The following is a 72,089-nucleotide window of genomic DNA, read 5'->3' on the forward strand; positions in this document are numbered from 1 at the left end:
AACTAGATAGTCCACTCACAACCAAGGATCCGAGATCAGCCAAAGGCAGGTTGCCAATGCCGCCTTTCACTTCAAATTGAATCGACACAAGTGCATTTTCACATTCATTTCTACAGACAAAATTCTTAAATTTATCAAAAATATGACTAAGTAAATTCAGTTCAAATATCGTAGCTTCAAACCAGACTGAAATTAAGAAAAATATTAATAAAAGTACCTGGAGTGAATTAATTTTTCAAAGTTCTTGGCATGATGTAGATTTTGGGATATAATACTAAATTCTAAAAATCACTGATAAATGATAATTAAGAGTACTAAATTAGGCAATAATGGTATATCAATGGTTTCATAGAATGAAAGATGGGTTTTAAAAAGACCATGAACACACACTTCATAAAGGTGAGATTCTAAATACCAAAAAAATACTCACCATAAGTCATTCTAAAAATGGCTTCATGCATTCATTTATAGGCTCCAATTATAAAAATATACACATTGTACATATCACCAGAGGACATAATTTTTCTCTCAAATAGAATAATTTAACTCTTCTAATAATTAATGTGCAAGTCTAGACTGAAGGAAAGATTCATGCTCTCAAAAATAAATAAGTTCTAAGAATGCTTCCTAATTTATAATCATTCAAGGTAAAACAGTATAGTTTTGTGAGCAGGCACAAAAACTAAGCACTAAATCATGAAGTATAATTATACTGGGTAAAGGATAAACTAGTACTGCTAGGGTTGTCTAATCCAAAATTTTCTAATCTTTTCACAGCACATTTTTCCCAGGAGGCTTTCCAATTAATAATTGTTGTGAGAATGGAGCTGAACTTGTACCAACAAAGCTGTTGAGCTAAGTCTGTTACAAACAGATTTTATTCAAATATGAGGGAAACTATAAATTCAGGCTCGCCCACGCCTTGCTCTTTGCTTCTCACTTTTCTACCTAATGCCTTCCATTCTCTGCCTCTGTTTTGCGGATCTCTTATTTACTTAATTTGTACTGAATTTACTCTTTATTGAGTCAAGGCTCCTAAGCAGAGGTGGAATCATCTGAAAAGGATGCTTTCTGGTGCCTGAATGCTACCAAGCTCTCCTGATACCTCCTCCCCATCTGCAATCTTGTGGTACCTTATCTGTGTCCTTCTCCAAATATGGCAGATTCTCAGAGCCTGCATTTTTAAATCTGAAGCTTAATTTTGCTATATATGAAAACCTTGGTTGGAATCAATTTTCTTTTATAGCATGATATATGTTATTCCAGGACCTCCTGGCATTGAGAGTCTGAGTTGAGAAATCAGCTGAAAACTGAATTGGTCCCCATCCATATGTATTTTTTCAGGCTTTAAAATTCTATTCTTATTCTGTTTATTATTCACTCTTATTATAATGTGCCTTGGTGTGGTTTTGCTGTAATTTTGTACAGTGGGGTTCTTGTAAGCCTCTTGTAGCTGATTCTCCATTTCATTCTTAAGATTTGGAAAATTTTTCTGACATCATTTTGTTAAAGTTTCTGCATTAATTTAGTTTGCAACTTCAAGGCTTCCTCTGTTTTAATAAATCTTAAATTTGGTCTTTTCATTTTATTTCATATTTCTTAGAAATCTGTTCATGATTTCTTACCATCTTCTTGGTGTGGTTAACTTCATTTTTCAAAAATATATACTTTGTCTCATTACCTGATTTTTTCCTTCTAAGCAGTCTAGTCTGTTGGTGATATTTTTCACTGAAATTTTAATTTGGTTTATTGTTTTCTTCATTTGAGGAATTCTACTTGATTTGTTTTCATAATCTCTGCCTCTTTATTGAACTGATATTTTACTTCTTGTATTTCCTATACTATATCATCCTTCATTTAAAAGTTCAGCCTATTAATGTATCTTCTAAATTCCTTGTCTGACATTTCTTCTACTCTGTCACTTATGGATTCCATTGCTGGAACATGTTGGTTTTTTGAGGCATGGTGGTCCCTTGATTTACCTGTTGTTTGTGTTTTTTTCCCACCTAGCTGTATCACTCTGAGGCAGTAGTTTCTACCCTGTCATCTTATAGCATCCCTGAAGTCTCCCAGTACCTCACCTTCAAAGGAGAGACCAATGTTAATAGCACCCAATGCAAACAATACAACTTTAATTCTAGTAGCTCCTATTAAAGTAGCTTCAGGTTTGTCACAATAAACAGAAATAATGTGTTAAATTTTTATCTACAGTACAAATAGTAAGTTTGCTAAAAGGGTTTACACTTTCTAATTATGGGCAATGAGGTAACAAAAGTAATGTAAGATGTGTGGTTTTTCAGGGAGAAGGAGAGTATATAGAGATAAAAATTTACAGTAAGAGTGATAGAAGATTTACTAGAGGTTTGTTTTAGTATGAAAGAAGAGAGAAAGAGAATATATGGAGACGAAGAGGTGAGAAAAAAAAATATATATATATATATATACATACAGATTTGGGTAAAAGAGAAATATATATATATATATATATATATAATAGATAGATATATAGATAGATAGATAGAGATAGATAGAGATAGATCGATCGATATATAGACAGCAAAATTTTAATATATTACTAAAATATCCCATTCCTCATGGAGACAAAGAGGTAAGGAAAAAAAAAATATATACACACACACACACACACACACACACACACATACCTACAGATTTGGGAAAAAAAGAAATAGATAGATGATAGACAGATATAGATAAATATATATAGACAGCAAATCTTTAATATATTTTTAAAACATCCCATTCCTCAATAAATGGATAAATAAAAAATATGTGCATTCAAAGAACATAGAGATATGAGAGAGAGGGGGAAAGAAAGAAAATCTCAATTGAATATTAAATGTTACCTTTTATTGACTTTTGAAATTTTTCTGAACATTCATTTTCCACCAATAGGTAGAATTATCTGAAGTTTGATAGTAGCTCCATTCTGGTGAGTGCCAGACAAGTTGGGTATGTGAGCAGATAGCAAGATGCTTCTACTCCCTCTTCAAGTCTTCTCACCCATTGTAGACAACCCTTTCTCTCCCCATGTATTTTAAGACTCACTGAGCTGGAGAGAGCCTGAGTTTCTCTAGTTTCTCCAACCTAAGCTCACTTGAGGAACTGCCCCTAGTCTCTGGCTCTCCACAGCTTGACAGATACAGACTGGTCCACACAAACCGAGCTGCAATCAGATGAACCTGTTTTTCAGCTTCCCCAGACTCAGCTTTGCTGCAGTTCTAAGATTTCAATGCCATTTCACCTTTCACAGAGGCCAGAGAGATGCACTTTCACAAAGTAGTGGCCCTGCAAAGAGGCATTCAGATGGTGGCCAATAGCACATCAAGCAGAAAGACCTCAGATGCAACCAGACCCACAGGTACTATGCCAATATAGTTTCAGGCCCTGGCCAGTGTCCCCAGACTGAGGTGGCCATGCCTCAAGATAGTGACAGTGTTGATGACAAATGTGTAGTCTCCAGTGGGTATCCCAAGATGGTTGTGGTCATGTGTAAACAAAACAGAGGGTACAGTGACAACGAGCTTGCAGGCATCAGGGGGCAGTGATCAATGACCCAACTACTTTCTGTGAGCAGTTTTCAGACTAACATTGGGTGATCCATGAATAGGTGGCATGTGACACGTGATGCGCAGGCAATAGGCAGGTAAATGGGCCTTGAAATAGCTTTTTCATGTGTCCAATCTGCTTCATTACTTCTGTCCTGTTTTGTCCAAGGCTGCCAGTGCCCTTTTCTAGGATCTCTGCAAAATTTTCTCAAAACTTGTTTCCACCTTGATCTTTGCTATGCATTATCCACAGAGCAGCCAGATTTTATTTAAAGAAATCAGATCATAGCATTCTCCTGTTTTAAAACCTTATCCTGCATCAGAAAAAAAATTCAAACCTGTGTTCAATGACAAAGCGCCAGATAATCTGGGCCTGTTTTTCTCAACTGTGCCCACCCTCCTCACAGCACTGCAGCCACTCTGGCTTTGTTTCAGGCCTTGAAATTCACCAGCCACCTGCTCACCTTAGCTCCTCTGCAAATGATGTGCCAAGTGTCTAGCCCCAATGTTTTGTCTCACTGGATCCTTCTTCAAATTTTGTTTTAAATATCTTATCTTTGGAAAAGTCTTCTCTGATCATTTGATTATGTTTATGTGTTTATGCTTTGCTTATTTTTGTCACTTTACCTTTATCAGACTATTAATTTAGTAACAGGGACCAGTGGAATGTGACAAAATAAGGCTTCTTATAAGTACTAGTTGAGGAAAAGTGTGGCTTTACTTTATTCCACAGAACTCAGGCCATAGAAGTACAAAATAATGACTCACTGAAGTATAAGATGATGGTCATCAAAAGATAAGAGAAAAGAAAAAGAGCTGATTAAGTCCACAAATGGTGTAAAAAGGCCATGGAGTCTATTTTCATCTGTATTAAATATTCTGTGTGGAAAAATTAATAAGAAAGTAAAATTCATGGTTCCTTGAGCTAGAGAAGAAATAAGAATGGGAATGGTTACAATTTAGTAAAGGGTTGTCTTTTGTGGTAGAGAAGAATTTCTGTTAGACAGTGGTGATAGGTACACAACAGCCTGGACGTGCTAATGCCTGGAACAAGAACTGGGCAGTTCACAAGTGAATTTTATTGTGGTAGAGTACATCTCACTAAAGATATTATTTTTAAAAAAGGGTACATGAGATGAACTGTTGTGATGCTGCTATGTCACTCTAATGGAACCACAAGCCCTCAAGAATCAGGCCATATTATTGAATTTTGTCTGCAGAGCCTATTACATAGCTGGTACTTACTGCTTGAATGAGGACTGGATACTAGAAACTGTCATTTGGAAGCAAATACTCTAGCCATTCAATCTAGCTAAGCTTTGTTCAGCTCTGATTTCAACAAAGAGTGAGACATCATAAGAAATAATTTTACATTAACAAGATGTGAAACTTAGTAATTCACAAAAGACTCCTAAATCTGTGACAGTATTTGATAATTATATACACATATAAAAGTCCTCTAAGGTCAGAAAACCCCCTAACTATCCCTGAACTCCACACAGAGAGAAAAGACCCTAAGCAAAACTTAGCATTTTCCCCTGGCACCTGGCTGAGTATGGTTTCACAATTACAGAGGCTGGGTAAAGTGCTTTCTGCCATATCTTTACTCTTATGGGCAAGTGGAGATGAACTCTGTTACAAGCATTCACAAAAACTCACCAAAAAAGGTACTATTTGAACACTGAGAACCGTCCTCAGTGTTAGAGCTCCACCTCTAATATATTCTTTGGGGTTTAAATAACCTAGTTACTTTGTTTCCCCATCTACTTATCCACAAAATCTTTGTGATAAGACTTTTGCTATTTTCATTCATAGTATATTATGAAGACTGAGAGCAGTCTTTCAGCCAGGTAAGAAAAGTGTTTGCCTCCACGTCATTTGCATGGGCCTCATGTTTCCCACGTCTGCTTCCAGGATATTAAACTCTTATCATCAAAGTTAAACACTACATTGCCAACTCAAAAGGAACAGAGTCTTCCTTAGGTTTCACCCTTCCTTGGCTGTTCAGTTTGTACAGAAAAAGTTCCTGGGCTGCCACACACCACCAGTAGCATCATGGCTTCAGCTAACTGCAGTCAACAAGAGAAGATACTAGAGACCTCCATCACTCCAGTTGCACTTGTCAGTGATGCAGACCTCAAACTTAACCATTCACCTACTGCCAGCCAGTATTCATGACCTGGTCTAACACAGTCTGTGAGGCAGCCCTTCTCACACCTCCTGAAAATGTGAAAGAAAATATGAAGTTCTCAGTATAATCTTGGTAACTGAGGCTTTCACTATTCACAGTGGGATACTGTGTAAATCACAGAACAGGCAACTGAGTCAACAGGTTGAATCTATTCGTTGAACCAACATAATACTTCTCATCTTTTACTTACCCACTCTTAGGGACATGATTTTTCTCAGAATAACATTAGCTCAGACAAAAGAATCCTGTGACTTAACCTCCTGGATGTGGTCACAACAGAAACATCAAACAGCACTTTCTGCACTTTAGAATCCAACACTTGGAAAACCATCAAGGATATCTTACAGGAGCTGAGGCCACTGAGACAGAGGGGCTGTGCCCTAGGCTGAAGCATATCCTTTACTCAACAGGTCTGCTATGAGTCACAGAACATATGTGCACAGCCATGCAGATAAACCCATCTACAGCATCCTCAAGGCTACATGCATAGACATTAGTTGTTTTTCTTTTCTTTTTTTGTGTGTGGGGGTACATACAGCACAGATTTCACTAATTTGTACTAAAATAAGCAAATTCCTTTCCTGCTTGGCATCTAGCATTAATATCACTACTCTAGCTCCATCAGTCATTCTCCCTGCTCCATATATAAAGATGGGGTGCCCCTGGACACATTACTCTTTGGTGACTTTCCAAGCTGCTAAAGAATGGAACCAAATGCTCACAGAGGCAGTTTCAGGAGGCATTTAGAGCATCTTGTCTACCCAGATCAAGCTCCCACCAAAGTCACGAGCAGGAACTACCCAACAATCCTTCCCTTTCTCAGTACAAGTCCCAGACACCTTAAAGCACAGGAAATCTAAAGTTTCTTCTCAATGCTGTTTTTTCCAAGGCTTCAAATGCTCCTGATCCCACACCATTTTCCTATAGCTCCTGATCTTCACTTCCCACTGACAATTATACTCACTCTAACACTTACTTAGGTACCTTAAACTTCCCACTGCTCTTAACTTTTTTCTCTTTACCATCTCAGCCCCTTATTATCATGGTCACTCACTAAATTTTGTCAATCTTTCTAAAGTTCCATTCTGAAGTTCAGACTTTCAATACCCCACAAGTTAGTCTATTTTTACTGGAAAGCACAGCCTTTGCAACAGCCTGCACACCAACTCTATACAGAAGTGATCCCAGAACAGCAAGAGGAAAGAGTGAATAACCCACAGACAAACCTCAGGAAGGGGCATGGAGCTGAAATTTATTTTCTGATACACATGCATTCAACTTTTCTGCTTCTATAATAGGTGAAACTCATCCATCAAAATATTCAACTCTACCAGGTTCCTGGATTTCATCACCTGAGCTCTTTGAGTGGAAGGAGAGGCCCAATTTCTGGGACTGGCTGAGTGGTCTAGGTGAAAACAAGAAGACTAGACCTGTACACCCAATTTCTGCTCTTTGTTCACTATAATTATTCATCCAATCCACAGGTGCTCACTATTCATCCAATCCACAGGTGCTCACAGGTGTACATCTATAACTGTATCATATTTGTCTAATTGTCTTTCTACCCCTAATAAAACTCAAACAATTGACACATATAACCCCCTTTCCAACTCCCTTAACATTTTGTTCCTGACCCCTTTTATCTGAAACTCTCAACTTCACTGGAAAAAAATTATCTCCATACATGGTAACTGCATTTGCACTCAATGTTACCCACAAAATAGTGAGTTTCCTTGTTTGTTATAGGTGTACATCTATAACTAATATATATATATATATATATATAGATAGATAGATAGATATAGATATAGATATAGATATATAGATATATAGATATATAGATATATAGATAAAGATATAGATATATATTTATAGATATAGATATATAGACATATAGATATATAGATATAGATATAGATATAGATATACATATAGATATAGATCAATAGATATTCTTGCTTGGAATGCTAGAGAAAGACTGTAATCCCAGCAGCTCAGGAGGCTTAGGCACAAGGATAGAAGTTCAAAGCCAGCCTCAGCAAAAGTGAGGATCTAAGTCACACATTGAGACCCTGTCTCTAAATAATATACAAAATGGATCTTGGGGTGTTACTCAGTGGTTGAGTGCCCCTGAGTTCAATACCCAAAAAAGATCTTCATTGTTCTTGAAATTCTATAGTTAAACGGTAGTATGTATGGCTTTAGATATATTTTTACTCGATTTTTTCCCTGCTTTTTGACTCCAAAGTTTCATCATTTTAGGAAATATTGTAGCAATTTTTTCTTTCAACATTATCTAATCCCAATTCTCTCCATTTAATTCTGGAAATTTTCTGACATGTCTACTGATTAACTTCCTATCCTCTTATTTTTTCTTTCATAGTTTTAATATTAATATTTCTATTTTGGTGCTTTATTCTGAGTATTTTCCTCACATCTACCAGAATAACAGTTCTTATTTTAGCTGCATATTGTATGTTTTTTTCCACTCAAATGACTTTTTTTAAGTCATAAATGGACACAATACCTTTATTTTATTTGTTTTTTATGTGGTGCTAATGATTGAACCCAGTTCCTCACATGGGGTAGGCAGGCACTCTCCATCTGAGCTAAAACTCCAGACCTTAAATGATTTATTAAATAAATAAAGACCTTTTTTACTTTTGTGACAAACAAGAGGATTATGCTGAATACAAAATTCAACTTCAAAAAACTACACACTGCGGGATTTTTCTCATAAAAAATTCCTGAAATGATAAAATTATACAAAGAAATAACAGATTAGGGATTGCCAGGGTTTAGATAGGGGTTGAGGCAAGAGAAAAAAAATAATTGCAGCCATTAAAAATGTGGCAAATCATTGTGTGAAAAAAAATATTCTGTATCTTATTTGTATCATCGTAAGTATCCTGATTGTGACACTGTGCTCATTTTTTAAGATGTACAAAAACTGGCTAAAGGAGACATAGCATTACCCTGATTTACTTTCTGTCAGTGCATGTGAATTGAAAATTATCTCCAAACACTATTTAATTAAAATTGAAAAATGGGACCAAAATGAAAAATTCTGTAGAATCTATGTAAATGAGGACCATAGAGCAGAAAATTTATAATCAGAAAATAGAATGGTATTTTCCAAGGGTTGATGAGAAAAAGGAACAAAGAATTAATATTTGATGAGTTTAGAGCTTCATTTCTCAATGTTTTGAAAATGGATATTAGTAATGGCTGCCAGACAATTAATGTATTTAATCCTCTTTTAACTACACATGTTGAAATGGTAAATTTCATGTTACAGAGATATTTTTCCACAATTATTATTATTAAAAAAAAACAAAATAAAAACAACAATCTTTCAAACAATTCTAGAGTTTCAAGAATAAAATCAATATTTCTTTCTAGATTCTGGGGCCTACAGGGGCTCTAATCTCTTTGTTCATCCATCTGTCCTGTATGAACACAATTGTCTGGCCATAGATTCTTCAGTTTTGCAAATACATGCAGCTTTTTCCTGCAACTGCCTGCCTTTATCCTCTACCTAGGACATGCCTTCACTTGGCTCTGCACTCCTAACTTCTTTTCACCCTTGAATATTACCCTAAGAGTCAGCACAGCACAGAGGGTCAAGTGTATTCTCAGGAATTCATGGGAACTCTTTGTGTCAGACTGGTTGCCTTTCTTACCACCAGTAATGTGAGAATCATCACTGAATAACTTGGCTGTGTTAATGATTAAACAAATCATAAATTTCAAATGCTTAACAAGTTATCTGTCTTGTCCCTAAGCCAGTGCATCATTTTTAAAAGTAATTAAGACATGATTGAAAATATGTATGCCATCTAAATACAAAAATCTTCAAAAATCACCAAAACCAATAATTAAAAGCCACATTTATTGTTACATTATGCAAATATACATTTAAAATGAACTGTATTTTGTGATTGAAATGAAATACATTGAGTAAAAAATAAAAAAGAGGAAGCATTTATTTTAAAGAAAAAAAGCAATTTATTTTCTTTATAAATCTGGACCTTATAGAAGGAAAACATTCCATACGTGCCTATAAATATCTAGGCAGGCTTTCTGTTCTTGTGGCTAACCTCTGACTGACACAGGAGATAATCTGCTTCTGATGGGGCACAGATTGGCCTGAAGAGCAATGCAGGGTGAGAGGCATCAGTCTGTGGAAAAGGAAAAAACTAAAGGCAGCCATAAAATTAAAAAAAAAAAAGGAAATTCCCATGCATACTGAGACTGCACTGGAGACACCACAACCTTCTGACTCCAGTACTATTGGGGGAGTGCTGAGGAAGGTTTTGTGCCTGCACAAATGTTTTGACCTAAGGAACAGATGGTCCCCAAAGAGTGACAGATCCAGTCAACTTCTTTGTTTTCCACTAACTTTGAATCATTTATTTGGAACTCTTGGGAATGACTCACCCACTCAAAACACCACAATAGTAAGGGGTCTTCTTCCTCCAAATTATACACTTGGAGGCAGTGAATCTTCTGTGTTAAAGTGGTTTGCTCAAGGTCACACAGCTGGTAGAGACAGAAGGAAACTATTCCAGGTCCTAGAACTATTCTAGGTTTCTTTCTACCATCTGAGCCTCTAGCGCATCTTCCAAGTCTCAATTAATTACATGTAGTTTGGTCCTTCAGTAACTACAAGGTTGCGAATAAATCTCAATGGGTTTGCTCCCTGTTAATTTGTAACTTTGAATTGATAACAACTATAATGTTATTCCTTTCAATGTAACCAGGGTGGAAGGATGCTGAAATGGAATAATGCAATGTAATGAAGTGACAGGTATTGTACACTCAACTAAAATATAGGTACAATTTAGATTGGAAAATATATTCTACTTTGTTAGTTTAAAAAAAATTAAAAAATATTAAAAACCTTGAGACTGTGGTGTTAACGATATTGTTTTGTAATTAGCCATTATGAAATCTTGTAAATGCATTACTTTTTGACTAAATACAGAGTTTTGGGATAAAAATAAACATCTCCAGGCAAAGACTTTAGAGACATTATCTGTTTAATAAATATGAATGTTAAAGCAATAAACAAGAGCAATTATACATTACACTACATAGTATTTAACAAAAAAAAATACATCAAAAAAAAAGTCATTTTGAAATTAGAAGTAGTTCCAATACAATAAAAAAACTTTCTTTTTTTTTTTAATTGGCTTCCTATAAAAAAAAGTTGGCAAATGAGGGATTTCAATGCTCAGTTGGAATCCTGGAAAACACAGAACAGCTGCCAAGCACCCCATTGTTCTCAAAGTTGCTGTTTGGAACTTCAGATAAAAAGCAAAGCCAACCTCTGCATTTTGGATAGTGGATCCAATTAGGAATAAGGCAAGAGAGAAAATGTTGGTTGGCTAGTTCAGGGTAGAACATGCACAGTTTGCCTTCTGGGGTTTTAGAAAATGTTGCAGTTTTGTATTTTTAGCTTGCCCTGAATCTTACCTTCCACACACATCCCTCTCCACACTCCTCTGGCCTTATGCCCACCAAACTCCTCATTGTGTTTGCACCTGGTATTAGCGAGTAGGTAGGCACTTGGGTCCCTCCCATTTGTAGGCTGACATCATTGCCTTGTCTTTGGGCTTGAGCTGGAATGAGCTGTTCTGGTGGTTCTCCAACTTGAGCATGCATCATGATCACCTGGATGGCTTGTTGGACTGATTGGTGGGACTATTCCATCCAGAGAGAGAGAGCAACACTATTCATCCCCTAGAGTTCCTGACTCAGTAGCTCCGGGGTATAGACCCAGAATTAGCATTTCTAACAAGTTACAGGTTATGCTGATACTACTAGCCTGAGTACCACACTTTGAGATCCAGGAGCCACAGTCATAGGAACAATGAGGTCCCCTCTGAGCAGTACCTTGCCTCACTAATCACCTACAGGTGGGAGGGAGCTTTGAGGAGAGGCACATGAGGACCCTGGAGATGCTGAATCTATATCTGACCACCTTTGGTCACTCTCCAAAATGCCAAGCATCTCATGTCTGCCTCTATTTTAAATTAGGGCCCCTTCTTCCCTATGACTTTTCACTCATTTATTTCACCGACAAATAATTTTCAGAATACTACTCTAGGCAAGGCACTGTGCTAGATTAAGAGTATATACCCCTTTTAACAATTTTCTAATTAAAATGAATTGAACTGCAACTCTGAGAACTCCCTGTGCTGGTGTGAGTGAGCCTCATTTGGTTTCTAAACACTTGGGTTTTCCAGATGAAATTTGGGAGGCTCCAACTGAAGAGAATCATTGAGGATGTTTTCTATGAGATACGAAGCCTGGCAGATTGGGAATCAATCAAGTTTTACTAAAAGGTGGCTGCCCCCAGGCACAGCCCATTGCCCAGATTCACATGCGGCCTCCTCAACCATGACACCTTTTACATGGTTAACTTCTGGCAGCAGCTTGCTACTCTCGCACTACCTAAGCTACATTAGGGCAGGAGTCATTGGGATCTTTAGGATATCCTCATCATCACCAGGACCCTGTTATACCCTGTTGGTGGCTTGGGGACTCAGCCAAGAAGGACAGTAGGTTCTCTGGGTGGTTTATCATAATGATTTCTCCCACCTTTCAAATGGGCTTTGTCCAGTTCAAGTACTGAGGGGGCTCCAGTAGTGGATGGACTTTTGTTCCCTTCTCTGGTCCTTCTTTCATGATCACCCTGGGAAAACTGGGGATATCTAAACGCTTTCAGGATTTAAGGACTGTGAGGATTTCTTTTGCTTTGTTGGAGGCCTAACTCCTCCCGTGTATACTGAGTTATTTTTCCTTTACTGATACCGTGATGCTCAAAAGATTAGAGACCACATGTGAAATCACCAGGATCACCCTAAGTAATCAAAATCTCATCCTAATGTAAGATAAGACCTAATTTTCTCAGACTTTTTGACATTCTTAAACATTAAGTCCATTAACCTGCTTCTCCTTCTGGTTAAATCAGTGTTTATTTCACAAGTGTTTTTATTCTGTTGTGAGAAAGAAAGTATGTGGTAACAGCAACTATCACAGGAAGACATACCCTGTAATACAGTCACATGTTCAAAACATTTCTCACAAGAAGCTTCCAGAATCTGAATGCACGAGATGTTTGTTAATGTGCAAGAACACCACTACTCAGTTGTGCACTTTCTTTTCCAAAGAATATGGCCAGGTTTGACTGCTTTGCATATATCAACTCTTTCACATTACATGTTTCCAGGTGGGAAAAGGCAAGGATATTGGGAAAAGGCAGGTTCTAGAGGAAGAGACAAAGGGTACATGAAACTGAACCCTGCTGGGCAGGATGCAGCCGGAGCAGTGGGCACAGAAGCTGGCATGCTTGGGAGTGTACAAAACAAACAGAGATCTGAGACTTGCAAGTGGTGGGGTCAGGGTTTGCAGAGCCTAGGCCAGTATTTAGGAGTCATCAGGGGTGATGTCCAAAATCTAGCAACGTGTTTGTGAAGAAAAAGTAGGAACAGTTGAAGGATAACTTGGGGATTGAAAGGAAGGGATTCAAAGACATGGACGGATCATGGGTACACAGGGATGGCAAATAAATGGGAAGGCAAGACAGAGGATAACTACTAGAAAAAAATTCCACCTTCTACTTCAGTTGGGATGGGAGTAGGGAAAGCTGCAAGGAGAAAAGCTGAACAAGAAACAAAGGTCCGTTTCTGACGTGCTTTGCTTCCCTGCCTCTCTTTTTGTCCTAGTGTACCTGCACACATGATCTTCAACTTGCATCTTTGTCCCTGTGGCCACAGAGAATAGAGAGAAAGCAGCTTTGTGGCCTCTGCTGACCAACAAAGCTACCACTGCTAACTTAGAAGGGGGAAACGACAGTAAGGACAGTGGGACAGAAAAATGGCTCAGGGTTTCCCTGTGCATGTCTTTGTGTCTTATGAAAAGGCCCGGGATGGCTAATCCACCCCTCGGCCAGGAGTGCTAAAATAGCTGTTAAATCTAGAGCCAAGAATATTTCCAAAAATACATGCAGATTTCCTTGGCCTATATATGTTATGAATTTTCTACAAACATGACCAATCAGAAAAAAAAGAAGAAAGGGGGAGGGGAGTGTTTTCCATTAAAATAGAGCACCTGTACACTGCCCCTCCAAACATGTCCTCAAGGTATTGTCCACATGCACAGGCTTAAAGCTAAAAACCCTTGTTGTCTGTGTCAGAAGAATTAAAAGTCCTGGTGCAATGAGTGTTTGTTTTTGTTTGTTTGCATTTTGACTGTTTTTATTTTTATTTTTTGTTTTGATTTGTTTTTGTTTTTGTTTTTTTGTTTTTGTTTTTTTACTGGCGTCCTCCATTAAAACATTTACATAGGTAGGGATTTCTTTTGTGCTTTAATTCTCAGCAACTATGGAAATACTTCCTGGCAAAAATAGGAAACAGAACAACAGAGGAAAGAAAAGAAACATAAAGTTAGTTGTCATGAAGGATGATGCACTGGACAAGAGCGAAATTCTTTCCTGATCAGCAGGTCGCCTGTAGCCTTTGGGGTTTTTCCTTAAATTGCAAATTGTGCCCCAGCAGATCCCCGCTTTGGCATTGAAGGTGGAGTGGCATGTCTTGCTCTTTGCAATCGGAGAGATGAGTCACCAGGTTGAGTAGAAGGGGAGGGAGGGGAGGGTAAAGCTACTCTCCTACAAGAAAACGTGTAACACTTACTCATTTAATGACACTGGAAATGGAAAAGTGTCAGAGAATTTGCAATGTGGTGTGACATGTTCCTGGAGAAGGAGGAATTGCTACTTTAATAAAGTAAGCAGCCACTGTGCCATATACCCTGTGGAAATGATACTGAGAAGCAAATGACCCCAAAAATGCAGCATCTTAGATGCTTTGTAAGTAAACAGACAGGGTGGGGGGGTATGAATTTATTAGCATATGTCCCCCGTAAAAGAATATGCATGGTGAAAACCAGATACCAGATGTGGCTGCAGGTGTTATTACCACCTACAACAGGAGCCAGTCATTGTATTTGAATTCCCCCTGAATGTCTCCACAGACCTGTCCCATATCCATGTAAAAGAGAGGGTTCTGTTTCTGTTTACATGCTCATTTTTCCCCTAAAATAAAAGATTTAAAATCTTATGTAAAAGCCTTCTAGACAGTTTGGCGTTATGACATTAGAGTGAAGTGCAAACACTTATGTAATAATTTATTCTTCCAGGTCAGTAATGCAGGATCTAGATGTGAACATTTACAGCTTCAACTCCTGAGGCCAACAGACAAGAGGAACCCAGGAAAGAAATGGATCAGCAATGGTGGCTCCATGGATTTGTCTAACTTCCTGGAAACTTTCTTCTGCAATAAATAGTAGGACTCAGCAACTGAGCTTCAGACATGCAATACCTAGCTGCTTATCTCCCATGCTTACTTCACAGGTGGAGAGAGGTTACTGAAATGTGAAGTCCATTTTAAGGTATCTGATATGAGACAGTTGGGGAAAAAAAGGCATTTGTTGATCTTCTCTGTAATAATCTAATCCAGTAACTGGGCTCTCTTAGGATCCTCTCTCCCAAACTTTGTGTCTCTTGTCCTCAAGTTCTCAGGAACCAGTTTCTAGATAATTGCTACATTAAAAAATCTCTGGATGGTCACACTTCTCACTCTTATTATGTCCCTTCTTTGGTGGTGCTCTTTGCCCTCCACAGGGTTGTCTATAGTTGGGCTGCCATGTTTTGCTCTGGTCCACTACACCTCGACCCCAACCCCTTGCCAGCCCTCCAGTCCACCGTCCCCAACCTCTGAGACCTCTCCTTCTTATATATTGCTCATAAACATTTGAAGCCCAGTGTTTTAGGGAGGGTTTTTGCAAAGGGGGAATTAATTAATGAGAGAGGGGAAAAAACTAAATAGAAGCAAGAAAGAGGCATCTTAGCTGTTTCTCTCAGGGAGTGTTAGAACAGAAGGAAGTGGTTATGTGAAGCCAGAAAGCAGTTAGAGGGAGAGTCAGCCATTGGTTACAGAGGCTGAACAACTGATGACTACTGGGAATCATTTACCTACGAGCTGTGATTCCACCTTCTCATCTCTTAGCTGGCCAGGTCTTCTTAGTTCAGTCTGAGGGATATTGGGCCTGTTTTCAGTGTGACTGACTGGACTGATCATCTCTTGTTCTTTTTCATTATGCATCTGGGCATAAACATTAATCCCCAGGATCTTCCTAAAACATTAACAGAAACCATCACTGCTGTGCAAGGGAGAAGCACAACACTGCCATGTGTGCTTCGGAACCTGTCAGAAGAGGGAGGGGGAAGAGGTAGGGGAGACCTGGATGGAGGGACACGCACCTTTTAAACTTGTAGATGACGAACACGGCCAGCCCCACAAACACCACCGAGAGCAGCATCAACATGGCGGATCCACTGTGGGTTGGAGTAAGGTCCACCAGTGGGGCTGTGGGAGGAAACAAGGAATCGTCATAAGCAGAGACTCAGGCAGGTAAGACTCCATGAGAGACTCACACAGTTCACACACAGGCTTGGTGAGTGCCAGAAAACCACATGGGAGGAACATACAAAGTACAAATCATACAGCTGATACATGTATGCACCTGAGCCTGTCCTAGCCCCCAGATGCTCCAATTGGCCTGACCAAGTACTGGAGCAATGAAGAGCAAAGACCCTGGAGCCAGACTGTAAGGATTCCAGCCATGCTCCACGACCTGCTAGCTGTAGAATCTTGGGCAAGTTACTCCATCTTAATGTGTTTCTGTGGTTAGAGGAGATGAATGGTCTATTCCTCTGTGGTCACAAAGATTAAATGAGTTAATGTACCTTATTATTAAGAACTCGATAAGGTTTGCTTTTATTTCTACAGCTGCTACTATTATTATTAATTAATACATGTCCTCCTTGAGTTAATGTTGGGATAATATCCTGATAAACTCATGGATAATACCATTGAAAATACTCACAAGTCAAAATACATTTCATAACTTGAACCTACCAAACATCACAACTTAGCTCAGCCTACCTTAAACTTGCACAAAACACTTACATTAGCTTACGGTAGGGAAAAAAAATCATCTAACACAGATTCATCCCTGAGAGAAACAGCTAAGATGCCTCTTTCTTGCTTCTATTTAGTTTATTCCCCTTTTCCATTAATTAATTCCCCCTTTGCAAAAACCCTACCTAAAACACTGGGCTTCAAATGTTTATGAGCAATATACAAGAAGGAGAGGTCTCAGAGGCTGGGGATGGTGGACTGGAGGGCTGGCAAGAGTTTGGGGAATAAGGTGTAGTGGACCACATCAAAACATTCAACTATAGACCACCCTGTGGAGGGCAAGTCTGTGTTAGATGATTTTATATAACTTACTAAATACTGTACTGAAAGTTAAAAACTGAACACTTTTATGGGTAAAGCTCTTAAGCCCAACCATTTTAAGTGAGGGACCATCCATATTTATAATAATATAATGCTAATTGTTATTAAATTTTCCCATATTCTATATGCAAGCTTTTCCCACTAAGCAAAGCAGATAACCAGTAAACCACCAATAGGAATATTTTTTTGTGAATTACCCAATCTCTTTTGCTCCTATTCTAGCAGTTGTAAGGACCAGAACTGGAAAGTGATGGTGCATGTTATATTTTTTGTGCACAACAAGGTGTGGATAGCTAAGTGAATATTTTTCAAGGGCAGTCACTCTGATGCTGGGGAAGGTGTGACATGCAGAGGGCTCCATGACTTCATGAAGTCCTGACAACAAGCCCCTGTCCTTCAAATGCAGTGATTTCTCCTCCCAAAAATATAGCTTCTGCGAACACTAGTCTTCTCAAGTTTTCCCTGAAAGGGCACGCACACATGCAGTGTTGGAAAGCATCTCTCCTGACCTCCAAATCTTCTTCCACCTCAGGGTGAAAACTGTTGTACTTGTAATGACTTTGTTTACAATTAATTTCTACCCTCTCAAGAACTGACATTCTGCAAATCTGGCACAGCTCCAGCCTGAGCAACAATCCACATGAACCTCGTGGAAGCCAGCATGTTGACCTTTACATTCCATCAATTTAAGCAGAATCTGATGCCCAGAAATGCAGGTGACCTTTAAGCACCATTTTCTGTGGCTTGTTTCTGTTGAGAGCCGAGAGGTCAACATTCTGGTCATCAAGGTAAAAACGTTCAAGAATAAGTGACTGCAATATTAATGGTCTCAGTAGAGACCCTCGGCTGCTTCTGTACTGTCTGGTTTTCATAAGATTACATCACTGTCACTCAGTGGCCACCACTAGAAAGTATAATTCATGTCACCACCCAGTTCAGTGTAAAATGAAAGCCAAGCCTTCTTCTTTCTCTTAGTGAGTTTAGTAGAATTGGCTCACTGAATATAAGGAAGCTCCCTGCTCTTTTCTCTTCCTCTAAGTCAAGCAGCACTTAATTAAGCTGTGAAATAGCTGTGTTGGCGTGTGTGAGAAGATGGGTGCAGCCCTATTCATGTGGAACACCCAAGGAAAATTTGCTTTCCATATGAAATAAGAAAATAAAGCCTCAGTGCCATCAGCCAAGTCCAGGAACACTTCAGAATTAGCACTACGGTTGATGGGGTATCATCAGGCAGGAGAATACCTTCCATTTATCATGGACAAAATCTCCATAGATTTTCACAAATGAAATGGGGACAATGATCCTTATTGTGTAGATAAGAACAGAGAAGTTCTCCTTGGTTCCTGTCACTCCAAAGACTTGGAACTAATAAACAGAAGCACACATACTTGAATCCAAGTCATCACAGATACACATACACACACATGCTATATACTCAGGCTGCTGGGAGATAATTAGAAATTTAAAAAGATATTCATGAATATGGGCATTGGGACTAAAACTATATAGTACAGGAAGAAATAACAAGTGACAGGCTAAAATTTTGTTTTAAAAGGAACAGTTAGAATCCTATATCATACACTTTTAAGCGTAGATGGCATGTATACATATGCATTAATGTTTGTGGGTGTGTGCATGTGTGTGTGTGTGTGTGTGGCTGTGTGTATGTAGAGAGAGAGAATAGAGAAATTAATCCTAATGTACTCATTATTTAAGTCTCAGCAGCCATCAACTGACAGCCAATCTTATTTTCTCTTCACCACCATCTAATCTCCACAGTCTCAACCACTGGATTATTTTGAAGCAGCTTCTATCATACAGTTTCATCATGTGCAAATCTAAAAGATAAAATCTCTCTCCTCTCTCTTCATTATCAGGAAACCATCATCATATTGAAAACTAGATATTTGCAAGGTAATCTTCTAAGGCAAACCCTTCATCTGTCAAATAATAAATGGAGGTCTAGAGGTGGTTAGAGTCAAGAGTATTTAAACTTCCTACCCTGGAAGTGAGCTCTGTCAGCATAGCTTCTTGGTGCCACCAAGAAGAAGACACAGTTTACTTGAAGGGGTGGCATCTAAAATAAATGAAAAACTTAGAGGAAATTCCTTGGCTAGGTCCTCACTAACACATATGAAAGCAAACTTACATATGCACTAATGCACATGCACGCGCGAGCACACACACACACTAGAACTTTACCACCCATCTTTGCCTTCCTCCTCCCATCTCTCTTCCCATCACAAGGTTAAATCTTTTAATCCTAAACCATTCACACTCAAATTGTGGTTCTTAAGGAAACAGTGTTAACACTGTTAGCAATTAGCACATTTGTGTGGGAAAAGCAGCTTTTGACCCCCCTCCCAATTTCCAAAACTCATGCTATCCCCTCTCTCTCTCCTCACTTAGTCAATTCTCAGAGGCAGCAAGTGGGACACAGCAGACAGCAGTGGAGAGGGATTGAGTGCCACTGTCCTCTGTGTTCCGTGGGTGGCTTCTGCTTGTTGATGTGTGCCTGGATATAAACGGTTTTTTACTGCTCCACACAACAGCGGCTGCATATCTTAGTTTGTCCAATACTTAGGTGCGTTTCTGTGTGTTTTGCTGAGGAATGGAAAGTGGTGATAAATGGGCTTTGGCTTGTTGTGTGGAATTAGCATAAATTAATCCCTCTTCAATTGCAGCCTAAACAAAGTAGATGTGCAGGAGGAAAAGTGCTGAGCAGTTTATTTTCCCCCATTATAAGTGCACAGAGCAAAACACAGATACAAGCACTGCTCCAAGTGACTCAACATTTCTAAGCCCCAAAGCTGGCACACACCATTTGAAAAATCCTATGAGGATCTTAGCAATGCTTTGAATGATCATATTCTATTTATAAGGATCTGAGCTGATTATCCTAATAGGGATGCTCACATTAATAAACACATCTTCTTGTAAAAAATGATTGACATATATAGTCACAGTTGCACATCTGAGAATAAATTTGAAACTCCCTGTTTGGGGTTAAGTAACTGATAGAGTCCCATTTGGGAATCAGATCCTGGTTTTGCTACTTCAGGCTAAGGGACTTAAAATTACACTCAGTTTCCTCATTTGCAGAATAGAGATAAAAATCATGTTTGGTGTAGTAAGTTGTAAGAATAAAATGAGATGGGATTTACAAAGCACTGTTACAGCTTCTGGCACACAGTACATGCCTAATATTTTTACCCTGTCATTATTACTGTCATGCGTCTGAAAGCGTATTCTGTAGAAAAATAGTGCTAGAGAGTTCCATGGTGAACTAGTTTTGGAAAATGGCAAACCTCCTTCTGAAGATTTATGATGCACATTAGGACATCAGAGGTCTGCATGCCTGCAGGAAAGGAACTCCTTTACCTTTCCTATAGTTTTCCACCAATTCATCAGACCAGATTCCCACAAAGCGCTTGCCTCACCCTGAGAACCACTGTCCCTTGTACTGCAGCTTTGCCCCTTTTCTTACTTGATTTTCAAGTTCTGAAATCAAGGACATGGTAGCATAACCCAGTGAATCCAGGCAAAAATCCATGGTGGCTACCTTGCGTTCCCTCTTCTTCTATTAAAGGCATCATCTTGGAGAACTTCTACCTGCACTATGATTCTGAAACTCTCAGCTACTACTATATATTTCTAACCCAAGAACTGGTGCTGTCAAGAAGTTACAGAAGCATATTAGTTCACCTTACCTTGGTTTTCTTTTACCCTCTCCCACCTCCCAAAGCACACCCAAGTCCAACTTGTAGAACGGCAATATGAAAATCCATGTGATCTGGAACTTTTGGGGGGAAATTAAGGTGGTGTTGTAATAGCACAGAGAAAGCTTTCCTAGAGTGTAAAATGGGCATAAAAACTCATGCTCACTTGGCCAATGAACTTTTCTCCAGTTCAAATTCAAGCCCAACTGTGATGGTCTTAATGACTGCTGTACCATATTGGGATAAAGCTGTGGGACCACTGGACAGAGTAGATGGGAATTGCCAGGGAAGTTGGCTAAGTAAGTAACTGGGAGTCTGGTAGACTGAGGCAGATCAGGTTCCTCTGAACTTTGCCAAAACCCAGTTCAGCATAAATGGTCATATTGTAGGAAAACAAAATTTAAGCTAACCAGTCACAAATTACCAACCAATCTTTAATCAAGGGCTTCTGACTGGAATAATCCAATAAGGCTACTCCTCCACTTCATCCAGTCACATTATTTTCTTTGTCTTGCTTCAACATTCTACCCATAAAGGCCATTCCCAAGTGCCCCTTGGGGGATCCCCAAACTGTTGTCTATCTAACTCTACCTCTTCAGTATTTGAAGAGTACTTCAGTGTCTTTTAATAGTTTCAATGATTTGTGAAATATTGTATGGAAATTAAACTGGGGATTAGTCTTCAGAAGTATCCTGTCAGAGAGAGCTGAGGTCACTTGACTGAGTAAAGACAATCATGAGTCATGAGAACCTCCAAGAACAAACCTCATCATAATGAATAGACAGGTCTTTGGTTTTTTTACGGTTGAAAGACAATGAGTAACCAGAAGGATGAAAGTTATATTCCACTTATGTGTGAAGTGTCAAAATGTATTCTACTGTCATGTATAATGAATTAGAACAAAAAAATAAAACACACACACACACACACACACACACAGGCACACGTGCATGTGCATATACACAAAGAGATTCAATGAGAAACCCTTGTTACTCTATAAATTGTTTTTCAAAATGTAGTTTATGAATTTCTTAATCAGAATTACCTGGACTGTGGGAAAGCAGATCCTTATGCTGCAATGGAGAAAAAAAATTTGAATGATAGGACTTGGATATGGTTTGAGTGTGTCCTACAGGGTTATAGTTGTTAAATTTAATCCCCATTGTGAGTTATTAAGGTGGTAGAAATTTAAAATGACTATGGTGGTTAGAGGTGGGGCTTTTCATTAGTGATCAGAAGTAGTTGATCACTATAATAAAGCTCCCATGAGTGAGTACTAATGGCTTTATAAGGAGAGAGGGGGACCAAAGAATACAGACATATACATATGCTCCATGTCCACTTCCATACTCTACCAGCAAGAAGGCTATAATCAGATGTGAGTCTTGAACCTGCAAAACTGTGAGCTTAATAAACTTCTTGACTTTATAAAGTCACCCAGTCTCAAGTATTTCATTACAGTTATGCAAAATTGACTAATATGATCTCTGAGACTAAGTCTCCAAAATATACTTACATATGGTGTGTGTATACACATATATGTGTGCGTGTTTGTGCATTTGCATATATATACATAAATGACTATTATGCACAATCAGTTGAGACTTATCACTCATAAAATTATCTAGCCCATATCTTTAGGGCATACCTGAGTTTCATATTTTCTAGGTCATGAAAACCAAACCAAACCAAACCAAAAGTATCTCTTTGTTGCTATTAGTAGCTGAATCTGACTATGGCTCTCAGAGTTTTCTAAAAATTACCTATAAACATTTCAAGTCTCCCCTTAGTGAATTGTCAGCCTCATGGGCACTGACTACATTGCTGGCTCAATTTTCTAACACTCTGTGTCCAGGCCTTGTACAATGAGTTTGAAGCTTCTCCCACCAAGAGGTAAAATCTGTTTCTTTCACCCCTTGAGTCTGGGATACCATGACAACATGCATTTGACAATGGAATGTAACAGCAGTGATGGTGTGCTCATCATGTTTTTGAAGACCTGTGTCCTTTTCTCTGTCCCTCTTGGAACACTGCCATGGTGCACAAACCCAGAACAGTCTCCTAAAGGATGAGAGGCCACGTGGAGGACAGTTTAGTCATCCCAACCAACGCCAATCTAGAGCAGTCACTATGCAGCTACCCTTTCCCACGTGGGACAGCCCAGCCAAGATCAAGGAGGTCATTAAATGGTCGCAGGAAGAACACAGACAAGACCAGAAGAATCGCCCAGCTGATCCACAGACTCAGAAGCAACAATAAAAGCTTATTTTTAAGATGCTGACCTTTTAGGTGGTTTGTTACAAAGCCACGCCTACTTCCTCTCCTTAAAATTCTCTTTCAACTAGTTAAAATCCAACTGGCAAGTCTCACCTCTGGGTTCCACATTATCCAATACTTGGTAAGAAATTGGTAAGGCAGGTTAAAAATAAACCCATCTTAAAGAGAACACTTTAAGAATAAAGGAGTATTAGAGCTTGTACTGACAAATAGGTATAATCCAGGACAGTCCGATCACTTTAGGTATAAGAAAGTTGGTTTGTATCTGAAGACTAGCTGGACCTAGGTTCTGGATTCTTCTCTTTATGTGTTTTCTCATTTTTTTTTCCCCCAGACCAGCGCTTCCTAGTTGCCTCCTCAGGGCTGGTCAACTCAGGCCAGTTATCCTGATCAGTTCTTTTATAAGCTCAGGTAATTGAAAAAAAAAAAAAAGACGATGATAACAAAAGAATCTATTAGAAGCTGAGGAATAGCTCTATTGCTTATCTTTGATAGATTTATGAAAACATCACATTCATTTCATCACGCTGGGATAAGGGATCTATTTAGATCTCTGAGCACCTTTGATTATTCATCTTAACACCATAATGATTTCATAATTGTCAAAAGCCACGTTTGCATATATCTGTGAAACAACTGAATTATTTGAAGAAGAAAAAAATTAATTTTAAGAAAAACAAAATGAAGAACAAATACTATCACTATTCAGTTACTCACAAGAGACCTTTAAATGATCACTGTGTAGATAATAAGGCAACCAGAGACTAAATAGAGAAATGTATTGGCTGTGGAAGTTTCACTAGTACTAATTCCATTCCTAAGTGGAAGATGTTATGGGAACAATTTATTTCACTTTACATTTCAGAACTCCACAACAACCATTTGACAGTAGCATCTGTAATGCTGTGACTTAGATGATGTTGTAGGGTTCAAAGCTTCTTGACAAATGCCAGTTCTACCCTCACACAGGAAGTGTCTTTCTCAATAGGAAGCCAGAGGGCAGAATTCATGAGTTGGACAACCTAGGTTGAAATTTGGTGCTGCTAATGCTCCACCCTAACTTATCACATGTCCAGTGGCATCAACTGAAGCCTGGAAATATTAATTCCCTAATATCTCTGTGATAATATCTTTTTATTATACCCACAAAAGAAATTAAACCAGTCAGCAAAACCATGGAAGCCAAGATGACACAAGATAACAGTTTTATATCAAAACCCACACATACCCTTGACAAAGGACAATTATCCTAAATGTAACTGCTTAAAAAAGGCAACTGATATGAAGCATGAGTGACATTACTGTGCAATTTTTAATATATATTTTATTTAACCTGAGATTTGAGGCTCTTCCTTTGAGAAATATTAACCTTTGTTTCTTTTTTTTTTTAATCACGTGTGTCCAAAATTCCAACAGAACAATGACCTGTCTGAAAAGCTAAGGGTAGGACAGCATCCTTATTTTGAAGTATGTGTAGGGATCCAGTGAGATGTGGATTTATCGTTCATTTTCTTCTCCTATTAGCATATGAATATTATCTAGATAATATCATTTGTTTAACTCTCATAAAACTCATGGCTATTCAATTATATCTGCCACTAAGATTCTCACTCATACTTTAATCATTTTTCAACAGCTTCATGGCCACAGCGCTTGGCTGGCCTTTGCCATTCCTCTAGATTATAGATAGAGCACATCCCAGATTTGGAGGCACAGTTCATTTTGCTCCCCGTCATCTACCTTTCTGCCAATTACATTGTCTCCAACTATGCCAGGAAATTCGATTTTAATGTATATTAATAATTTTCTCTCATAGTTAATATCGCAGGCCCTTCTTATTTCTCTGTTTGAGTGGATTACTAGTTATAAATCAGATTCATTGATGGAGATGGTGCCAACACCTTCCCTTGTTTTGAAGATGGATTTTCATTTGTGGAATGCTTTCCAACAGTGGTTGTTGAGGCTGGTGAAAGTGATGGCTATATAAGCATGATTTGGGAAACTTGCTAAAAAAATGCAGATTCCTGGATATCATCCCTTGGGAACTCCTGGGATGCTTCACTGAATGCAGTGAGGTCTGAAAATTCTCTTTTTTCAAAGTTTCATAAGTTTACTGAAATGTGCTTGGGTTTGAGAATAAATGATTTACAACAGATATCTCCTACCATAGGTTAGAAATAGATTTTCCAACAATAGAACTGGTTTTCACTCATTCTAATTGGGTAGAAGGAATGTGTCAGCCCTTTTCTTACTAGTCATTCTGCACAGGAGTATCACCACTCAGATTTTAGTTCATTTGCCCAATAAACAACTTTTGAGAAATGCCTATAATCCCTGAAAAGTTATTGTTTACAGTTTAGTGTGGATTAATCTAGTTAGACTTTTGCCTACTCAAATAAAATGTCAGTGTGACCCCTTTCTTGCTGTCTCTTTATTCTCATGCAGAACCATTATCTGTTCTATGGTAGAAGAATCAACACATTTTTATGCCACTTCCCAATGTCCCTGACCCTGACTAAATTTATTCATGAACATGACTGCCCACAAGAACAAAGATTGTGGTTTGATGGAGCTTGAAATATTTGTACCAGCAAATTAGGGCTTTAATTTACCACCTGTCAGCAGATTCCCCTCACCTGAGAATCTGGTAGGTGGTGGTAAATTTGAACTCAAAGTTGAATGTATTTTCAGGTCCTGATATTCTCACATGAGTTTTCAAGCTCTGATTTCCAGCTTCCTGATGGGGTGTTTCACTTATGTGCTTTATGACATCAAACCCAACATAAACCACCAAACTTATCTTTTTTGAAAACCAAGAAAGAGGCTTCTCCTGCTAGATCCTCATTGCCATCAAATAAATTATCATCTCTTGACATATGGGGTTGAAAACATCTATGTTATAAAGAGAAAGGATTGTGGACTATTACTCAAACATTATTTTTTTTAAAATTCTTTCTTGTACTTCTTTTTCTTTTCCCCACATTTATCATGTTTTACTATCTCCAACTTACACTAATGAGATTCCTCACTAGTACACATGGATGAGGGTCAATAAAGTTTATGATACACTGGCATATTTGTGTTCCTTGAATTTTTGCACCCTTCCCTTTGTCATAATTTACTTACAATAAACACACCAACTATGAATATTTGACAGCACATGTTTAGATGCCCTGAACCACATCAAACAGTGCATAATTGGATGCATAAACCAGTTGTTGCTGCAACTTTGTTCAAATAGCCTCTCAACCCGGCAGGCTTATTGCCTCTCCTTTGGGTGAACTTCCATTCAACCTAAAGTCTCATCCTTACCCAACCTTCTGCCACTAATATATTTTTTTATTCTTTGTAGTTACAATTAGTGAATGTTCATGTACTAGCACCTGTGCTTCAAGTCTAGCCAGTATAGAGTGAATGAGAGTCCTAATTCATTTCACGACCTCTGAGAAACCACAGGTTTAAAGTAATAATTGCAAAACTAGGGCTAGAGTCATGTGAGAAATAAGATGATACATCTCAAGTTACCAGAAGCAATGAAACAACTTTTGGGATTTTATGAATATTTTCTTAATGGATGGGATTTTTTCTTCCACAAGTACTTATAGAAACCAAATGGTTTGAATCAGAGTTTTCCAAAATCACTGGAAAACATTCCCCTTAAAATGACTTCACTGCACTTAAGATATATTATTCAAGTTGAGTTGCATGCCTGTGACCCCAGTGGCTCAGGAGTCTGAGACAGGAAGATTCTGAGTTCAATGTTGGCCTCAGCAATGTAGCAAGGTCCTAAGCAATTAATTGAGACCTTATCTCTAAATAAAATTTAAAAAAAGGGATGGGGATGTGGTTTGGTGGTTGAGTGCCCCTGAGATAAATCACCCGTACCAAAATAAATAAATAAATAAATAAATGCCATACGTTTTATATATGTGTGTATATATACACACATATATATATGTAATATATGTATATATACACATATGTGTAATTCGGAAGGGCAAGGAAAATGCATAAGTGAGAGAAAGAGGAAAGGCAAGGGAAATGTCACAAAAAATGTTGGTTTGGTAAGGTGAGGTTGGTTCCATAACAGGTATGTGACCTGGAGCCCCATCATGATGTAACATTGATTTCTGACATTGGAAACTCTCCTGTATGGGAGCAGAACATAGAATAAGGGTTAATAAGTTGTACTTGATTCACTCTCTTTCAGCAACAGCCTCTTGGTGGTCCTTCTTTGAGTCCTTCTCAGACCTCTTTTTCTAGGACACAAAAATCTAGAGAGCATGAATCTAATTTTCCTTCAACCTGCCCATTCCCAATGCTTGCCACATATAATTAATGCCATATGGAAAAAATGAGGTGGATTTCTCCTGGATGCTTATTGGATAAATATATGCAAGTCTCCACAAACCAGTTGTTTTATGACAGTGAATATGATTCCCAACTGAATAAGTTGGATCTAAAGACTAACTGAGAGAATGAGATTTTGACTACATTGCTAAAGTTATACATTCATCACACATCTAATTGCTACCAAAGTAATATGTACCTGCTATGTACAAGTTCTCTGCTAGGTACAATGATGAAGACAATATAAAGATACAATGAACCACACCCACAGGATTTAAATAAGAATGATGAAAATTATGGTAACAATTGTTCATGACCATTATCATCAGAAAGATATAGATTTAAAAGTACATGTGAGTTCAGACCAGGGGAAGATATTATTTAGGTAAAGCTCTCTGGAAAGTTTCTATGTGAATACTGACATTGAGCTGAGCCTTAAAATACAAATAGAATAAGGGAATGAAGAAAGATGAAGAAGTTGGAAAAAATATTCCAATCAGGAATAGCATAAGCAAAGATACACTTTGGTCAAAACACTGGTGCTTCCAGTCCAATTCCCACATGATGGTTTTTACTCCCTTTCCAACTCTCTGGATTATTCTTTAATGCCCCAGACTTTGTCTGCTAAACATGGTCACTGGCAGCCACAAAGTCAGAAATGCCTAAGGGAGCCACTGAGGTCATGTTCCTCAAACTTATTTATAACATGTTTCTCATCTCCTTCCTATTCTCATGCAATTTCAAATCTCTCCTGCAAAGAGAATTTCCTAAACATTTTCTGACATGTAGGAGGAAACCAGCAAAACCAATCTTGGATGATTCTCAGGTATCTGCAAATGCTTATCTTGTATTCTCATGAAAGAAAACAGGGAACGGAATTTAAAAACCAAAATAAGACTAGTGAATTCCCGAAAGGAGACGGTTCTTTTTCCCTTGGAGACAACCCAAATTATGAATTGCCGTTCTCACTGGCAACAGACTCTGGCTTGAACATTTTTAAAACACGACTGCTGAACATCTGCTGAGCAATTAATGGAATGCAGCAGCATGTTATAATGGTCCCTGGGAAGGTATTAGCGATCCTGCTTATGAGACATGAAATGTTGCAAACAGTGGTCCTTTTCTTAAAACAAAACAAAAAAACCATTTTCCCTCCCTACAAAGGAGATGAAATGGAAAAGAAGGTGAAGTGAAGTGAGAATTCTTCCTCACTCTTCCTCCTTTTCTTCAGACTTCCTCCTGCTTCTCTTCTAGGCACCCCAAAATGAATATGTTCATTTCAAATTAAAAGAAATTGTGGCAAAACGAGGTGCTGTGGTGCATGCCTGTAATCTCGGTGGCTTGGGAGGCTGAGTGAGACAGGAGGATTGTGAGTTCAAAGCCAGCCTCAGCAATGGTGAAGCACTAAGCAACTCAGTGAGACCCTGTCTCTAAATAAAATACAAAATAGGGCTGAGATGTGGCTCAGTGGCCTAGTGCCCCTGGCTTCAATCCCTGGTACCAAAGAAAAAGAAAACAAAGAAAGAGAGAAATTATGGAAATCATCTCATCCCACAAATCCTTCATTCAAAGTGTCAGTCTTTCCATGTGTGAAAGGAGAACTCTCTCTATTGTCTTTGGTAGATAGAGTCTAACACCTGTTAAAATATTTTTTGTATTGTTTTTCTAAATCAGATAACTAGTTCTAACTTAGAATCAATCTCAAACAAAAAGCTGAAACCTCTTAAATTTGGCTTCCTTGTTTCAATTGTTGAAAAGTGCTAATCTTGACACAAGTCTTGGCCAAACCAGTCTCAGTTAATTACCAAATTTTTAAATTCCTATTTTTGAACTTGGTCCCAGCTCTAACCCAATTCTTCTTGCATGAACATTTTTTCTAAAATAGCATTTAATATTTCAAATCCCCCCCAATAATCAGAGCAATATTTGGCACATAATAAAAAAAATATAAGTCAAATGAAAATCAAACAGAAATAATAAACTATGGGAGAGAACTATGAGAGAAAGAAGAATGATGAAATGTTGGCGTACCTCCAGAGTTGAAGAATTGGAAACATGAGGCTAGCTGTCTATCCAGCTTGACTTAGGATGCTCCCCCTTTCAGTAGATGATTCTGGTAAAAGGAGGGTTTTCTGATAAATCACACCAGTGCAGAGCACAACATACAGCCTGAGAATGTTATTCAGAAGCTTAGTATGCTATAAAGCAAATTTTAGACCACAAAGGATGGACTAGATAGTGATCCCCTAAAATGGAGTTCAGTATGGAATATCAGGTTCAGTTGCTCTTCAACCTCCAAATTCATAGGGAGTAAGTAGCTCCAGTGGCCACAGGAGAGGATAATGAGATCTAGTCTGCTTTCTGAACAGAATATAAAATTTAATTAAATAAGTTTCACACCTCTTTTCAAAGGTCTGGGCTTTCCCTTTGACAGGGTCACTAGCCAGAGTCCTGGGACACAGAAACTGACCTGCTGTTAGGTGAGCTGCATGGACCAGAACTTGGACCTCAGGCTTCAATTCAAAGTGCACTGAGTTTTGGTTGAGTTTATGGATCAGTACTTCTGATATCTGAAAGAAGAAGTGTTATAGTTAGTGCTACCAAAACTGTTATCACTGACCATGAATAAAAATGCTGAGAAATATTACTATTCTTATTGAGGTATCCCAACATTATATCTGTAAATTGTATAAGCAAGTTTTATATGATTTTGAGTTATATTCTGGAGTATGTAGATAGAACTATTTTTAAGAATGACCAGACTTTACATCCTGATTGCTAAAAAACAAGATATTAGCAAATAAGATCATTTCTACTTTTAAAACTTACCCTGTGTTACCTTAGAGAAGTCACTCTCAGTTTTCTCAGAAAGCATTTGTTATGCATAAGGACTTAAAGGAAGTAGATAAAAACTTCTTTTTTGTTATTATTATTTTTTAAGTTATGCTGGGGGTCAAACCTAATGTCTCACATGTGCTAGGCAAGCGCTCTACCACTAAGCCACAACCCCAATATACACATTCTGGTAAGATTCATGAGATTTCATTTGCCTTTCCTTTCCTCCCCCAAACCATACCCCATGGCTCTCCCAGACAAGGTACTTTGAGGGTACTACTGAATGGTACATAAAATTCTTATGAAATAATAAATTGTATAGTTGAAACAAAGTGTATTCACAAACACAAAATGTAACCAACAGGGGGAGTGATCTTATTTGTTCCTTGGGCTGGCACATGAACTGGACAGAAACGTAGAATTCTGGACCATGGAACCTGACCATGAACCTGACCATGGGGTGCAGAGCTTAGTTTTGGTAAATATTACAATGCAAGGTTTATAGATATGGTAAAATTGTATTCATTTGTTTAGAGTAGACTTTTACCCAGTTTTGCTTATACTTTTGAAGAATTTATGCAAAGCTATGAGAAATAATCATGCTCCTATTATTTTTATCTGGTATCCTTCTCTATTTTTAATAATCTGTTTTTATCATAAAGTTCATATTTTATTTGATACACTATTTAAATGTTAATAGATTTTTTCTGAGAATCATTATGCTGGTAAAATTCTTCATTTCCCCCTTTTTTTTCAATTTATCAAGCTTCATTTTCTCCACTGAGTTGCCAAAATGGCACTTTTGATCTCTTTAATAATTAAACAGGGCCTGATGGCTTAGTTTGGCAGCAGAGACCCTTAAAGAATGCCCTGGTTGGCAATAGAACTAAATTGCCCTAAAGATGAACTTCTTTGCTGAATAACAGGAGCCTGGGATAATTCTCCATGCACTATGGATGGACACCCGGGATCTTGAGTAATACCAGTACATCAAATGCTTTCATTTGGCAAACCACAGAGAAAAATTAGACTTTTAAAACTATGTTGAAAACAACTTTTTCCTCTCTATTAAGATACTCCTTTTCTTGAGTACTGACAATCTTCCAGAATGGTTCCAGTTTATAGGAGGAATGGATTTCTAATCAATTATCTATCAAATGGATTACCTATATGTCCTGTAAGGTCCTTTCCTACCTTATTCTTTTCTCTTTTTAAACATTATTGCGATATTATTATTATATTTTTATGTGGTGCTAGGGATCGAACTCAGTGCCTCATTTGAGCTATGCAAGCACTCTACCACTAAGCCGCAACCCCAGCCCTCCTATCTTATTCTTATCATTCAATTGATAGGGTCTTGATAGGAATCTGACAATGGTTCTTTAATAAAGGTTTTGTCTGTGAGATACAAACATGCACATATAATAATGTTTAATATACATACATATATGAACATATGTAATTACATAAAAATTATTTTAACTCAATATGAAAGACTTGTCATAAGCAAGTTAAAAGTTTACCTTTTATGTAGAAATTATCACAAACAAAAGAGAACAATGTACTTGTAATAGAAAGACTTTCCTCTTTTAACCAGGTGAAGCTATACTCATTTCTTATCCCTGTAAATGTTTTTCCTCAAGAGAGAAAAATAAATAAGCAAAGGATAAAATAGATTTTATCAGAACTGCATGCTTCTCATTTATAATCTTCAGGAAACTCCGTTCTGAAAATGATTAACTTCCTAGATGTGTTTGGTTCCTAGCATTGCTTCATTGGTTTTTTCTGTATCATTTACAAAACTAAGCAGGCTGTGCAAAAATCATCAGGTAGCAGAAAGTATATTTCATGTATTTAACTTGCATCAAAGGACATTCAATAAAGAACATATACTCTGTGGGAAAGAAATTGTGCATAAGAAACAAAACTAAGTGAAATTTACATTCCATACAAGAATAACCTCAATTAGAACCATGTACTTTTCAACTCAAATAAATTACTGTGAGACTGTTGACAGATTTTGACAACATTTTAAATATTTACTATGTTACTTGGAGAAATGCATATCTTGGATTGTTTGCATCAGATCATAAGCTGGTTGCATATATTTTTAAGAATATTATACATGCATTGAGCACTTTATTTTGATAAAATTGCTTCTTTCTGGCTGTTATTCCTAATACTACTTGTCTGGTGTCTATGTGGAGTGGAACACAGAGATTACTGGACAGACCTAAGTTTACCCAGTTCATATTTGAAGAATTGAGACTAGACTTCAGCTTTGTTTGACCCGTAATCTAGAGAATTTTCATTTAAAAAAAAAGTCTGTGAACAAGTTGACAAAGACAGCCAGAGATATGTAGAGAAAGTTCTGGCTAAGTGGGCTTAGGAGATAGAAAAAAAGAAAGGTTCCTGTTATTAATTTTACTGTCATCTCTGATTCATCCATGAAGCACACAAGTTAAAATACCATTCCCAAAGTCAGCTGACTAATATGGACCACAGGAATAGGCAATTTCTAATCTCAGGACTGTCACATTATTTTCACAAGTCTGCACCTTTTGTAATATTTGGGAGCATCTGGGCTTTGAGAAGAGTACAATAAATGCAATACACAGAGAGGCACAGCAAGACCTAAATGAGCAGATCAAAAACACTGGCCTGATAAAGATCCAAGTGAAACAATATGTGATATCTGGGAGACTGAACCTGCCAAAACAGGTAGAATTTACTTCTATTTCTTTTTCTGTCCTGTAAAGTTGTGTTCCTATAATGCACCGATAAAAATACATGGAAAACAAAACACAAATTCTTAGCAAGTACATCCCAATAATTAAAACCAAAACATGAGCTTGATTAAAGGTTTTGGTGTTCATAGCCTTAAAAATGCATTTTTTTAGCCAATTTCATTTATCCTCTGTACTGACATCTTCCTGATGCTGCTCTCCTACACAGTTCACCTCCTACTGTACTGTAGCTAAACAATCATGGTCAAAGAAACACAAATCATTCCCAGTGTCTACTTATTAGGTAGACTACGCACATTATTCAAAGGTAGCCCACACTTCAGTTAAATTACCACATTAGAGGACAGTGGAGATTCAATACAAATAGGATAAAAGCTAGGGGGACATGCTAGAGGAAAAATACCAACTTTCTTCTTGCCTTCTTCATAAAAGATGAAGATCAAGTACAGCAGTGGGAATCAACTAGGGTGGGCTGAAGGAAGCATGGTAACTTCTCGGAGGCTTGAAACAATAAAGGCATACTTCTTGCTGACACGTGGTAACCACTGCGGATAGATATTTCTTAATGATCACACAGGGAACCAGGCTAGTGGAGCAGCCATTTTAAACATTTCTATTTGCTATACCTCGGGAGGAGAAAACAGTTCTCAAGGCTTATGGGCACTTGAACTTGTCAGACTGGAAGTGACACGTATCACATATCACTTATTCATTAGCCTGAATAAGTACTGTGGCTCTGCCCAATCAGAAGAGATACACAGGTATGATCCTACACTGCAACACAGGCAGTGGGCTGGAAACATTTAGTCAACACCTGTGATGATTACTACACAAATCTAAACCACTTTTAATTAAATTCATTAGGGATAATCAGTCTCAGATTATCAGAACAAAAATGTCAATCATTGAAATATGAAAAAATAGAAGTTTAAGTACAATAGAGCAATTGGCACATTTATAGAACGTGTAGCACAAAGAAGTGGCATCAGGGGAAGATATAGGTTTAAAAATGGGTTTGGAAAATTTATCAATGATAAGGCTAACCTTGGCCAAAATATAACGATTAGCCATGATGTTGGTATGAGAAGCACAAATCCTAATGAACATAAAAAAGCACTGTGGCAAGATCATTGAGATGGAGCCTGGCCTGAGATGACCCCAGAGCTGACCCACTTGGTCAATCCTAATGCTGTCACATTTTAAGATACCTTCAAATAGCATTTGAGGAATCTTTCTCTTATATTCAATGGAGGAAGATTTTCCCCAACTTACATAACACAGTGTCAGGATTAAATCACAGGCAGGCAATGCAGCCAAAAGCTACCTAAGAGTTAACACAGTTCACACAATCCAATTCTTTCTTATCAGAAAAGATTCAGCTTGATGAAAATGCTGAAGGAGTTTTCTGGATGATGTACAAGAAGAAACAAATCAAACCCCTAATAATTCTTTCTGCATCACCAGTTTTAAACTTCTTCCCCCCAAAAGGTCCATTTCTTACCTACTCTACTTTTAGTTATAGTTTCCTATTTCAGTGACCTTCCTTGTGAACTCCAGAGTACCTTTGTAATCCAAATCTTTGCATTAAAATTCAGAACAAAGAAAGTAGACCAGGTGGATATAGAATACAACCTGGAAGTATTAACTACATTTCATTGTGAATCTTTAGTTTTCTAAAATGCTGCCAATAGTCTATTCTATGTTTATATCTGCCTCTGCTTTCTCCCTTTGATTTTGTATTCTGCCATCTGTCAAATGTGAAAATTAATACAAACAGACAAGGAAATGTATTGTGATTGACATTTTACATGGACTTTTTTTTGTTCCTTTTAAACATTCTCATAGCCTTTAAGGATTCTGAAAGACAACACTGAACAACATCATCGCCCCAGAACAGCATCACAAAAATTCTCCCTGAGCATTGTGACCTTCCCTCCTCCCATCAGGAGAGAAGGGTGCAGACTCATCACCCCTGAAAACTTGAGGAAAGCAGGGAAATGTGGTGCCTGGAAGGCTGAGCCTGGTCCATGCTTGAGCATTTGGCCTCAGCACAGCAGGATGCACTACCCCTAGAGAGGCCACAGAGGGCAAGAGAGCCTTTTCTCAGTTGCTGGAGAGCTGAAAGAAAGACTGGTTGGAACCCTCCTGCAAGAAGGTCGCTTTATTAACCCAGCCCACATGATCCTGATAACAGTATCAAGTACTATCACAGGGAAGAGTTTTCAATTTATTTCACAGAAAAGGTAGCTCGATCCAAGCCAGCATCTCTGCTCCCCTGGGAAAGCTCCCACAGGAAGCTCAGGGAGGAGAGTCCAGGGCCTTTGCTGGGTCTTTACCTCCCACTCTTCAGGGCCCACTGGCCAGGATCCTTGTTCTTCCCTGCTGGGCTTCTGCACACTTAGGTTAACAAGAAGGAGGCCAAAGCATGAGGAGAGGGAATAAGGTCAGCCCTTCCCAAGTTTCCTTTAAGATTTTGAGTAATCTTCAAGGGAGAGGTTCATTTCTGTTCTTTGGATTTTCTGTGCATTTTTTTAAAAATTTGTGTGTATTTCATGGAATTGAAAGTCAGTTGTGTTTGCCTGCCCAGTGGACCTCCTCCCTCCCCCTTCATCTTTCTGTGAGGGACCAAGTGCCCTGCTCTCAGCCCATTTGGTTCAGGAAGGGCTGCCCTAACCCCATGAGGCGGAGAGCACATAAAACACTGGGGTAGTCACAGAAAGCACTCTGTTCAAGCCTTCAGGGATTGGTTAAGAGATCCCACTTCACCCAGGCTGGAGTGGTGAGAACTGCAAACCTGGGGCTGTGGCTGGTGTTGTCTGTGGGATGGAGTTGACAAAATGGCCACATGGCAGCTGGTGCTGTGGCCATCCTTGCTTTCTCTGTTCAGGCTTCATTCCAAAACACCCATGTGATGGCAAGAAAAACAGAGAGAGAGAGAGAGAGAGAGAGAGAGAGAGAGAGAGAGAGAGAGAGACAAACAGACAGAGGGAAGCAATTTGTAGACACTTCTGCACTTCTGAACGGCTCTGAATTCATCCATGCCGGGACTGAATCTCTGGACTTCTAAATTAAGTGAGTTCATAAGCTCACTTGCTTTCCCTGGGAAGTTATTTAAGAGACTAAGTCAGAACAGAGGCTCGAAAGATCCACCTAGATTGAAAATTACAGGTTTCCAGTGGGCAGCCCATTTCACAGGCCCTCCAAAAGTGTCTTGGTTCAAAAGTTGATTTACTGTACTTTTCTCTCAGGGTAACAATGTTATGCACAACAAAGACACCATTTTCTCAGGGGCTCTGTGTGGTCACCATGTTTACTTTGGTTTGAGTCCTGGAAGAGACTGCAGCCAACCTTATTAATCAGAGTTACAATCTCTAGCTTGGTATCCTATTTTCTTTTAAAATGATATAAGACTTCTGTTCTAAATCTGCATATTTACATGGACTCACATCAATAATATACATTCTTGCCTTTTCATATTGTCCTTGTTTTTGTCTCCATTTTGTGAAATCCCATTCACTAATTTTTTTCTTGCTTACTCTCCACACCCTCTCTTCCAACATACGTCCCTTACTATATGGTCCATTTAATGAGATTTGGCTTTTTTTTTTTTTTAGCCCAGAGAGGGCACTCAATCACTGAGCCATGTCCTCTGTCCTATTTTGTATTTTATTTAGAGACAGCGTCTCACTGAGTTGCTTAGCATCTCATTGTTGCTGAGGCTGGCTTTGAACTCATGATCCTCTTGCCTCAGCCTCCCAAATCCCTGGGATTACAGGCATGTGCCACCGTGCCTGGTTAATAAGCCTTAACTTTGAATTTGCATTTCCATATCTCTTCCTATTATGAAATAAGCATAAATATAGCTATTATCAACTTGCCACTTATGGAATATCTTCTATCAAAACAAGTTCCCCAACTGTATTATTTATTTTATCTTCTCAAACACCCTATGGAATCACTGTGACTTTGGCTATATTATTTAACTTTTCTGTTCCTTATTTTCCTCCACTATTCAATAGACACATGGATATCAAAGCTGAAACTGGAAGCCTGGTTTGCATTTCTCTAAACTAGTGATCTTCTACCAAAATGGCTGATGCCCCCCCATGGGTGCTGGGTGCTATGTTGCACAGTCTTTCTTCAAATGAATCAGCTGCCTTAAGATCTCTGATAAAATGGTTTTTCAATGACTCATTCAGGCTGCTTGAGTACCTTCCCTCAGCAACCTGTGTGCCTCTGTGAAGGAAGCACCCAGAAGAGACAGAGAAGAGAGGGAAATAAGTTAAAAAAAAATCTGCAGTCAAAGCAAGATACATCCTGTATAAACATGTTTAACAAATAGACCCATCTTTCCATGTTTCCCCTCAAGGAATCATTGAGAAAATATTACAGTAAAAAAAGGGGGGGGCAGTATGAAACATAGAAATGCATGGATGACTTTATGCCTGGGAAAATATCTGGCTCTATCTCTGGACACTCTTCCATACTTAAAATAATTATAATCTGGATTTCATAGAAAATTCCTAAAATTTCCAGAAAAGGAACAGCTACAAATGTCCATATCTTGGATAAGGATTAACTTCCCCCTCAGGTTCTCAGCATTCTGTGGTAAGAAATAATTCATTTTTTCTCCTATTACATTACAGTGCAGATAATAATTTGTAGAATATAATGGGAAGCTGAGCATGGCAGAGGGCAAGGTCAGATGCAAATCCAACAGGTTACCTGCCGCCTGCTCTCCAATTGCATCTGGCTAGGAAATGGGTTCATCCGGGACTTCTAGGACAGCTATTTTCTTCATGATTACATACAGAGAAAATTAGAGAGGCAATTTTTCTGATGGGTGAGAAAGTAGCAGCTGAAAGGAGAATATATGCTGAGAGGTGGACTGAGCTTTAATTTGGGGTTGTTGTTAGTAAGGGTATTGTAGTTCGTAGGCCAACCTGGAAGACTAGAGATCATGGGACTGGATTATGGGTTTATTCAAAGTAAATTAAAAAGCTCCAAGTTCTTGAGGAGCCAAATCCAATACTTATTTAGTGGTTGAGAAGAATCCCTTTTTAAATCTATGTTCCTGAAAGAATTGAGAAACCCAAATCCTTAGGTTTTTATGAGAACAACAGACCAAGACTAATCATTTTAGTTGAATGGATAAAGGAGAAAAAGATCTTCCTCAATACAGAAAGAGAAGAGCCTTTTGAAGTTAAAAGGATGAGAAAGAAAAAAAAATGACCAAAGAGGGCAGGATACACACACACACACACACACACACACACACACACACACACACTCCAGAAGTGATTGAAATAAAGAGAAGGTGAACCTTCACATAGCCAGAAGAGGAGCTCTAGAGCAGATATCACATAATTGTTGTGAATACAAATCAGATCATCTTAGCACAGTGATAATAAAAGGATCAATGTTTGAATCAAAGTTGTAGCTTTTATAACAGGTGTCATTGGACTCCCACGACACTCAAAATGAAAGAAGTCAAGTAAGTTCTAAGTGGGCTTCTTGTCCATGTGTCAATCAGCTACTTGATTTTTTTCTCATAATGTCTTGGGCATGTTTTCATGCCTATGCACATAGACTTCTCTAACTAATCATAAATGCTGCCAAGTATTTTGCATTATGAGCAATTCGGTCCTGTATGTGTTGATTTGGTGAAACTACAGTTAGGGCCACCAGTGTGTGACTGAGAAATGGAACCAGAAAGTGGAAGATTTCCCAAAAGAGGTGGTGCCCCCAGACCCTGCTCCCCAGAACCCCTCAGAGCTGCTGTGATGGTTGAACTAGCAGTGGGGTGACCCAGACTGCAAGCAGAAGCTGAAAATGGTTGCTAGGGGACTTACCTGCTCCAGATCATCCAGTGACCTTTTGTTTTCTCCTGTTAGATCCTGGTAAGGCAAGATGAAGAGCTCAGCAGTGGTGGGTAAACCAGGGTGTACTGCCACCAGGATGTGCTGGCTTGGAATTCCTGTGGCCTGAGAAAGAGAGGCTCAGGTGAGGTCCTGCAGAAAATAGTGAAAAGGAACCAGGTATTCAGCTGGGGTGTGGGTTCAGCCAGAAGATACAGGGAAGTGTGTGGGGAACATGAAGGCAGAGGCCTGGGTGCTCCTGGCAGGAAGGCACAGGAGAGGCACCCCTGGATCACAAGTGCAGACTCCAGAGAGATCCACAGAGGTTTCTTCCCAGCTCCGCCACTGTGAGACTCACCCATCGCTTATCTTCTCACTGCCTATATTTCCTCAAATAGAAAACAGGGACCCTCACTAACTTCTTTATCTGCCACCCCCCCAGCCATCATCCATGCTAACCCAGCTTCTTCCTTTGTCACCCAAGTGGAGATACTCTTCAAATCCACCAGTCATATTCTAATTATCAACCCAACTAGGACAGCCCTCAGGGGCTCCTGTTCACTTCTGTCCAGTACCAGAAGCTGATGGCCAGTCCTGCTCCATGAAGCACTCTGAGCTCTTCACTTGCTGTGCTCACGCTTCTCTTAAAAATTAGAAATATTACTCAATTTCCTCTTTGCCTTTTTCTAGCTTTCCCTTTAGCTTATATCCCAGGGTGTTCCCCAATCCCTCTCTCTAGACAGTTCTAGAATCAATATTTATAATCCCATCTTTTCTCTTCATGGTCAGTCAGAACACACTGCTTGGCTCTTCACTAGGACTTCCAACAAATGTGTCAAAAAAGAACTTGCCATTCCACCCCCCGCCATTTTCATTCTATCTTTGAGGTGACAGGAAATAGGCCCTTCCTAGATTCCCTAGCCTGAAGCCTTACACTCACCTCCTGTATTATGCCCTCCTCACTCTGTTACATGCAATCATCCTATGAGACCCTGACAAGTCCTCTTCCACACTAATGTTCTTACTGGTTCCTTCTCACTTAAACATCCACCACTGAAATCCCAATTCAATCTTTATGTGTACCCCATCAAGTTTCACCTGTGTTTCTCTCAGGATGTCTTTTCTCTCTCTTTGCAGATAGAACTCTGCTTACCTTTCATGAGTCATTTACAAATCCACACATTTCAGTACATTGTTCCCTAGTTTCTCAAGTAGGTGACTGTCTTGGAGCTACATTTTTGAAGCAATCACAATTTTTTTATACATTTGATTCCTTATCATGTGCCTGGAATTTTGCTAAGTAACTTATAGATATTGTTTTATGCAAAATAAATAAATAAATAATGAAGCAAGCAAGTATAGTTCCACCTCATTTGGATGGTAAAAAATCACATCACAGGTTGGTGCCTCAGGATGCTCATTCTGAGTTTAGTGTTCAGGGAACTTAGTAAGAAGAGCTTGAGAATAACACCTATGGGGTAGAGAAGGTTAGCAGGCATGGATAGGGGAGGAACTGAACAGCCATGTAGGTCCAGTCTCAAAGGATCTGTGGAGAGAAAGGCTGGCCTTCAGAGTTTTTGTAGGTTGGGATGAGATGGCCAGGTCTTTGTGTGTATAACCATACATGTCTAACACTCAACTGGAGCTACCCTGTGAGATGACATGATCCAGGACAAGGCAGGTAAAGCCTCTGCCCACAGCTCCCTAGCAGCCAAGACAAATCTCTCCTGAGCCAGGATCTAGGTATGTGTCCTTATCTCCACCCCAGGAAAGATGGGTGCTGAGGGCAGGTGAAATAGTGGCTCAAGGCCATTTAGGAAGAGGCTGTGAGGCTTATGAAGCTGCATTTCATAGTGAAGCCTGTGATGGTAACCTGAACTCTAGGCCTCCTTTCTCCTGACAAACACACATACCAGCTCCCATTACAGCTGAGCACATGCTGTTTAATGCCCCTATTAGATTGTAAACTCAGAGATTAAATTAAATCATCCTCATTATAACAAAAATGCTTCCTGAATGATATTTAATTAAAGATTTCATCATGATATGTCAATAGCAAAAGCCAATTTGATGAGGAATGGACCACTAATTTTATACCAAATTCTCTCACATAAATGAATAGGAAGAAAACTGCCAATAAACCGATTCTAAGTTGTACATTTTCTAGGGATTGTTAGGGCACACTTGGCAATGTGTCCCTTAAGACTTAGGAAAGTAGCCAAGTGTAATTGCTGATCTCAAAGACAGGGTTCCAGGGGACCACAGGCTGGATCAGCTGCCTACTGGGATGGAGTAACTGGAAAATTTTGGGTACTAAAAGATATTACCACCCCCCCCCACCATCACCCTGTCCTGAAGGATGCTTAGCAACACATTTATTCTTGTTTAGCTGATTATAATATGCAGCAGCCTTAGGAATACTGATGAGCAGTGGTTTCTGGCCTACTGGGCAGCTGGTGGGAAGGAGGCGGCCCAGGACATCTGACCTCTAGATAATGTGAAGAGAAATCATCCCAGAAGGCTAATCACTGCTGAGCTGGTGCCCAAAATCACCTGGTGGGTTTGGATTGTTGGCTGGGATACTTAGGTCCCTAGGGGATCCCATGTCTCTAGAAGGTTGCAGAGTGAACCAAGTGGGCTGTGGGTGGGTTCATGAAAAGTTGTAAGTCATCTTGCTTGAATAGCAGGAGAAAGAAACCAATTGTCACTCCAGGGAAAGATGGCTCCAAAGGCAGGAAGTCCTTAGTCTAGTAGCTGCCCTTCCTGGTGGCCATAGTGTTGAAGCTTCAATAAGAGCATGCCTGGTGAAGCCATGGAGACAGAACTGGACTGCAATTACCAGGAGACACATGAAGATCCCCCTTCTCTACCCCAATATGGCTTCCATCCCTGTTTCTCCTTGAAGAAAGACAACAGACAGCAGTACTGTGGAACAGTAGGAAACCACAAAATGGAGATTCTAGCCTTGAAGGTCTGAGCCTGAATTTGTAGCAGCATGACCTTGGGCAAGTTCCTTGACGTCTCTAATACCTGTAAAAGGAGTACAAGCTTCATAGGATTATCCTTGGTAGTTAACATTAAACAGTATGAAGCATGGAAGGGAGGGTCTAGAATATTTTAAGTGGTAAACAAATGTCAATAAAGGTGATGGTGTGAGGACTGGAATGCTGAGAGGCTGATATAGGATCTCTTTTCTGACCAGGGTTCTCTGAACGTCTTATTACAACACCATTTTCCATCAGTGATAACATGTGTTGGGAGTAGGATATACAGAAACTTAAACTGGTTTTCTGTGTGGGTTTAGAACCTCAGGAAAAGACAGCTCGTGCCTAATGTCCTGGGTTTGTGCACCTAGTCTAAGCAGCCAAGGAGCTGCTATCCCACTGTGCTTACTCCTGCAAGTGGAGTATGTCGGGGAAGATGGTACCCCCACAAAGGGTGTCTTACCCACTCTTCAGGAACATCTGCTCAGGGAGGGATAAAGTGTACCCTCTTGGATGCCCCTAAAAACCTCAGGAGATCATGTTGCATTACAAACCATAAACACTGGACTCAGGCCCTTCATTTCAATTCTGAAGCTTTGTCACCTATTGTCTGTGAGAGTTTATGAAAGTCTTATAACTTCTCTGAACCTCAGTTGCCTCATCTATGAAAATAAAATAGTAATAGCTTGCTCTTGATACTGGTACAGGAGGGAAATGTCTTATTTAAGAGAAGCAGCACATATGACCCACCATCAGGTATGAGTCCTCACTGCACACAGTTTTGGGGCTGGCACCCAGGCTGCTCTTAGTAATTACACCTGCCCACAAGGACACTCTGGCACATGCCCCTCCATCATTATTCACAGGGGCTCATCTTACACTAAAGGCCTCATCCATCGTGAACTCTCTCTAAGCAGAATCAACTTTGTGAGGGACAAGCACCTCGTGACCCTCACGGTTGCTCTTTACCCTGGTGTGTGCCACAGGCCTGCATGTGGGGGCTCAGCACCAGTGACACCACACCTCAGAACTAGCTTCCTGTGGCTCCATCTCTTTCCTGTCCCTTTTTAGGTGTTCTTCCATAAAGTTCTCCAAGGAAAGAGAGAAAATGGGTCCAAATGAAAGAAGAACTCTTGGCACTCACTTCTACCAGGGACTTTTTGATGACTCTGCTGATGTCCCTCCTCCACTCAGGAATGTCCGGGTTGTAGTCATCCAGGTTTGGAGAAAAGGACAAGTGAAGAGAACAGAATTCCTCTGGGGATACAACAGCAGGTGGATTACTGGAAGTCAGGTAGTTTAGTCAAGCAGCATAAACTTTGTATTTGATGCAAAGCCCTCATGAAGGGTCCTCTCTCCTTTCACACTCACCAGAGAAAGAAAATTTTCTATCCCTGTCCCTGGTATCTCATTAGTTCCTTACTTTATAAACCAAATTCTAGGACTCTGGCTCACTCCTAGCTCTATAGACTCTGACTATTATCCCCAGTTCCAAACTTGGCCTTCCTGGATCCTAACTGACCTTTGAGCTCGGAATACATAATATACTTATGACCCCAGGGCCTTTGCCTGTCCTCTTTCTCCACCTGGAATGCCCATTCACCCCACTGTCTTTCCACAAAGCTTTCAAGCTCTAGTTTAAGTTTTCCCGACTGACCATTCTACCAAACCCCAAACATTTTAATTTTTTAATGAAACTACTATGTTTTTCACATACTTTTATCATTTGATTGTATAATAATAGTTATATAATTATATACTTTTATTTATTATAGTTACTTTATCTTTTGTCTGCAAAGAAGTTTCATTGAAAGGAATGTTAAGATCCTTATGTTGAGGACTGTGTTCGTTTTTTGTGTAACCCCTGAATTAGGCCTGGGTTCATCTGCATCCTCCAGGAAATGGGTTGGGGATTAAACAAGCAAAGATTTTATGAACAGAATCATCTTTGGGAGAAAATGAGGAGGGACCCAGGGGAGGCATGGAGAGCCATCAGCTCACAGGCCTGCAGGGCTGTGAGATAGAGGAAGAGGGCTGGTGACTGCCCTGCAGCATACAGAAGGCTCAGCAAGATGACTGGGAGATGTTGAACCAAAGCTGACCTGCAAAGGAGTCCCCTGTGTCCCAGGAATGGGCCAGCCTCGGTACCCCTGGAACCCCCATCACTGGCTGGGATCCATCCCTAGAAGAAGCAACCAGGCCCAGGACAGTGAGGAATTCCAGAGCACAGCATCCAGGGTTTGTCAGTCTTGCTTCCCAGAGTTGGAAGTTTCTAGGGTGCATCTTTATGGCTTCTATACCTTAACACAGGGCAGTGTTTGCCAAAGGACACATCCAGGTAAGCCCTCCCCTACAACCTGTGAGTGACTCCACAGTGAAGCTTAGATTCTTACCAAGCCTTCCTGTTCCCCCACACGCTGGTGTAGACTTACTCTCCTACCCCAGCTCACCTCTGCCTCTCCACATTGCAGCATGTAGCTCTTCTCATTATTCAGTCTGCTAGCAGACTTTCTGACCAACTGACCTCAGGCAGCCTCCTGTTCACCAGCCCTGTATACCCTCCATCTCTGGATCCTGTTTGTCTTCTTTATACCTAATATTATCTAATTTGTCTTCACTACATGTCTCCCTAACTGGAATGTAAAATGATTAAGAACAGGGACTATGTTCCTGGCTGTGAGAGAGTGCTAGAACATAGTAGGTTTTCAATTATTATCTCTGGGACATTTAATTAGTAAATGTTTACTGAATAAATAAATGGTTAAATTATAGTGAAGGCTCTCTGTTATTTCTATGTTTACTTCTTCAGTACACAGTCCTTATTTTAAGCATGTCCTTGGGTTTCAGATGGGGTTAAGCGATGTCACTGGTATCAATTATAAATTCAGGAAACATAAAATCCCCCTTGTGCACTTCCTAATGATGCTGATGGGTTATCCAACACATGCTTTGAAGATGCTTACATTATAAGATGTGAATTTATGGCAGTAACCTGATTCCAAAGACATATTTTTCAAAGCTTGACTATTTTATGAGTCACTGGTCACCTAGGCGAATATCACTGATTCACTTCTGATGGAGAAAATGAAATGCATGTTAATTAGCAGCTTGGTAAACCGTGGCACTGAAGATGCACCAACTGAGTCGTAACTTTGCAGCTGTGATGGTATAGATTTATGTTACTCTCACTTTCTCTGCACCTCTCACCAAGCTCTAGAGAGTTATCTACAGGGGACAGTGTTCACCTTAGTGAAAGGACATGGATGACACAGCTGCCTCCATGATGATGGCTGGAAAAGTGGTGATGGTGTGGCGGAATTAATTCAATAAACAGGGGCTGCCTGTGGGAGGACTTCAGGCAAACACCAGAAATATAGCTCTTTTGCAGGTGCTGAAAGAGCATTTGCATTTTTTATTTAAAGGCAAACCCATCCCCTGGAGCAAATTAATGGAAATAATGCAAACTAGATTTTCTTTCTTCCATTCTATTAGGAATTCCATTTTATTCCTTCCTCAGCCAAATTTTGTTTTATTGTGTATGTGAAGTGCTGGGGATTGAACCCAGGGCCTCCTGTATGCTATGCATATTGGCCAAGCATCTGCTACTGGGCTTCACCTCCAGCCCCTCCATCCACTTCTCTGTGGAATGCCTTCTTCCTCTGACCATAACGGTATCCTCTTCCCTTTGACTAAGCTTTAGACAGGTGTCTAACAGGAGGCCCCTGACCTCCCTTTCCTTGAGCATTTACTCTAAATAACTTGCAACTGTAATTTCTTTCTCTGCCCCACTGAGATGCTCAAGATTCTAATCTGCTACAACTCAGAAAAGGGTTCATTATCATCAAGAAATAAAGGTTTCCCTGTCTCCTTGGCTATGAGGAAGGATGGGAAACTAACTTCCCCCAAAGGGTCATTCATTCAAGCAGAGGACTAATCACCCTGATAACTCCATGTACTCCTCAATATCCTCCAGTACTTTCCTATTAGCTAATACCAGCATGTTGGGATCTTCTGCCTTTTGTTTCAGTGGAGTTCAATCCTGCCTGTTAAATTCTGTCTGGTGTGATTCTCCCTTAATAAGTCACACTTGCCACTAAAAATTCCAAATCCTGTGTAGACATCTTGGATAACTCGTTTGATTGAGGATGAGTTAAGGATGGTTGGTGGCTCAGGAATTTGGTTAAAGGAGGAGGAGACCACTTCCTCTGCTGAAATCTTTAATGAAAAGAGAGAGAATGCATTTAATGTAAAGTGAGTCACCCTCAGATGATTCCTTTGAGGAGACTGCAGAAAGAGGAAGAAGGAACAGCAGCGGGGTGGAAGGTGCATAGAAACTTGCCCTCTGGGTTCAGAATCCTTAGGCTGTTTATTCATTACACATATCTCATTTTTGCTTATCTGTAAAACAGAGATAATTACAGATATTTTCTTGTCAGTTCAAAGGATTCAATAAAACAGACCATATACATCAAGTGCTTAGAACAGATACAGGTGGTAAGTGCTTTATCAGTGTTAGCTATTATCACCTTCACCATAACCATTGCTGGTGAAATGACTTTAAACCAGTACTCATCCAAATTTGGGTCTCAAGTTCCTATCTGTAAAATGACACCTGTTAAGAAAAGGCCAAAATTCTTCCAGATTTAAGGTTTTCTTTGTGATTCTAATGAGGAAGCTGTCCAAACACTTAACCAAGAGGACATCTGTCAGGCTAATGGCTGAGTGCCATTAGTGCAGCCTGTGACATCCAGAAGGGGCAGAGAGAGAAAATAGAGCATCCGATGGAAAAGAAACCGAAGTCAGTCAATCAGGGTGATTTCAGACCATGGTCCCTGGGACTAGGTTGTCTGGGTCGGAGGTCCAACTCTACCTCTTACTAACTGGGGCAAGTTATTTACCTCCAGGAGAAAATGACTAATAATATCACCTGCCTGGTAGTAGGCTTGATGCGAAGAAGATTAAATGCATTAAATGCATTACCCGGACCAAGAAAAGAGGTGGGGGAGGAAAGAGAAGCACACAGCCACTCAATGGCCACCTGGAGGAGAAGCTGTACTCACTAATGGGGCCTAGTTAGGAAATTCTCAGCCCTTGTTTACTTCCTGCTACTATCTGGACTGATCAAGTCTCTTCAGGAGGAAGGGAGAGAAGAAAAATTATGAAATCTAATTCCTGGCCGGCCATGCATGGAATAGTGTCCTTGGTCCTTGGTTCCTCGACATGCTTGAAGTGGCCTACAAATGATTTTCAGGTTTTGAACATCAAACTGGCAAGAGGAGAAATGAAAAACAAAATCTGACTCTCCACAGAAAGAAGAAGTCCCAAATTATCTCATCAGCATCAATTAATTTACAGAACCGGGGTCCTTGCTGCCCTTTCTCGGCCTGTCTTTCTCCTTCTCACCTTCTTGTTCTCTCTTTCGGCACAGCATATATTTTCCTCACCTAAATTTAAATCCTCTTTTCCAACTATTCTGTGATACATATGTACCCCTTCCATATTAATATTAAATGTTTGCCTTTTTACCCTCTCCTGATAACACCTTGTTCATATCCACCTGAACAGCTTTCTATGCAGAAAAAAAAAAACTTACCAAAATGGTATCAATCTGGATATATTGTTTTATATCCCATTTCCAAGCAATGATCACACTTTTCCATTTCAGCACATTTTCATTCCATCTGATGCTTTGACCACATTCAATTTCCCAGCTTGATCACAAAATTGTTCCGTACATCAGATTGTTCAATAGCCAGTCTACTGCTACAAGTGATATCCACTTATGACCCTTCCTTTGCTTTGCTTTTAGTCGAGTAGAGGGTTTTTTGTTTGTTCGGTTTTTTTGTATTTTTTTTTAAATGCTGACTTTTGAAAGAGATTTTTAAAAGTAATTTGATAATGGAAGATTTCTCTTAAAGTTGAACTTTCAAAAAATGCCGCAGCATTAGCTCTTTTCTTTTAGAACTGGTTTTAGCTATTCAAATGCTACCAGCATCTCAAGTGAAATGAACCAGCTTTACTCATAATGAAACCCAGCCTGTTCCACTTAAGGTGAGTGAGCCAACAGTCTAAGTGCTTCAGACCAACTTCAAGAACATAGAACAGGGATGGAGATGTGGTTCAAGCAGTAATGTGCTCACCTGGCATGTACAGGGCACTGGTTTCTGTCCTCAGCACCATATAAAAATAAAATAAAGATGTTGTGTCCACTGAAAACTGGAAAATAAACTCTCTCTCTCTCTCTCTCTCTCTCTCTCTCTCTCTCTCTCTCTCCTCTCTCTCTCTTTTGAAAGAAAGAAAGAAAGAAAGAAAGAAAGAAAGAAAGAAAGAAAGAAAGAAAGAAAGAAAAGAAACAAACACAGAACAAACTCCTTCTTGGTCCTGTTGCCACAGTTTTGTTGGTGAATCAAATTTCCCTAAAGGAGGAGACCAGAATAATCTCAGCTCTTTCTCAATTGTCCAGGTGAAAGTCTAAGCCAGAAGGACTCCCAGTGCTATGGTACCAGACATCCTCATCTGAGCATGGGGGCAGGGACAGATCAGCAAAGACAGGCACTCACCGTATACTGCAATGGTCTTTGTGTCCTGCAGAATGGCATTTCTGGCGGAGACCTGCACTGTGATGCTGTTCATTTCTTCTGAAGTAAATTTGAATGATATGCTTCTCTCCAAGGTGATCAAGGGCTATAATAAATAGGAAACAGAGCAAGCAGAAAGCTGCTTAGTTAAAGTTAAAATAGCCGTGAACCAGCTGATCAGTAACTCTGCCGAGGCTCTTCTTGGTACACTAGCATGGAACTTTCTATGCATCCCCATCACCTGAAATGCAGGCCAGAGGGGAGGCTGTCTATTGCAACAATGGCCCCATGTGATTCTATCCATTTTGGGGGGATTGGACACCTCTCTCCTGGTATCATCCTGACTCTGGACTGGAAAATCAACAGGTCTTTCTTGTTGATGGGTTACATGTCTCTCTTTTTTCACAATCTATTTTGATCAAGAACATGTTTTAATCCAAGCACACTTTCAAATCAAACAAGAAAGGGGATCTCTTATTAATCTAAACTTAATAGCAGCCACAGAAAATCTATACATTGCCAAACATTCATCTCTAGGCTCTACCAATATATGAAATTCCAATGGAACACAGCAACCGTGGACACTTAAATTGGACAATAGATAGAAATGGGAGGTGTGGCGGCTCCCTGTGAGAAGCACCATCAACAGTTTCCTGGAAGCAGCTTCCCTGAAAATAAGTAGTTATTGGATTGTGGTTTCAGGACTCAAGAAAGAAAAAAAAAAGTATTGGAGGAGTGCTGTAAAATAAGCAGATGCCAAGTTTCTAGAAGAAAAAATTATTTATCTGCTGACCTCCCATGACTCACTCCTCACAAATATTTCTTTCCCATCTTAATTAGTTCTAAAATCAAAATTCATTTAATTCCCTGTATGGTGAAGGGCAGACTAAAGTCCAGCATACGAATTATTTTTAATAGGGTCGGCTGAGAATTTTGTTTTATATTAAAATTAAGAAAAAAATAATAAGAGGCAGAGAAGAAATTTGTTTAGTGCTTTCACAGTCTATACCAGCTTTCGGGCAAATAGCATTGATTTCTCCTTTCCCACTGTGGACAGTGGGCCCAATGGGCTACATTTGCATGCATGGCTTCAGAAGAAATCAAGGAGCTTCTTTTGTACTCTATTGTGTCAGCAGTGGGGGCAAGAGCTTCCTTCTCTATCAGGCTTGCAGCAGGTCTAGGTGCAAGAGAGTTCTCCTCCCTGCATGTGCACAGCTATGTTAAAGCCAAAATTCAGTTATCAAAATCATGTTTTTACTAAAATGAGGTGTATAGCATTGGAAGAGCAAAGCCACAGAGTGAATGTAACTCTTGGAAGATGATAGAGCGTCCCTGTCCAGGGAGGTTAATCTGAGTGCCCTTTTGGGAAGGGATGCTTTGGGCCTTAATACCACTATTTTACTGACATTTGGAAGTATTTAATCTTCCGAGAATGGAATGAGTTCAAAACTGACAAAGACCATGCAGCCTGGAGGGCAGGAAAGAAAATGAATAAAGGGAGCAGAAGGCCTGGGATTTTGCGTCTCTATGAAGCACCTAGAAGAGATTGGAGGAAGCTACTTCTGCTGTAGCAGCCTCATTCTTCTCATCTGAAAAAGGAAGGACTAAGAGTAAATGAAGGTTAAGGTCTCTACTGGTTTTAAAATTATTGCTGACTTTTGAGTACCAGGATATTTACAGAAAACATAAAAAATGAAGCTGACCTAAAGAAAGGACCATGTTTGATTTAGGATGTGAGGTCATTTTGTGTGTGTGTGTGTGTGTGTGTGTGTACATGCATTTATGCGGCAGTGGAGAGGGGTTTGTAATTGATATGGGTTGCCTCTTTGTAATGAGATACTTAACATAGACCGCCTGCTGGCCCTGAAGCTAGGTCTCCCCCTGAACTCTTGCATTCATAAGCCATATTCCCTTCCATTTGGCTTCAGCCAGCATAAGCTGAGCCTCAGTCACTAGCCCTGTACAGAAGGCAGACTCACCTCTGTGTCGTTTCCATACCACCACACATAAGTGAGGGTGAACACTTGGCTGGGCCACAGCACTGCAGTTGCATTGACCTCCTTGTTCTTTGTGGTGACAAAGGGAAGAGATAGGTGCACATGCTCCAAGGGACCTAAAACACAAGAAAAAGAGGGGCCATGGAGAGGGAAGAGCTTCAGCTGTTCTGCCTTCCCTGCTCTGAGAGAACATATATTTACTCAGAAGCCTCACAAACATCACAGCCACCTTCTCTAAGGGAAGTGCCCGGTGCTCTCACCACTTTGGAGAACAGAAATATATTGCCAACAAAGTCATTTTGTCATTTTGTATTTACAGATCTTACTTGCAGGTCTATAACCTGAGTTATAGATGTGTGAAAGTTAAAAAAATTTACAAGTAGTTTATGAAGTCCTTATATGAACAGACAATATTTCCCAGGAAGATGCAAGGTCTTTCCAAGAGATTATAGCCTTGGTTATATACCAGAATCATGGGGACCTGCCGAGAATCATATTGGGGTGAGAAGTATGCAAATCCCCAAATCATTTCACAAGTAATTTTTTTTTTATTATTTTTGCATTTCAAAGGTGTGTATAGGTGTGCCTATGTGTATGAGCATGTGAATGGGAATCTGCCTGGTAAGCATGGAACACACTATATTTGGGGCTGAGTTAGGCTTGCCCAGGAAAGAGGCACACAGGAAAGGCTCTGTGCCAGTGTGCTCCGGGCTTTGGAACATGCCCCTTGGTCTTGCCATTATTGATTGTGCAGATCTTGCCAATGCCACTCACACTTTTCCCCCAGCAGGCACACCTTTGCCTTCTGCAGGTCCTGTGCTTATACACCTTTCTCACGGCCCTGTCAGCCTTCAGGTTTCGGTTCCAGCATCACCTCCTCTGTGATGCTCTCCCTGTCATTGTGTCAATGACAAATAGGACACCTTGTTAGTGAGTCATGGTCATTCATTCAATCAATAATTCTTAAGCACTTGTCATGGTTTAGATATGGGGCATCCCCCAAAAGCTGATGTCTGAGACAATGCAAGAATTGTTCAGATGCAGAATGGTAGAATTGGGAGATACAATCTGATCAGTGAATTAATCCACTGATATGGATTAACTGGACGGTAACTCTGAGCAGGTAGGGTATGCTTGAAGGAGGTCGGTCACTGGGGTGAGCCATTAGGATTTATATTTTGTCCCTGGGGAGTCAAGATTTCTCTGCATCCTTGTTGCCAGATCCTGAACTACTTTCCTCTGTCATGATGTTCTGCCTCATCTTGGGCCAGAGCTATAGAGTCAGCCATCTATGGACTGAGACCTCTGAAACTATGAGCCCCAAATAAACTTCCTCTCTTCAACATTGTTTTTGCCAGGTCCTTTGGTCACAGTGATGAAAAAGCTAACTAAACAGTACTGTTAGGTATTGAGTATAATCTTAGGTCCCAGAGATATTTAGCACTTAATAAGCTTAGGTAATTTTAAGGGAAAAAGTTATTGAAAACATAAAGCAGGGCTAATTTTGATGGAGTGGTTAAAGAAGCCTTCTCAGAAGAAATGATGTTTGGACAGTGGCCTAGATAGAGTGAAAGATCATACCAAGTGTCTGTTTGTGATGCTCCAGTATAAGACCTTGAGGAGAAGATGCCCTTTCCATGTCAGTCGACCAGCAAGGATGCAAGAACAGCTAAGTGGAAAAATGGAGGGAAACGTGTAGCCGAGCAAGTCCATCAGGGTTCAAGGACACACAGCACATTGGCCTTGTAGGCTCTGAAGTACATATATTTGGGCTTGAATAAGTTTATCCTTGCATGTATATACATTATACCTCCATAAAAGTGTGACATTTTTCAGATTTGCCTGACCTCTTGTCTTTACCTACTTTTCATGGGTATAAAATACGTGGGGTTTTGCTGTCCAGAACCCAAACAATTAAGCATCTCTGTTCTGCACAGAGGGTGAAATCTTCCCTAAAGGAGCCACAGAGTAAAATTCCACCCTATGGAAGTCCCCAGTTGATGGTTCTGCTCAAAGAGCTAAACAAATTGGTAGATGCTGCTCTACATATAGGTGCCTGCGATGCACAAAAGGGACAGCAGGTGGCGCTGCATCACTCCATATGAATATTCCTGGCAAGATGGTTGAGAAAATTAGGAATTACTTGTGTGAACTGGGTTTCCCTATCCTTTTTTTGTATTGCCTTCCCATGCTGCAGGAAACAGCTGATGTCTGTGAGACTGAACATTGTGTGTGTGTGTGTGTGTGTGTGTGTGTGTATGTGTGTATACACGCACGCTGACTGCTGTAATCTCCCTCTAGCATTTATGTCCTGAAGACTTCTGAATATTTAATTAAATATTGCAAATATGTAATATTCTTATTTATCTGAAGTGATTTTCAAAAACACTAGAAGAAGTAAAGAGGATTTGAACTATAAGGTAGATATTCCAAAATCAGACTTTCTCAAACTTCAGCATATATAAGAAGCATACTACTGTGTTCAAAGCACACTGTGATACTACATTTCCTATTATCTTAATTTAGTAGGTTAGGGAGAGAACCCAGAAAAAGAAAATTACTATTTAATTTTGAGCAGGTGGCTCATTCAACCACACTGAAAAAAAAAAAAAACCTGTTATGATTTGCCAGTCAATATAATGATGGCATGATAGTTGCAAAGCCACATGTTTTTTTTTCAAGCCATATGGATGACTTTACCCTAAGGTGGGGCCAGAGAGATATCTTCAAATTGCTCCTATGTAAGGGAGCAGTTAAGGAAAAAGTTTGAGGAAGAACTTGAACATCTACCTCATCTTCTTTCACCTCCCATCCTGCAAGTTTGCAGAGTCTTCAATGTTTTTTTTTTCTGCAAGATGGTTGTGATAGGGCAGCTTTCTGAGCAAAAATCTGCATGCTCTCTAAAATCTCTGCCCCATCCAGCTGAAGGCAATGCTGGCCGCAGCATGTGTCTCATTAGTTTGCAAAACAGCAGAGCACAGTGAATACTATCCCCAAGGCATTTCCAACTGTCAACCTTCAACAAATTACCCAGGCGCTCTGTGAGAGCAGAGCGGCTGGCCCATTCCTGCATGCATTAAAGCAGGAACATGGGCTCCATTTGTTTCTGATGACCTTTGCAAACCCATATTGAAAAACCTCTGATTTGGAATAAAATCACCTTTCTGCACTGGAGAGTGGAGAGAATGCGTATGTAATACAAGAAATGGGTTTTCTGGAGTTTACCAATGGGGGAGTCAGTGGGACAGAGGCAGAGAGGAGGTTAGCAAGCTTTGTGGCTAGTTCTGTAGCTCAGAATCCACGAAGTCCAAATGCACATGCTACTTAAAAATAATGGAAAACCAAATGTTGTTAATTGACAGGGTACTGCTTGATAGATCTTTTGAGAATAAGATGTGCTTCCATTTGATAGAGAAGAAAATCTAGGTTCAGTGAGACAGAGTATTATGACTAGCATTTGGACTTAAACAGCACATCAGAAACTCTGACCAGTACTTTTAAAAACTTTTCTCTCACAAAGCCAACTCTGTCCCCCATCTGCACTTAGGCACTAAAAATCACTTACTACACCTCCCAGGCATTAGAAGTTTGGGAGTGTGACTCAGTGCTACTCTTATTGTGACTTCCTTTTATTGTAAAACAGGGCCAAAATCAGAGAGCTTCTCCAATCTTTGTTTTTTTCTACCTGAAAGGAAGGGCCTAAGTCATTTATTATGGTACAGATGTGAAAACAGACAAAATGAGTTTAAGGGCATAGTAAAGCACCCCAGAGACTTTAGAAGAGGTGCTGAGCTAATGTGTCAGAACCTGTGGACCCTGCTGAGGTGTGGGTATTAGGTTAATGTGAGCTACAAACAGCTTTAAAAGTGATCCTGCTTTAACACAATCTGTATATAAGAGTGAATTCTCATCCCCAAGGCCAAGCTCAGAAAGGGGTTCCATTAATATGAGGAGGTGGGCTTACCCAACAACTTCACCCAAGAAGAGTCTGAGAGATTAAAGTCAGAACACAAACATTCAATCACAAATCATCTCCTGCTATTTTACCTGATCAACCAGGTTGATGGAATGAAAAAAATGCAGAGAAACAAAGAAACTCATTTCTTTTAGAAGCCTTGGGCTTTGGCAGGCCTTAATCTTGACAGAGGTCAACTATCTATTATTTTCCTTCCCTGGATTTAGAAAATTTGGGACAATCCTTAGGGGAAGCAGTAGATCCCTCAAGGGATCTGATCATGTACAGAAATGAGAAAAAGTGCCAGGGGCACAGGGAGATTGAGCCAGGGAGGACTCAATGGGAGGCCCTGAGAAGCGGAGAATACCTGCTGATGGAGATAGTTCCTGCAGCCCCAAGCCACCCTTCACACTGACCCTAACTTTAGTGGTCAAGAACTGAAATTCCTGAGACTGGCAGGCCTGAGTCTGGGGCCTGGCTCTGTTAGGTAGTACATCAGCTACCTCAAACAATTTCTTTTTAGCTCTGTGGTCCTTTGCAAAGCAGGGTTTCTCAATGCTTCTACTTCATAGGATTGTTTTGAGAAGTGTGGTAATACATAATAAAGAGCTTATAGTGCAAAGCCTACCTGGCATACAGAGGAAGAGCTTAATAAAGTGTAGCCAAAGTGGGAGAGACAGTTAGCAAAGTGGGAACCCTGTCTAACTCTGTTTAGACCCAAATTAGGGAGTGTGTGCTTCCTCAGAGAACCCCAACCATGAGTGTACAATAGGCAAAGATGGAGAAGAAGTAATACATTTGGAGTCTTCAGCAACCACACTGTCTCTTGGGCATCCCTAAATAGTCCTGTCCTTTCACACAGTTTTTATATTATTCTTATTATTTAAAGACAGAGACCTAGATGTCACTTTCGTTATTCTTATTTTGTTCCCTAGAAAAGGTGCAGGGGAGAGGTATAGAGTATTGCCAGGCCTTAATACTCTTTCTCTGAGGACTTGAAATTTGTGCTAAGCCTTAATGTAAAAAAATTACTTTAATGTAAACTATTTTTCTAAGAACCAAAATGAGTCTGAGGACTGTGGGGGACAACTTCATGCATACGATATTTATGACACACAATATACCCAACATAATTTAGTTGTTATCTCATTACATCCAGCCGTGCCTTCTGATTCCTCAATGGGGAAAAGCTACAGTGTGTCTTGGAACTCTTTCCTAGGGTAGCTTTCTTAACACTCATAGCACCCTTTCCCTCCATATCACCTTCTCTGGAATACCAAACCATCATTAGACAGTAGCCCAGAAATCACATTAAAAAGAAAAAAAAAAGGAGTGAAAATGTTAAAAGAATGATTTTTTGCAAGACATAACTTGGAAAACAGAAATAAGTGGCTAGGGGAGCAATTCCTTTGCCTGAGCTAGTTTGATTGAACTGTGCATTTCTTTGTTTCTGACCATTTGTAACCAAAGAGCTGGTGGTGGGGGGCAACTCATGCCATGTTTCAACTGAGAAGTTCTGAAAATTGCCCAGATTCAGACCCACATGCAGGTGCTATATCTCTGGGGTATCTGGAGGAAATGATCTGACTGCATTTACAATTTCAAGCAATTCAGATTCCAAGATGGATCAGATTCCCCTCATGGATTTTCTTTTTACTTTATCTCTACTTTGCCCTCTGACTCATTTCCTTTCCCCCATCTGCTAAAATGTAACTCCTGTGTTTCTTCTGGATAAGAAATGTGGGATCACATTTTAAAAAGACACAAATTTAAGCTATGTCATAAGCCAACAACAGTAATAACATACAAGTTACATGTAAGTACAGGACGACGCTGTCAGACCCCAGACTGTTGTCCACCTGCATGGTCACTCGGAAAATGCGCATGTTCTGATAGACGTGTTTGATCCCATCTTCCATGGAGCTGAGATTGACGTAAGACACTGCAATGCCATCACCAAAGTCCACTTGGATGAGTGTCCGCTGGACATCACCCTGCAAAAGAGCCCAGAGTCAGCAGAAATGGAGTCAGAGCTTGGCTGCATTTTCTAGGGGTCTGGGGCTTTGTTTTGGTCCTGACTCCTCCAACAGCTGGGAACATCTGTCTGTTTTGATAGAATCCCTCCTGACACTCCCTGGCAGACAGGAATTTGCTAAGATGGATACTCTCCAAACATGTAGGGCACCAACTACCAGAAATTTCAAGACTTTGGAGATTAACAGTGTTTGATTATCAGGTTCAATTTGATATTCAATTACTCAAGAAGGCTTTGTTAACAGTCTTATCATCCACATCAATAAAAGTTGCACCCAGGTGGCTTCAAAAATTCAGCCTACCTGTTGTGGTCACCAGGTACCTCCTGCTTCTCCAGAATCATTCTCTTTGTTTCTGGTTCCCTAACCATGTTGGAGGAAGGGTAGAGGACACCTAGCCTGACATCAGATAGGAGACTGAATTCTCTTAAAATTCAGTATTTTGTATTAAGAAAATGGTCTCATTTAAGTCTTCACAGAATCTGAGTCTGGATAAAAGAACAGGGACAGTTCAAATGCCTTGACAGATGAAGACTATGAAGTCTACAAAGGTTTCATCATTCACTCAGATTAACACAGCTAGTAACTGGTGGACCAGGATTCTGACCTGGTGCTCTCGATTTTGGTTCATCCATTTCAACATACCACTGTGAGTAAAGTTGAAGCCCCTGAAGCTTGAATCCTAGTGTGTTATTAACAAGCTAGATGACTTCATACATGGGGTCTATCATTCAGCCTGCTTTGGTCTCAGTTACCAAATCTATGAAATGGACACAATACTACCACACCATCTTAACTCAAAAGATTCTTAAAAAATATGTAGATAATTAGTAATCCATAAAGTGTTACACAAAAATCAATGACTATAAAAACAACACAGCTGTAAAAGACCTACAATACTTCTGCAAAGATGGACTGGGATTATATGACTCTAAATCTCCCATGAGCAGACAAAAGGTAAAGTCTCTAATCCAAAACCTCAGACCTCTCTAGTTTCTCAAGAAGCAAGGTTGCTTAGACCAAATTGGCAAAACAACAAGAACTAAAAACTTCTTTCACACAGTCCATCTTTATCAAACCATGTTTCATTCTTTTTGATAGTCTTTCCCATTTTCAGATATAAAGAAAAAGAAAAAAATACCTTTAAACTAGAAATGCCTTTTTGATTAAGTAAGGTTTATATGGTATCACATGTTTTGAAAAGGCCAAATTTAAAAGCTGATGGTTAAAGGATTATTTCATACCAAAGGAAAAGCAGTTCAAATCCTATAAATCTGTGTGACCTACTCCTCTGATCTATGCCTAGCCAAGCACTGTTGAGCGGCACACAGCAGCTAAAGCTCATTGAGAACCTAGTACAGCTCTCAGGAAACACCCAGGCCAAAGCCCTCCCCTGGGGTGGAAAAAGAAACTTGACTCAAAAGTATGAAGCAAACATCCACAAGCTCAGGCATTGTGTGATTACTTGAATTCCCTTCACTAATAAATATAAATGTCAACTATTCTTGCTAACTTGTCCTTCGCTTGGGCAACCAGAGTGGACTGATGAATCCATCTTTCTGTTTCTGGTGAGTTTCCATTTCCAGGTCTTCTGGGTTTTTGACAGAGTAGTTGGGAAGCCAACCCTATGTGTGTGCCGGGGGGGAAAGACGACTTTTTGAAGTGAGGGTCTGGGGTAAATATCAGGGGTAGACGGGGTTCTCCAGGGCATTCAACAAGCAGTGGTGTGGGAGAGGGAGAGAGACAGGCTTTGTGGGGACAAAGAAGGCATCAGACAGGGGCCATCGCTTGCAAGAGGACGGAGGGGAGATTTCCACCTACAGCTAACTCTGCTTCATTCTCCCTTGAGAGAGAGACAAACAGAGAGTGAAGGAGAGAGAAGCCACCCACAGAACTGGCAAGACTAAAATGTCAGTCAATATCATTTCAGTCTACATTGGTGTGAATTTCCTGTTAGGTATTCACTGTTTTTCTTTAGTTGGCCTTGACTTAGACCTCTTGTCAGTTACATAAACCCCTCCAAGTTCTATCAGTCTGGATTTCATGTGGTCCTCTGGATTGATAATATTCTGACATCTTGATTTATGATAAAGTTCTCTATGCATACAGTTGGTGAAAGAAGGGAGTTACTCAATGTTTACATGAATGCAGCGATAAGCATCTATAATGGAAAATGTTTTAAATATTTTAAAATGTTGAGGCCCAAACACTATCTAAGACCACAGCAGAATCAGGTTCTTAAAAGATCCATTTACCTATCTAGATGTATGTACATATATCTAGATAGACATATATCTAACCTTAATATACATATATATCTCCTAAACACACACACACATTCTGCAGGGAGGTAAATATTAACCAAATCGACAATACAAACATGGCCTGAGATTTCATGAGCTTCCACATCATTAGTGAGATAAATGCATTTTAAATAATCACACCAGAAAGAAAAAGACATGGAGGAGTGTCCTGGGGCATGGTGAGTTCATACAGTAAGGAGAGCTGCAAAGCTCATGGACTGGGAACTTCAGGGAAGTCTTCCCAGAGAAAATGATAACTGAGCTGAGAAAACCTGAAGGAAGAAAATAAATTAACCAAATGAAAAAACTGAGTGAGAGAGTGGGAGGTGAGGGAGGCGATGAGAAAGAGAGAAGGAAGAAGAGTGGAAGGCTCTGTGGCAAGGGGAGATGGTACAGTGGAAACAGGTAAAGGAGACTGAAGAAGAAAGAGTTGACAAGAACATCTTGTAAAATGAGGCTGGCGAGGAGACACAGGCCTTTGGGGACTTGAGGGTCCAGTTTCTGAATTTGACCTTTCTTCTAAGAGCAATGAACAGCCATTAAAGTGTGCCAAGCAGGAGTTTGGGGTAAGATGCATGGTGATATATGATCTCTCCAGCTACCATGTGGAGGATGAAATGAAGGGGGTCATGTATGCTGGGAAGCTAATGAGCAGGCAATTTGGGGTAGATAATGGCAGACTGAAAACAAAAGCTGCCTCATGAAGTTACATGCATCTCTCTGAAAACTAACTCACAAATAGTTTATTGGTGTCATAATCAATTATTCCGAGCATTTAACAGCAGTATCTCTTATAGATATTTTTTTGAATGTTGATGGAGCATTTAACAGCAGTATCTCTTATAGATATTTTTTTTGAATGTTGATGCCCAACTACTCCCAAGAACCATGATTCATAGTTTCTGGGGAGGATGCTCAGTCTAGTTGCAGATCTAGAAGGTCCCCCACTACATGGGGCTGTACTCAGGGTTGAGGCCCTCTGGTTCAGACTGTTGAATGGAAGGCCTTCTTGTAATTGGATTCATCCAAAGATGAATATTGTACAGCACAAAATGATGCTATTCTTATTAGATTTTAATGTGATGATAAAGTTTCTTCAGGATGCTCTAGGATTTGAAGTGCTAAAGGTGCATTAATAAAGCCGGAAACAAAAGGACTAAACTCCCTGTTGGTGGAATACAGCACAATCACTCACAGAAGTTCTGGGATATGTGCAGTCAAGATTAGCTGCCTTCTCTAGGAAAATGAGTCACTGGCTGATACCACACTCATTTGCAAACTCCTAAACGCTGGAATGTATTCTGTTAATGTCTGGATTCAGATAATTATTTTTAATGCAGTTTGATTGTTGTGCATTTAGAATGTGTTTATCAAAATGGTATTTTTTAACATATTATCTCATTTAGTCATTAAGATACCTGGGAGATTGAAAGGACAGATGCAATTTCTCTTTGATATAGTAGGAAACTGGGGCAGAGACATGTTAAATAAGATTCCTAGAGTCACACAGCTATTAAGAGTTTTATAGAGGGGTTTTAGACTGTCCATTTAGCACAGTTTTCACTGAGTTTCTTCAGGTGAGAGTTCCTAATACTACCTTTCAGGGTGAGAGCAAGATGATAAGAAAGATGAGGGTTCACTTTCTTCTCTTGTTTGACTCTATTCGCAACTTTGACCGTTTTCTCCTTGGTCAACATTTTGACTTAGACACTTCTAACTCAAGAAGGGTTGGCATGAATTCCATACTCTTACCTTCTCCTGGCCCCAGTGAAGCAGTATCATGCTCAATCCATAGAGAAGATAGAGAATATGAGAAAGACTCAGTTTCCATAATCCATGGTTGGGGAAACTTTATGTATAATTGAGAGTTACTTGAATTTAATGAATGAAAGCCATTGTTTCTGCACCTGAACCCAGGCCAGCAAACCCCTGGACAATCACAGAAAATTCTTTACATCCACAGCCCTTTAGTCACCTGCCCTAATATAGACACAGAACTGAGAAGACTGGCTCAAATAAGTGCCTGGCAAAAGCAGAAAAGCCACAAGAAATCCAGATGGGGATTCTCCAAGGGCATCACTAACTTCTGTAATAGAAAAACAAATATATCGATCAGCCACAATGAAGCCCAGATTAACCTAAGCAGTGAAAGATGTGTGAGTCTATCAGATTCTGTGACATAGACTCAGAGAAGAAAATAAATGCCATAGTAACTCCGCACCAAGACCTCAGTCCAGAAGCAAGACACAGAGATACAAGGAAGTGTCAGAGACACGCTGCATAAAACCAAGCTCATTGTCAGAGTATAACAGTAGGCCTAACACAGGCTTCGGTAACATTTTGTCTCCAAAGGAGCTTAAAGATCATCCGACAAAAACTGCATTGTAGAGACTGAGTTAGTACATCCCATTTCATTAAAAATAAACAAAAAATGTCACAGTGTATATACCATAAGTCTAAGTGGGTGGGCATGAGAACAACGAAGGGTGTTAACCAATGTAACCATACTGATTACTCTGGCCTGGGTGGTGTAAAGGAAGGGGCCCTGAAGACAACAGGAGCTCTGAAAGACAGGGGAGAAAAGTGGGGAAATGGTGATCCCATTAGATTTAAAAGGGGGACAGAAGCATTGCAAATTACAATATTTTATCTCCACTATTACCATAAGTATTGAAATATTGATTAAATATATGGGACCTAAGCAGAATGTGACACCGATATTATATTTGATGATAAAATATAGTCAACTTTAGTTTGGGTGTCTGTTGTTATTTAAGTACTCTTGTGACCACAAATTAGGACCAAAATAAGATGGTCGAATGAGACAGCCATCATTACCCTAGGTATGTGTATGACTGCATGAATGATGTGACTCTACTTAGTGTACCACCAGACAAGTCAACAATTGGGTTCCATTGTGTACAATGAATTGAAGAGCATTCTGCTGTCATGGATAACTAATTAGAACAAATAAAAAAAAATTATTAAAAGAAAAAAAAAAGAGACCAAAATAAAAAATCCTTATGCTGCACTGAGCATCCTAAACAGAAATCATAGACCTCAGCCCTTTATCCTATGGCAATCTTTAAGCAGGGGGCAAGTCACTCAGCATTACCTAGCATACTACTCCAGGTAGGCAGACCCAGGTTGGCAAGATTTTGACAAGTGGAAAAGGAGAAAACTATGGAGCAAAGTGTCCTGTGTAAGGTCCTTGCTTAGCATCTGGCTGGCCATCTTAAGTGACAGCCACCATTTTAAGAAAAATTTCATTTTCCAACCCAAGGGTGTTTCTGAGAAAGCCTCATCACTCCCTTGTAACAATCCTGAAACTTCACACACTTACACACACACACACACACACACACACACACACACACAGCATCAGGACCCACCTGGCTCTCTAATCCCTGAGACCACCCCATAAAAGTCCAAATCCCCAAGCCTGTTTTGCCTCTCTCCATCTATGGAGAGATGTGCCTTTATTTGTTGGCTCTGACAAATAAAATCCCATGTGTATCTCTGCGTGGTCTCCATCTTTCATTTCTCGTTTTCCTGTCTCCCCATTCCTCGCTTTCCTTTTACCCTGGACTTCAAATAAGATGTTTAATCAGCCAGTGGAAGGAGCACTGGATAGAAGTTTTATCTATACTGCACTTATTCAATAGGATTGAACTCATGTGACTCACACACAAAGTGGGGGTGCAAACTAGATTACTCTAGAACATACCTTAGTGGTCACTAAGAAGCAGAGAAAGGTTTCTTGAAAGTTTATTGTGCAAGAAATAATAGAAATTGCTTTCTGTGTATTATCTTATTTAATCTTCAACCCTGAAAGACTCAGGCCTGTTTGAATTTCCCTAGAATCATTAGACTGGTCCTTTTTAACTCTAAGTCTCACACTCCTACTAATTCACAGGACACTCATCCTGCTCTGCTGTGATCATGTCTAGTTGGGTGCTAGAGTGAGCATTCATTCATACATGAAATCAGAGGGCTGACTGCTCTGGTTTGAAATCGCCCTCTAAAGGTCAAGAGCCGGAAACTTCATGTCCAGTGTAAGAGTGCTGAGAGGTGGGGCCTTCCTGATAAAAATATGAATGTGGGCCCCTTATCTCTCATCAGTACACATGTTCTCTTGCCAACCTACCTACCACCATGGGATGATGCATGAGACGACCCTTGCCAGATGTAAGTACCTTGACTATGAACTTCCCGGCTTCCAGACCTGTAACAAGTAAATCTCTGTTCTTTATAAATTACTCATCTCAGTCTGTTAGACCAGTACAAAACAGAGTAAGACACTAATTAAATCCCTTTAGGGGCATGCAAGCATGTAAAAAATTCTTCTGAAAATACTGATGTAAGAGGTTCCCAGTGAAATGTGCCAGGTGCTGCAGCCCAAGCCACTACTGTTACCAGAACTGGGGTACATTTGCCTCCACCAGTGCTAGCATGGTGGGCTTCCCAGCAGGCTGGTTCCTGTGCGTTGGCCTCTCCCAGACTTTCTCTGTGGTTATATCTGGTGGGTGGAGCCCGAGTCCAGCTGCAAGGGGAGTTGGGAATGTGAACTGCTGCCTGAGAAGTCAAGATTGATATGGTGGGGATTTTCCTTAAAAAGAGGGGAGCCACCAATAATAGGAAAAATGTATGCTGTGGGAACAAAAGGACCAACATAAACAAACGTAGAAAAGGAGCCCCCAGAAAGCACTCTTCACCTCCGCTAAGGGCTTCACTTCTCTGCACAAGGCCCATTTGAAATCAGTCTTTGCACAGGGGCTCATGTGGTGCCAGATGGGGACAGCTTTCCAAGATTGAGTGACAGGTCACTGGGCAGTAAAATCTAGATACCAGATATTGGTGGCTTCTAATGACCCCTATATTGAGCTGTGATCAAAGGACAAATGGTGGAATTTCTCTGACAGGTTATCAAGCCAATGACTGCTGCCCAAGGAAAATGATAGGAAGTAAAGATCATTATCATAATTTGCATCAGGCCCAGGGCTGAACCATGCACACTGAATCTTTTACCTCTAAATGCTAAGAGTTACCCTGTAAGGTAGGTTTATCCCAGCTTGACACAAGAACTTTGATTTCAGAGAGGCTGAATCACCACAGTCAGTGGAAAAGGTTCCCACCCAACAGCCTGGCCCAGATTCCCTCTCTCGCAATACACTGTTCTGCGGCAATGTGTGATTGTGAATTGTGTGTCTCAGTCCTACAAGTGCTACAGAGCAATGGCCACAGAAGGTCCCAGGCACCACTCACAAGGCCCACCGGAGACGACCAGGTTTGTAGTTATCCTCCAAAGGGCAGAGCTTCTCCTGGGCAGCTCACCTGAGTTGCTGCCCCAGAGGGCCCTCCCTGTGCTTCTAGGAGTGGGGTGGGCAGGAGGTACTCCTTGTACTCAGACTGTGTGAGCAGTAAGATGAAGTCCCTGGTGTCTCTGCAAACTACAGAAATTTTGAGGACAAGAACTCCTTCAAGACCTAAATAGGGCCAGACAACAGGTCTTCCTACCCTACCTGACCACAGGAGGCTCACAGCACCAAGAGAAGGGTCCAAGCCCCTTGATCATAGATGGGCTGGTCACTAGAGAGAGGGCCCAGCTGCCTCACAGGCTCTAAGGAAAGCGAGGCAGCACCCAAAGACATTCTAGCTCAGCTCAAACCCCAGCCAGCCTGGTGGACTTGGGCAGCTCAGCCGCAGCCAGTGTGAGGCACTGTGCCTTCTTTCTTGGCCTGCTCATGCACATTCTGACTTGTTAGCAGAGCAAGCAAAACACCAGAACCTCAAAAGAAACCTAAAAGACTCAGGAGGGGGGCCAAACAGAGCCCAGAGGAGGGTACAATTAGAATGTAGACATGCAAACTGGGGTGCTGCCTGAGGACCCAGACCATGGCCACACTGGGTTTTGAGATGCCTTGTGTGGGATTTGGAGAGAATTCCAGGTGGCTCTGGGGCCCAAGTTTCCCGGTGTCCTGGACTGTCCTTCATCCGGCCTGTCCCCCACCCAGGACAGAAGCCATTTCCCACCCGCTGTCATGGAACCCTCCCCTCCCCGCTCGCCTCTCTTCCGTGCTTCTCTTCGCCCTTCTCTGGGTTTCTTTCAGCTGCCTTTTCTTTATGAACCTGCAGGGACTACGGAGAAGAGTGTGGTGCTCCTGTGCACTGCCAGTAGCACTCCACCAGTCTTGGCAATCAAAAATGTTTCTAGGCACTTTCACATGTCTCCTGCGGGAGGGGGAGACCTGACCTCCACCCTTCCACATAGAGAATCACTGATTAGATACTCCTTCGTGCCAGGTTGTAGACAATAGGCATGGTGCTCCTTTAGGTATCAATACATAGATGTGGTTCATATTTTTCAGATTTAAATCCATGCCAAAAGAGCCCCCTATGAAGGAGGAAGTTGTTTCAACTGCAGATGGAACTGTCAGGGGCAAGAGAGAAAGAGCAGGAATGGTATTTTCTTACTCAAAGAGTCCTTTAAAAGGCCGCACTGAACCCCAGGGACCATGGGGTGGCAGGTGCTCGGGAGGCTCACAGGCTTAGCCCTCCTGGGCCGTGGGGTTTGCCCCCCACGCCCTGCCCTTCCTCCCAGGGCTGCCAACTCTTCGTGTGGCCTCTGAGTGTTTGCTCAATGACGCTTCAGCAGCAGAAAAGGCACATCTCAGAGGTAGGTGGGAGGGTGTGACCCCAGCTTTGGAAAAATAACATCACTGTACACACACCCATGCACGGACACACCTAAATGTCACTCCCATTACTGGCAGAGGAAGCTGGGATTTCAGGTGACTCTTCATTCATTTATCTTATATGTTTTATACATTTTCTCATTTTTCTATCTTGAGCAAGAAACAAAAGTCATTCAAAAAGTAGGAAAGTAGACACTTAGAAAGTACGCTGATGTCCAAATTGCCAGAAACCACACTGGATCTCGCGGGCAACCCCGGCAATCTGGGGAAGGCTCTCCTGGGGCTGAGCTTCAGGAGAGGGCACCGGGCGCGACAAGGAGTTCCAGGAATGCGCAGGCTGTCGCCCTCCTCTGCCGGCTCTCGGGAGCGTGGAGATGGGGTGGTGGGGCGGCTGGGAGTGAACCCCGAGTGTCTCTCCGCCCTTGCACCTCTGTCTGGACCGGAACCATGCGGCCTCCCGCATCTGGGGCGGTGCGCAGCGGGAGCCAGGGGGCCTGAGGGGGCCTTTCCGGACTGGTGCCCAATGGCTAAAGGCGACCGGGTCGGAGTGACCACGAGCCCTTGACCACACCTTTAGGACACGTGGGCAGGCCAGGGTTGCGTGTGGCTTCTCAGGGGGAAGATCAGCGAGATGTCGCTTGGGCGTTTCCGGGAGCCTTTACTGGCCCTGGTTCTCGGGAACTGGACGTAAAACAAAAGAGCCAAAGGCAACGCGACCCGCGCGGCGGGGCCCAGTAGCTGGCAGTGTCCTCGTAGTCCTTTTTGCAGATGGCAAGTGAGGCTGGGCCCCGGCTTGCCAGCGGCCAGCTTGTGGCACGCGGGGGAGGCCGCGTCCTGCGCGGGTTGGGACAGCGCCCCTTGTCGGGCCGCTGCGCTCCCCACCCTCTCCGAGGTTCTGTCACCCGCCAGCAGCGCGACAGCAGTGGCCGCGGGCCGCGTCGCGCCCGCCATCTGCTGGTCAAAGCGTGAATGACACTTCTTCGCGCTTTCTGCTCCCACGGGGGAGTCGACACGGTGTCCTTGAGAACACCAACGCAGGGGACCCTGGAAGGGGACGCGGTGGAAGGGCGGGCTTAGCTTACCGGGACAGGCCGAGGCGCGCGAGAGGCTGACTGTGGCCCAGCGACCCATCGGTCCGAAAGCGGGGCGGACACTTGTCTCATGTTGCCTGTGAGCCCATGCTGAGAGCGTGGGGACCCACACAGAGCAACAAGACGTGGACCCAGTTTCTCCTGGAACTGGAGGTGAAGGCAGGGACAGCTTGACAAACAAGCAACGCCATCAGAAGCCCAGGGGGGCGGCAGATGGGGGTGGCAGATGGGTGGCTTCCTCTAGGAGGTGAGGCTGGGAAAGTCAGCAGTGGGCGTTTCCACTGGGCACCCGGCAGGGGCCGCCCACTGCAGGTCCTTGTGGGGCGACCAAGGCCGTGTATTCTTCCCTGGAGCTGCCTCACCAAAGTGCCACAGATTAGGTGGCTTAAAACGACAGAAATTTATTCTCCCATGGTTCTAAGTGTGCACAGGGCCCTGCTTTCCAAGGCTCCAGGGGAGGATCTGCTCCATTCCTTTCTCCTAGGGGGCCACCTGTCACTCCAGCGTGTCTTCCTCACAGTGCCATTCTGCAGCATGTCCTTGTCTCTTCTCTGTTTATAAGGACAGCATTCATGTTGGAGTAGACCCGACTCTAATGAAATATGACTTTAACTTGATCATATCTGCAAAGATGGTTTCTGAAGAAGGTCACAGGTGCTGGGGGCAGGACTGCACACAGCTTCTGTAGAATCTCAACTCCACCCACAGCAGGCCTGCTCTGGGTGGGCAAGCAAAGTCCAGAGTGGGAACTGAGGGCTCTGCTCTCAAGGCAGAGGGAACACTGAAGGGTCTCCATGATCTCAAGTAACCCAAGTGGCCCCAGGCAAGCGCCAGTCTGGTGCAGAGACTTACAGCAAGGAGGACTGGGGGCATTTCTACTTCCCCAGGGTAGGACTGGGGAGTGGAGACTGCTCAAGGTTTCAGATCAACCAATATACTGTAGGAAATGTTGTTTTTATTATTCTCAATATTTATTTAAAAAAACACCCTTTATTACTTTTTCTAGTTCGAAGAGTAAGGCATGTCCACTGGGGCTGGGGGAGCCCAAGGAGTGCAAAGAAGGGTTAAAATTCCCTGGGGTCCCGGCTTCCAGAGATGTGTGCATGGGAAAGATGCGTCCATATGCACAATGACGGCAGTGTTCACACTGAAAACAGTGCCACGTGCCCAGCCTTTCTGCAGCTATGGTTTTCGTGTCACTTTGTAAATTCACTTTCTGAAGGGTGATTCATCCTTCAAAGCGAGTCTGGCAGTAGGACCTCCATAGGCCACAGGTGCTTTGCTTGTGTGGTTCAAAGAGGAGCAAAGTCCAGATTGCCTGGAGGAGCCCAGGTGAGCTCGGGGAAGGATGTCCTGTAGTGTGACTGCAGGAGACATACCCACAGTGAGTAGCTGGGCCCATGGCCGAGGAATAGAGCTTACAGTGTCCTGAAGACAAGAATGGAGAAGAGACCCCATTGTCCTGCAGACCAAAAGCAGGGCTAAATTGGATGTGGAGGAGTTGGGGTGGGAGGAGCAGAACCAGGTTCATGATTCACCCATAATAAGCAAACTCCCTTTGGGGTAGTGGTCAGGGAAGGGGACAGGGGCCCCCAGGAGCTTAAAGTAGCCAGATACCATGGGTGTGTGTATACAGCTTCTTTTGAACAAAACAGAATTCTCTAGCACAACTGCTAAATATCAATAGCATTAAATGGCAAAGTATCTAGTCTCATAGGATAAGATTTCAAAAAATAAAGGCATGAGACAAAGGTGTTCATTGGACAGGCTGAATCTCTTGGGTGTCTTTTCCCCCCCCGGTTAAGTAAGAAGGTTCCTTTTCCCTGACCCTGGAGAGCTGAAGGATGTCTGCTCTGTCAGTGCTGGAACTCCCTTTAGAGAGTTAGACAAGTGGCAGCAGAATCCTGTTTTCCCCCTACTGCACCTCCACCAGAGGGAATGCCCTTCTTTCCTTTGGCCCCTCTGATGACAGAGAAAAAGGAAAGACAATGAAATCCCTGTGCTAACTGGTAAATTCAAGACTCTTTATCTTCAATCATAAGTGACTCTACCTTTCCCAACCTCCCACTCCAGCTATGCCCAGCTAGCTAGGAATAACCCACAAATTTTAACCCCCAAATTTAAACCATGCTTTCTTAAGACAAATGTGAGGCATTGCAAACAGCCCTGTTTGAGGTCAGATGCTTACCCCAGAAGAGTTTTCAGTTTTGAGTCCAGGCCAATTGCAAGCCAGCATCTAAGCAAAACCTTAGAAATGTGTTGGTGCACAAGATGTTTTGCATTGAATTGATCTCAAATGCCAAGTCAGGATTTCAGGAACCTTCTAAAATAAGAAGGCTTCAATGGGGGAGATTTCAGCAGTATTTATTTTTATTTATAATTTACACTGTGTCAGCTTCTAAAAAGATCAGCGGCAGCTCCCATTGAAAGATATGTGCACAATAAGGTTGCTAAAACAGGAAGAGAAAATGGAAAACTTATGCAGGAGGAGAAGGCGGAGAAGGTGGGAAAACAAGCGTGATTCACAATGAAGTTAGGTTCTGAGCTTTTGGGTGGCCAAAGCAAAGATGGAAATGGGCCTTGCAGACCTTTCAAAGTCTCAGTAAGGAAAATAAAGTTGCAAAGCAGTGGATTAGTTTTGCAAGGAAATTAGGGGGTCCCTGGCCCTGTTTTCATTCACCTGGTGACTCCTAGAATGGTCTCTGAGGAAGGTAAAAGGGAAGGTCCAGCTCTCCCCACCTGTGGCTAGGGCAGCAGGGAGCAGTGGGACTGGAGAGATGCTGGGCTGCCTTAGACAAGGGCCCAGCCCAGCCCTCACTAAAAAGGGCCCTGCTTCTCTGGCTCCCTCATCCCATAGAAAATCCCCAAGGCCAGGGCCCCCAGCCCCACAGGTGTCCCTACCCCTAGGCCTGAGAAGAGGCCAGTGTGATCCAGGGGAGCAGGGGACACTAGGACTGTAGGCTGGGTGTGCATATATGCATGCAGCAAAGGACCAGGCCTGGCTGAGGGAGGAGAATGGGCTGAGCCCTCGGTCAGGCCAGCTCTGCCCCTGCCATTTTGTCCCACGGGCCTCTACAGAGTCTAAGGATTCCATATGTGCACCTGTCTTCTAGACTTTGAAACTAGTTGTCAAGGAAGGTTGCTAAGCATATTTTATGAATCAACTGGTTAGCTTGATTTATGATAGTTCCAAGTAACAGTAAGCATTCTGTATCTGGGCCTCCACTGGTATTCTTGCCCCTGCCTGGCCAACGTAGGACTCTCAAGCTGAAACTGTTTCCTGTCTTATCAGCTGACCTGGTAAATGGGATACGGAGGGCTTTGTAGGTCAGACGTGGATTTTAATCTGAGTGATGGCATTTATTAGATGGTGATCTTGCATCTGGTATTTCACCTGGTTTGAGTCTCAGCTATGAACTTGTAAGAAGTCCTTTGATCTCGGTTTCCTCCTCTATACAACAAGGATAATTATAGTGTATCCATTCTGAGAGGCTCATTAAATGAGTCAATACATGTGAAACGTTTAGAACAGCCCCAGACTATAGCAGATGCTGTTATTAATAGGATCGGTTCCTCTTCCTCATAGTGGGGGTTGTCTAATTACCTCCTGGGGGTTCTCCAGAGCACAGGACGAGACCCTTTGCTGCATATGCCTGTGCTCAGTAGCCAGTCCCTCAAGGGACCTTGAGGTCCTGTGACTGTGTGTCCTGGCCCCCTTTCTCTGGAACCTGGGGTGACCCCCATACCTCTAGTACTTTTATGGGTAGAGTGTGACCTGGCTCTCACCATTTCATGAAAGGATCCCACATAGAGGCTCCACCGAGGGTCACCAGGCTGCTCTAGCCAACATGTCCCCATGTGGTGACCACACAGGGATCCTGCCTGGTTACAGCTCTGTTATAACAGTTTTAATTTTCTCTTTTTCAAAAAGGAAAATTATTGGGGGTCCTGGGGGTTCTGGGGGTCCTGTGGATGCTCAGCCCACAGCCCACACCCTTTGTGCTCCAGGCTGTTCAGCCAGTCTCTCTCTGGTCATCTGATTGGGCTCTTCGCCCCCTGCTGGCCACCCACGGTGGCGCTTCACTCCTTCCTGTCCTCCACAGTCAAAGCCGTCTTTTCCCTTCCCTGTCACTAGAAGGAGAGTTCTTTCAGGGGGCCTGTTTAATTGTTGCCAGGCCCCCACCTAGCACCAACCAAGCACTTAATAAGCATGCCTTAGATTAATTAACTAATTACTTGAACATATCAGTGTCATTTGTCACAAGCTCAGAAAACGGAATGAACTTCATAGTCCCATTGCTTATAGGCAAAACCACAGCCTCTTGTTGCCAATCCAGGCCTTTTGTAATTTTGGCTCTAACCCATCTTTCTGTATTTCCCTCTTGTACCCCCATCCCGTGACCCAGTCCCAAGCTGGATTAGCCAGCTCTGTTCAGTCTCATGCCCTCTCAACTTGTCTCCCAAGGCCCCTTCCTCTCCTGCCCCAGAGGAGGCCTGCAGGGAAGGACTCTCATCAGCCATGTCAGAGTCTTGCAGCTGAAGTTGCATGTGACCTTGCCTGAGTGTCCACAGCTTCTGGGCTGAGACCTGCTGAACACCTGTATGCTCACCTTATCCCGATACCACCCAGAACAGGTCTGTGGGTTCTCCTCTTGTTGTGGGCTCCTTTGTCCTGCCCCGTCCCCTGACACTCCACAGGGGCAGGTAGTACCCTCCACTGGCTGCCTGGATGAAGGTGAAGGTGAAGGTCCTGCCACACTCAGAGGTGGCCAGGTGGGAGACGGTCTGCTGAGGTGGCACAGTGACACCCTGGATGTCTTTCCAGCCCTGTGAACACAGTGGCTTGGAGGTGTGGAATCAGGACAAGGTCGGGTGCAGGAAGCTGCAGAAGCCTGAGACGGTTGCTTGTGGTGGCAAGTGAACCATCAGCAATGGTGAGTCCCTGGGACCCATTTTTATCAAAGGCACCATTCTATCATTAGAGGAAGGAACAGAATAGGGCAGTGGTTCTCAGACTGTGGTTCTTGGACCAGCATCACCCAGGGTGCTGGGCAGCACTCGGGGCCACCCAGACATGCCAGAGTACAAGGCTCTAAAGAGCAGACGGTGTGCAGAGGGCAAGCCAAGCCCTGCTCTGTAAGGAGAAAGGTGGCTGGCCAGCCTTGGCACATTGTAAGAACAGGCAGCAGAGCATCCCAGGGAACTGAAGAACCTGGGTTCCGACTCTATTCAAGACAGGCTGAATCAGACCCCACAGCTGGGGCCAGGGGTCTGTGTTTTAACTGTTTCCCTGGATGATTTGGATTCAGGCTAAGATCTGAGAACCATGGTCTAGACAGGGTGATGGGGTGCCCCTCCTTTCCTGACTTAAGTGGACTCATGGGCCCAGTTTACCCCAGCAGGGAGGAATCCCAGCCCTCCTCTCTGACCCCAGTGGTCCCTCAGAGTTCAGATATGTACATGTGGAGGTAGGGACTGTCCCCAAGAAGGCCCAGCTCACCAGCAGGTGCAGCCTTGGAAGCCCAGGTCTGGGGGCTGGGT

At 41.3% G+C, this 72,089-nt stretch overlaps 1 protein-coding gene across 1 annotated transcript; it reads right to left on the reverse strand.

Moving 5' to 3' along the window:
- Positions 1–15,788: 15,788 nt before the first annotated feature.
- Positions 15,789–56,830, reverse strand: LOC143387357 (VPS10 domain-containing receptor SorCS1-like). The gene is made up of 9 exons (XM_076841839.2): positions 56,783–56,830; positions 56,234–56,420; positions 50,454–50,587; positions 48,457–48,580; positions 43,041–43,153; positions 38,907–39,038; positions 29,943–30,042; positions 16,085–16,190; positions 15,789–15,957 (listed from the first exon to the last, which is right to left on the reverse strand). The coding sequence occupies exons 1-9, from the start codon at positions 56,828–56,830 to the stop codon at positions 15,789–15,791; spliced, it is 1,113 nt and encodes a 370-aa protein (XP_076697954.2).
- Positions 56,831–72,089: the final 15,259 nt, after the last annotated feature.

The sequence above is a fragment of the Callospermophilus lateralis genome, unplaced genomic scaffold (genome assembly GCF_048772815.1).
Source record: "Callospermophilus lateralis isolate mCalLat2 unplaced genomic scaffold, mCalLat2.hap1 Scaffold_116, whole genome shotgun sequence".
Lineage (NCBI taxonomy): Eukaryota > Metazoa > Chordata > Mammalia > Rodentia > Sciuridae > Callospermophilus > Callospermophilus lateralis.

Coding starts and splice junctions, on each gene's coding strand:
- LOC143387357 (XM_076841839.2), bottom strand. CDS start 56,830: ATGGTTAGGGAACCAGAAACAAAGAGAATGATTCTGGAGAAGCAGGAG. Junction 56,421..56,782: donor TGATTCTGGAGAAGCAGGAG/GTACCTGGTGAC, acceptor GCTCTTTTGCAG/GGTGATGTCCAGCGGACACT. Junction 39,039..43,040: donor TCAAAAAGTCCCTGGTAGAA/GTGAGTGCCAAG, acceptor TCTCTTTCTCAG/GCCACAGGAATTCCAAGCCA.